Genomic DNA, 72089 nt, shown 5'->3' on the forward strand with positions numbered 1-72089 from the left:
ACCTGATACCCATCAATTTCACTTGGTAGCCTCTAGTTCTTGTATTATGGGAACAAGTAAATAACTTTTTCTTATTTACTTTCTCCACACCACTCATGATTTTATATACCTCTATCATATACCCCTTAGTCTCCTCTTTTCTAAGCCGAAAAGTCCTAGCCTCCTTAATCTCTCCTCATGTGGGAAACCCCTAATCACTGTAGTTGCCATTCTCTGAACCTTTTCTAGTGCCAGTAAATCTTTTTTGAGATGAGGAGACCACATCTGTACGCAGTATTCAAGATGTGGGCATACCATGGATTTACATAGGGGCAATAAGATACTCTATCCTCTTTTAATGATTCCTAACATCCCGTTTGCTTTTTTGACCACAACTGCACACTGCGTGGACATCTTCATAGACTCCAAGATCTTTTTCCTGACTCGTTGTAGCTAAATTAGCCCCCATCATATTGTATGTATAGTTGGGGTTATTTCTTCCAATGTGCATTACTTTACATTTATCCACATTAAATTTCATTTGCCATTTTGTTGCCCAATCACTTAGTTTTGTGAGATCTTTTTGAAGTTCTTCACAGTCAGCTTTGGTCTTAACTATCTTGAGCAGTTTAGTATCATTTGCAAACTTTGCCACCTCACTTTTTACCCCTTTCTCCAAATTATTTATGAATAAGTTGAATAGGATTGCTCCTAGGACTGACCCTTGGGGAACACCACTAGTTACCCCCTCCATTCTTAGAATTTACCATTTATTCCTACCCTTTGTTCCCTGTCTTTTAACCAGTTCGAAATCCATGAAAGGACCATCCCTTTTATCCCATGACAGCTTAATTTATGTAACTGCCTTTGGTGAGGGACCTTGTCAAAGGCTTTCTGGAAATCTAAGTACACTATGTCCACTGGATCCCCCTTGTCCATATATTTGTTGACCCCTTCAAAGAACTCTAATAGATTAGTAAGACACGATTTCCCTTTACAGAAACCATGTTGACGTTTGCCCAACAATTTATGTTTGTCTATGTGTCTGACAATTTTATTCTTAACTATTGTTTTGACTAATTTGCCCGGTACTGAAGTTAGACTTACCGGTCTGTAATTGCTGGGATCACCTCTAGAGCCTTTTTTAAATATTGGCGTTACATTAGCTAACTTCCAGTCATTGAGTACCGAAGCTGATTTAAAGGACAGGTTACAAACCATAGTTAATAGTTGTGCAGCTTCACATTTGAGTTCTCTCAGAACTCTTGGGCGAATGCCATCTGGTCCTGGTGACATGTTACTATTAAGTTTATCAATTAATTCCAAAATCTCCTCTAGTGACACCTCAATCTGTGACAATTCCTCAGATTTGTCACCTACAAAAGCCAGCTCAAGTTTGGGAATCTACCTAACATCCCCAGCCATGAAGACTGAAGCAAAGAATCCATTTAGTTTCTCCACAATGACTTTATCGTCTTTAAGCGCTCCTTTTGTATCTCGATCAACCAGGGGCCCCACTGGTTGTTCAGCAGGCTTCCTGCTTCTGATGTACTTAAAAAACATTTTGTTATAAGCTTTTGAGTTTTTAGTTAGCTATTCTTCAAACTCATTTTTGGCATTTCTTATTACACTTTTACACTTAAGTAGGCAGTGTTTATGTTCCTTTCTATTTACCTCACTAAGATTTGACTTCCACTTTTTAAAAGATGCCTTTTTATCTCTCACTGCTTCTTTTACATGGTTGTTAAGCCATGGTGGCTCTTTTTTAGTTCTTTTACTGTGTTATTTTAATTTGAGGTATTCATTTAAGTTGGGCCTCTACTATGGTGTCTTTGAAAAGCGTCCATGCAGCTTGCAGGGATTTCACTTTAGTCACTGTACCTTTTAATTTCTGTTTAACTAACCCCCTCATTTTTGCATAGTTCCTCTTTCTGAAACTAAATGCCACAGTACTGGGCTGTTGAGGTGTTTCTCCCACCATGGGCATGTTAAATGTTATTATATTATGGTCACTCTTTCCAAGCGGTCCTGTTATAGTTACCTCTTGGACCAGCTCCTGCGCTCCACTCTGAACTAAATTGAGAGTTGCCTCTCTCCTTGTGGGTTCCCATACCAGCTGCTCCAAGAAGCAGTCATTTAAAGTATCGAGAAATTTTGTCTCTGCATTTCGGCCTGAGGTGACATGTTCCCAGTCAATATGGGGATAATTGAAATCTCCCACTGTTATTGAGTTCTTAATTTTGATAGCCTCTCTAATTTCCCTTAGCATTTCATCGTCACTATCACTGTCCTGGTTAGGTGGTTGATAATAGATCCCTAATGCTATATTCTTATTAGAGCATGAAATTACTATCCATAGAGATTCTATGGAACATATGGATTCACTTAAGATTTTTACTTCATTAGATTCTACATTTTCTTTCACATATATTGCCACACTCCCCCCCCCGCCACACGACCTGTTCTGTCCTTCTGATATATTTTGTACACTGGAATGACTGTATCATATTGATTGTCCTCGGTCCACCATGTTTCTGTGATGCCTATTATATCAATATCCTCCTTTATCACAGGGCACTCTAGTTCACCCATCTTATTTTTTTAGACTTCTAACATTTGTGTACAAGCACTTCACAAAATTGTCACTGTTTATTTGTTTGCCCTTTTCTGATGTGTTCGATTCTTTTTTATGTGAATGTTTTTCATCTGATCTGGCCCCTAGATTATCCTCTTCCATCCTCTGCTCCTGACTATAACCTAGAGAATCTCTATCAATGGACTATCCTCTAAGATAAGTCTTTGTCTGATCCATGTGCTCCTCTGCAGCAGTTGGCTTTCCCCACCTCTTAGTTTAAAAACTGCTCTGCAACCTTTTTAATGTTAAGTGCCAGCAGTCTGGTTCCACTTTGGTTTAAGTGGAGCCCATCTCTGCTGTATAGGCTCTCCCTATCCCCAAAGTTTCCCCAGTTCCTAATGAATCTAACCTCCTCCTCTCTACACCATCGTCTCATCCACACATTGAGACTGAAGCTCTGCATGCCTACCTGGGCCTGCGCGTGGAACTGGGATCGTTTCTGAGAATGCTACCATAGGAGTCCTGGATTTCAGTCTCTTCCCTAGCAGCCTAAATTTGGCCTCCAGGACATCTCTTCTACCCTTCCCTATGTCATTGGTACCTACATGTACCACGATACCAGCTCCTGACCAGCACTACACATAAGTCTATCCAGATGCCTCGAGAGATCTGCAACCTTCGCACCAGGTTCTGGTGAAGACTCAGTTCTGAGGCAGCACAGGGATCATAAATATTCCGGAACATCCCAGAAAGACATTTTAATAAATAAAGTTGACGTGAAACACAGCCAATATTGTTAAAAACACTTAACAATAATTTTGGAATGGGAGCGAACTAATGACATTTTTATTATCCTGTTCCAGCCCAGAACCATTTTTAACACCATAAAGAACCAGGAGCACAGACTTCTGAGGTGACACAAGGCAGAAAAATGATATACAAATACATCTAACTGAGAATAACACAGTACTACGGAAAACCTTGTCCAAACCCACCTTCAAGTGCCCATTTTAGGCAATAAATACCTTTATGAGTAGAACCACCAAAGAACACCCAGTTCCGGGGCAGCACAGGGGACCAACATTACACACATAGTACAACTAACTGAGCACAACACTGTATGGGAAAAGCCCTACTTCAAATCCACCTCCAAGTACTAGTTGAGGGTTCTAAATAACTTTATTAAAACCACCTGGAACACTCCCAACGCAGCACAGAGAACAAAAATACGCTGGAACAAGCTGAAGTGGCCTGGGGAATGGCATTTTAACACTAAAACTCTTAAAAAACCAACAGACAGCGTTAGACAAACTTGAGAACGATATTTTAGTCATGACTGGATTAATTGCACGCAGTCAGTAACCAGTTCTGGGGGCATCCTGGTGTGGATTGTCTGTATTCCGAGATGAGGGGGAAAAAAGCGTTCTCTCAATGTTTTTGTGCCTCAACTGTTTTGAAACACACATCTATCACTCCCTGGCAGATTTCATGGGAGCTTTGCCCATACCATGCCTTGTTGAATTCAACATCACGAAAAAAAAACAGGTTGATCAACATTCCCTAGCGAAATGGGCAAGAATAGTTTGCAGCAGAAAGACAGTAGTTTTGGCAGGTCCATTTAGACCCCAAATGGAGGCATGTCCACATGCCTCCACCACAGCCTGAGCCATTTATTAGTAGTTTTCCTTTAGTCCTTAGGAACAGCAAAACATAAACCTCAACCTAAGCTTCCTCCTGGGTTTAACTGGATGGCGAAGAGTGGTATTTGTATTCCCACTGGACCCCTTTGCACCTGTCTCTAGTTCCTGAGGGTGACTTAGCAAATATACCTGCACTTCTGTGCAGTGTCTTGGCCCCTGATAACCCTGGAAATCAGCAGAAGTGGTGTGTGTTATGGGTGGTAGGACAACTGGGATCTGTGTAAATCAGGAACCTGTCTGCAGCCTTCTGAACAACCAGTGGCTGGTAGGGGAACCCAGACCTGCCTTCTACACTGGGTTGCAGCCCAGGGACCCTACCACAAGCAGTCAGTGTCTGCACAGTCCCAAACCTTAATGCTGTCTGTATCCCTGGGCTACTTCTTATTTTGCCTTCTCTCACCTTGAGAATGACGGCAGTTTCTCTCTCTGACACTCCTTTCTGCTGTCAACTTCTTGTCTTTATACCAGCCCCACCCATTCCATCTCAGCTGGGCTCCACCTCCAGTCAGCCTTTCCATCCTGTCTCTTCCTCCGGTGCAGCCTTTCAAATTAATTGCCCCCTTCTCAACCTCATGAACCCTTTCAAGGGTGGTATAGGGGGAACACCCCAGCGCAGGGCCAGTAGTGTTAACATAACCCAGTCACTGTCTAACACTGAACAGTGTTAAACAAAACTCAGGGCTTGGTGTACAGAGACCTCAGCCTGCTTAGCACTCTGGTGAACACACCATTAACAATCTTTCTAATCTTTTTATTAAAGATACAGAAAAAGAAGAAAAAACATTTAAAAAAGTTAAAACATTTGAAATCTGAAGCATTAAATAAGGCTTTCATTTTAACAGCATCCCCTGGTCCCTTTCCTGTTAGCTGGAGAGAGTTTTAGAAAGACAAACACCTCGTTTGACAAGCTCTTAAGATGATAAAACTGTCGTTTTCAGAAAAAGAGAAGAAGTGAGTTGAGATGAACTGCTGCTGCTAAAGTCCTTCATCCCGAGGTGGGATTGGGACTCAGCTGGAGCCAGAAGGTGATGATGTCACCTGGGCCCCTCTCTCTGGTCTAGTTAGGATACTTCTCAAGATAAGGATGATGAAGGCCCAAGGTCCCAGGTGGGGGTTTCAGCTATGATGGTGACGCCCGCCTCAGGTGCCTCCCTCCATTCTTTTGAATGTTCTTTGTTTTTGTTCTTTTGTACTTTCCCCACAAAAGAGTTCATCACCTCATTATTTTGTCAAGCTATTAGCCCTAAAAGCCAGTTTTGGCTCATTATCTTCTGGCTCCACATATCCTGTTTTTAACAAGCATTATTTCAACACGGTCCTTGAAGCATATCGACTTGGCCTGTTTGTTCAGACTAATTTATTACTGGCTTCCTTTCTTGCCTTTTCCGCCTCAGCACTGGTTGTTATAGGTTATTGTAATATCTTCTGAACTTTTACATACTGTTTAGAGTTGAGTTCACTATATGGGTAAATGTGTAGACCCAATTGTCACAACAGCTCCTGTGGGTGAATACCATCTGCTCCTAGTGATGAGTTACTGTTTTATTTATCAATTTGTTCCAGTACCTCTTCTATTGACACATCAGTGGGTGATAGTACTTCAGATTTGTCACCCAAAAGCATAGCTCTGATATGGGTATCTTACCCACTTCCTCTGCAGTGAATTTATTTAGCTTCCCTGCAATGGCCTGGTCTTCCTTTAGCACCTTGGTCATCTAGTGACCCAACTGCCTGTTTAGCAGGTTTCCTGCTTCTGATGTACTTAAAATTTTACTGTTAATCTCTGTATCTTTAGCTGGGGCTAGACAATGACTGGCAGTAGGCTGATACTGAGGCTTGGTGAGGATAGTGGGTGCGGGTTCCCTGGGGAGGGGAGAGCCTGAGAGAAAGGGGTTACTGCCAGGGGCACACCCCAGATAAAGGGACACTGGGTCCTGGGAGGGACATGGGAGCCAAGTGGTAGTGGATCACCAGCCTGCAGAGGGTGCTCCAGGCTGGAAATCGAGCTAATTCCCTGAGAGACCAGCAGGAGGCACCACAGGGGTGAGTCCACACGCTTACACTCCACTATTTAGCCATGGTGGTGTTCTTTTGATCCTCTTATTGTCTTTTCTGATTTAGAGTATTCATGGCATGTGAGCCTCTAGTGTGGTGTTTTTAGGTAGTCCTCATGCTGCTTGTGACAGCTCCTTTTAACTTCTGCCTAACAAATGTCCTCATTTCTCTTTAGTTCCCTTTTCAAAGTTAAATGTGGTGGGTTTCTTTGGTATTATCCCCTCTACCAGGATGTTAAATGTAATTACATTATGGTCACTATTACTGAGCAGTTCAGCTATAGCAGGGGTGGCCAGCCTCTGGCTCTGGGGCCACATGCGGCTCTTCAGAAGTTAATATGTGGCTCCGGGGCTGGAGCTACAGGTGCCAACTTTCCCGCGTGCTGAGAGGTGCTCACTGCTCAACCCCTGGCTCTGCCCCAGGCTCTACCCCCAATCCACCCCTTCCTGCTCCGTCCCCCGAGCCTGCCATGCCCATGCTCCTTCCCTCTCCCCAAGCCTCCTGCATGCCATGAAACAGCTGATCAGGAGGTGCCCTGCTTTCCAGTCAGTGTTTTACCTGGTATTCAGCTCTAAGTGATCAATTTGCAATACTTGTAAGTAGCTTTGTTCGCGCTCTGCCCAGTTCACTATAACCTGCCTCTTAGTTCATGTTTGTTACAGATCACAGTGCTCAGGAACTGTGGGTGTCTCTTGATCCTCTGGAAGGAAATAAGGGGAGGCACTAGCACCATTTACTACTGTTGTTCCTGGTAGCTCAGGGTTTCGGGCTGAGCTCTAGCAGCTGCTAGATGGCACTTCGGTAGCCTCAGCTGCTAGGACTGGACTCCATTCTGGGCAACCTTAACTCTGTGTCAATGAAGTTTTTTTGCCATTTAATTCAATGTTTTTTAATTTTCAAAGTGACTAATTCAGGTTTTTGACCACTTTTGGTTTAATAATAGTTGATGTAAACACTAAGAAATTGATCATGAATGATCTTATGCATTTGTTCTACAGACAGGCCTACTTACTTGACCCATTTCAACTTGAAAGCATATAGTTCTTATGCAACTCAATTCCTAGCTCTCCACAGGCAGCTGTAGACATCTGTCACCCTGAGATGTCTAATAACCAGGGCCGGCTCTAGCCATTTCACTGCCCCAAGCATGGCGGCACGTCGCGGGGGGCGCTCTGCTGCTCGCCGGTCCCGTGGCTCCGGTGGATCTCCCGCAGAAGTGGCTGCAGAGGGTCCGCTGGTCCTGTGGCTCCGGTGGACCTCCCACAGGCGTGCCTGTGGATGCTCCACCAGAGCTGCAGGATCAGCAGACCCTCCACAGGTATGCCTGCAGGAGGTCCACCGGAGTCGCCTGCCGCCCTCCCGGCGACCAGCAGAGCGCCTCCCGCGGCATGCCGCCCCAAGCACGCGCTTGGCGTGCCGGGGCCTGGAGCCGGCCCTGCTAATAACTGTTTTTTGATGGTAAACGAGGGGTTCTTTGCAGTTCTTTGTTAAGCCATCAAGATTTCTGTAGTCTTTACGGCTGTTTACTCTTTCACCAGGTTCACAGCTAGTTCTGTACAGAAGTTGTTTGAATCGCAAGTAAAAATATCTTATTAAAATAACAAGGCAGTAGATGTAGGCTGATTGAAAAGTTGTGAAACTTTTTTTGCTCTGTACTTGTGTATTAATGATACATTGTTTAAAATCAGAGCAAACAGTTGAAGTGAACAGAAAAACAGCAATTCCAAAACTCTTGAGATACAGGCCTACTTATGAAAATAAAGTTAGTTTATCACTTGTGTTCAAAATACTATTTAGGCCTCACTATATTCCACTGTTATGAAAAAGGAAAACAATGTTAAAAATGGTTTTGATTTAAAAAAAAACCAATTAGATTGTTGCATAGAACCTATATAATACAGTTCCCTATACAAAGAAAACAAAAATATACATTTGAAATGCGTCCATCAGGAAAATATTTCATATCTACACCAAGACCTAGAATAAAGCCTTTTTAGACCCACTTTTTTAGACTATATGGAAATACTGTATAAACGACTACTCTTACTACTACCAACAATAGAAATCATGACAAAAACAGGCTAATATTTCTACAAATTGCAAATAATATGCAACATTTAATTTCACAGAAGGTGGTACAGCATTAAAAGTCGGTTCTAGCTGCGTTTTTCAAGGATTACATTTTTCTACCTTGGTTCTGTATTCTATACACCTACCTTAGTCTCCCTTCACTTCAGCTATATACAGTTCCAGATGTTTTGAATCAATAATACATTACTTTATTGACTGGAATGTGTAAAGAAAGGTTGATTTGGTCATTTTTTCCAGCAATATTATGCCATTCTTAGCTGTATTACGTGCATCCTTTTGGTTCCTTGTGCTGCTTTGGAACTAAGTGTTCTGGGTGGCTCTGTTCATAAAGGGAATTAATTACACAGAATGGCCATTTGAAGGTGCATTCAGAGAAGGATTTCCATACTATAGCATTATTCTTGGTTGGTTGTATTATGTCTATCATTTTGGCCCCCTGTGCTATCTTGGAAGTGTTCCAGGCACTTCTATTCATAAAGGTATTATTTCCCATAAGGGACACTTGAAAGTATAGCATTATTCTTCTTCGAGTGATTGCTCATATCCATTCCAGGTAGGTGTACGCGCCGCGCGTGCACGTTTGCTGGAAACTTTTTACCCTAGCAACTCCAGTGGGCCGGCAGGTCGCCCCCTAGAGTGGCGCCACTATGGCACTAGATATATACCCCTGCCGGCCCGCCCGCTCCTCAGTTCCTTCTTACCGCCGTGTCGGTTGCTGGAACTGTGGAGTGCAGCTTGCTGTCCTCCACGTACCTAGCTCTCCTGTACTTTGTTCGTAGTCATAGTTGTAAATAGTTCATAGATAGTTTGATAGTATATTAGTTAGTTGTGTATTATATATAGTAATTTAGCTTGTTCGCGGGTGGGCCGTTGCCCTTCCCGGCGCCCGGCACCGGGCTCATGCCTGGCTCGCCGGGCTTCAAGCAGTGCTCGGCATGCAAGAAGCCGATGCCTACTAGCGATCCCCACGACGCGTGCCTCAAGTGCCTGGGGGAATCGCACATAAGTGAAAAGTGCCGTATATGCAAGGTCTTTAAGCCTCGCACAAAGAAGGAGAGGGATCAAAGACTCCGCGCTCTCCTCATGGAAGTGGCACTGACTCCGGCACCGGCGGCGCAGTCGGCCACTTCTACTCCGGCACCAGACCGCGCCGGCACCGGCAAGACTCCCCGGCACCGACCATCCCCGGCACCGGGAGCAGATCCACGACCCTCGGCATCTGCAACACCATCAAGGCAGGCCCGAGTGGAGCGCCTGGCACCTACCTTGGCCACGGCACCACCTGCAGGGCTGTTGTCGACTCCGGGTCCGGAAGATCCGTCGAGTCCAGCCCCTCCTAGCTCCCCCTTGAGATCAGGGGTCGAGCTGTTAGTACCATCGACGCTGGAGACCTTTGCCTCGGCACGGGACTTGATCGCGCTAACGGAGCCATCGCAGCCTCAGACGGCACCCCTGGGACGGGTAACCTCCAGAGGCAAACCGATGCTAAGAGCGCTGTCTCCAGAGTCCCGGCACCGATCACCCCGGAGACGTGAACGCTCACGCTCGGGGCGCCGCTCGCAGTCCCGGCACCGTTCTCCCAGGCGGTACCAGTCGTACTCGCGGCACCGATCAGTATCGGCACGGTCCCAGTCTGGCTCCTCTCACCGCTGGCACCGAGACTCTAGGAGCCGTTCACCTCGACGTTCGGCTCCTCGGTCGATCTCCCGGCACCGAGCCGGTGGTAGGTCCTGATCCCGGTCGACCTCCCGGCACCGCGTCGGTGGCAGGTCTTGGTCCCCACTGCCATCCCGGCACCGCGCTGATCGAAGGTCGCGGTCTCGCTCCCGGCACCGACCTCGATGCAGATCCCGCTCTGGATCCCGGCACCGGCTACCACGCCGTTCCCGGTCCCGATCCCGGCACCGATACGGGTCGCGGCACCGACCCTCGGCACCGAGGGGAGCGTCGGAGTCGGCGTACAGAGGCGCCTATCACACAGGCTCAGCACCTCCGTGGCCTTCCAGGGAACCATCTGTGTCCTCTCAGGCAGACAGCGCCTATGCCTTGGGCCAGGACAGACACTTGGCCCTGTTCCAGGACCATACACCACAGGAACGAGGGCCTCAACAGTGGGGGTGTTGGACCCCATGGGCGTATTCCCAAGCCCAGGGTCCACAACACGTTGCCCCCCGCCCTGCGGCGGAACGCAGGCCACCGGAGGCGACGGTGTCTAGACCCCCTCCCTCCCCGGAAGCAGACGGCAGGTCCAGCCACCAGGACCCAGAGCTCCCTCCAGTGACGAAGCTGCAGCCCCAGATAGAACCCCCCGTGGACACTCTGTTGCCGGGGGTTTCCTCGTCGTCTTCACCAGATGAGGCAGTGGCGGGTACCTCGTCCTCCAGCCCTCCCCCGCTAGATCTTAGGGCACACCAGGACCTCCTCCGACGTGTGGCACAGAACCTGGACTTGCAGGCAGAGGAGGTCTCTGAAATCGAGGACCCGGTGGTGAGCATCCTCTCCGCCGATGCGCCCACCAGAGTGGCCCTGCCCTTTATCGAAACAATCCAGTCCAATGCAGCTAATATCTGGCAGTCACCGGCCTCCATCCCTCCGACCGCTCGAGGGGTGGAAAGGAAGTACATGGCCCCCTCGAAGGGCTATGAATACCTGTACGTTCATCAGACACCCTACTCATTGGTGGTCCAGTCGGTGAATGACAGGGAGCACCACGGTCAAGAGGCCCCAGCGCCCAATCGAAGAAGGCGAGACGAATGGACCTCCTGGGCCGCAAGGTCTATTCAGCGGGGGCGCTACAGCTCAGGGTCTCGAATCAGCAGGCCCTCCTTAGCCACTACTCCTTCAACTCGTGGGTAGCGGCAGGGAAATTCGCAGAGCTCTTACCACAGGATGCCCGCCAGGAGTTTACCACCATCCTGGATGAGGGCAAGAAAGTAGCGAGGACATCGCTACAAGCCTCTTTAGATGCTGCGGACTTGGCCGCTCGGACCCTGGCCTCGGGGCTCACGATGCGCCGAATTTCCTGGCTGCAGGTCTCTGGCCTTCCACCAGAGCTCCAACATACTATCCAGGACCTCCCCTTCGAAGGCCAGGGCCTGTTTTCTGCTAAAACAGACCCCAGACTAAAGGACCTTAAGGATAATAGGGTCATAATACGGTCGCTGGGGATACATACGCCTGCGACACAGCGCAGGCCATTCCGGTAGCAGAACCAACAGCAGCAGCGTCGGTCGTATCCTCAGTTCCGTCCGCGGCAGGACCTCACTAGGCGGCGCGGCAGGAACAACCGACGCAGACAGTCAGGTTGCCAAACGGGGCAGAACCAAGGCTCCGCAAAGGCCCCTCCTGGACCTAAGCCTTCATTTTGAAGGTGCGCCCGAGGGCGCAGTACCAGTTTCCCCTCCGGATCCTTCCCCGCAGTTTTCCAACCGTCTTTCTTTTTTCCTCCCGGCATGGACCCAAATAACATCGGACCGTTGGGTCTTGCGTATGGTGCAGGCCGGTTATCGCCTGCAGTTTTCTTCAGCCCCCCCCTCCCACCCACCATCCTCGTCCCTCTTCAGGGACCCCTCTCACGAGCAGGTGCACACGCTCCTCGTCAAGGGAGCCATAGAGGAGGTTCCAGAGTGCAAGAAGGGCAAGGGGTTTTATTCCCGCTACTTTCTAATCCCCAAGTCCAAGGGCGGCCTCAGGCCCATCCTCGACCTGCGGGAACTCAACAAGTATATGGTGAAGTTGAAGTTCCGTATGGTATCCCTTGGAACCATCATCCCATCTCTGGATCCCGGAGATGGTACGCCGTCCTCGACATGCAGGACGCTTACTTCCATATCTCCATATCCCCCCAGCACAGATGTTTCCTCCGCTTTGTGGTCGACTGCCGACATTATCAATTTGCGGTCCTCCTGTTTGGCCTCTCCACGGCCCCGAGGGTGTTAACGAAATGCATGGCAGTCGTCGTCGCACACCTTCGGCGTTGCCGCATTCACGTGTTTCCATATCTCGACGACTGGCTGATCCGGGGCACATTGGAGCTGCAGGTCCGCGACCACGTCCGCAGGATCAGCAGCCTCTTTGCTGCCTTGGGCCTAGTGATCAACGTGGACAAGTCTACTCTGCTCCCCATGCAGCGGATAGAGTTCATCGGGGCCGTTCTGGACTCTACCCTGGCCAGGGCCTTGCTCCCCTTGCCCAGGTTCCAGGCGCTGTCGGCCATCATTCTGCGCTTGCAGGCGGCCCCACTGACCTCTCTACGAACATGTCTGGCCCTCCTGGGCCATATGGCAGCCTGTACGTTCGTAACGGCGTATGCCCAACTCCGCATGAGGCCTCTTCAATCTTGGCTCATCGCGCAGTACCGGCCGGCCAGACATTCGTTGGACACAGTCGTCACCGTTCCTCAGAGGGTACTGGACTCCCTTCGGTGGTGGCTGGACCAGTCCATAGTCTGTGCAGGGCTCCCGTTTCATCTGCCCCAGCCCTCGGCATCCCTGACTACGGACGCCTCAGATCTGGGCTGGGGGGCGCACTGCGGCTCCCAGAGAACTCAGGGCTTGTGGACCCCTCAGAAGATGGACCTCCACATCAACATACGAGAGTTGAGGGCGGTCCGTATTGCTTGTCAAGCGTTTGTCCATCTCCTCCAAGGTCATTGTGTCGCGGTGTTCACCGACAACACGACGACCATGTTTTACATCAACAAGCAGGGCGGCACCAGGTCCTCTCCCCTATGTCTCGAGGCGATGCGTCTCTGGGAGTTTTGCATAGCCCATGCCGTTCACCTTTCCGCCTCCTATCTCCCAGGAGCGCGGAACACTCTAGCGGATCGACTGAGCAGATCCTTCAGCTCGCACGAGTGGTCCCTCCGTCCGGACGTCGCCTTCTCACTCTTCCAGAGGTGGAGTCGTCCCCGGATGGGCCTCTTCGCGTCCAGGGAGAACAGGAAGTGTCGAGCATTCTGCTCCTTCCAGGGTCGGAAGCCAGGGTCTATAGCAGATGCCTTCCTGATCCCATGGGCAACCCACCTGTTTTATGCGTTCCCTCCCATTCCACTGATACACAGGGTTCTCCTCAAGGTGCGCAGAGACAGAGCTCGGGTGATTCTCATAGCTCCAGCATGGGCCAGACAGCATTGGTACCCCATGTTACTGGACCTCTCAGTAGCCAACCCAGTTGCCCTGCCCCTACATCTGGACCTCATCACCCAGGACCAGGGCAGGCTATGTCACCCGGACCTTCCGTCTCTGCACCTTACGGCATGGCTCCTGCGTGGTTGACAGGCTCCGAGCTACGCTGCTCTACCCCGGTTCGGGAGGTTCTCCTGGGCAGTAGAAAGCCTTCCACCAGGGCTGCTTACTCGGCTAAGTAGAAGCGTTTTTCCTGTTGGTGTTTGGAGAAAGGTCTTCTCCCTATGGAGACTCCCATCACCACTATTCTAGACTACATCTGGTCCCTCAAGGCCCAGGGTCTGGCGTTGTCGTCCCTCCGGGTCCACCTAGCGGCCATCTCCGAGTTTCATCCTGGAGTGGACGGATGTTCCGTCTTCTCCCACCCTGTGGTGGCGAGATTCCTGAAGGGGCTGGAGCGTCTGTATCCACAGATCCACCCTCCTGCCCCTTCATGGGACCTCAACCTGGTCCTAACTCGGCTCATGGGTCCTCCATTTGAGCCATTAGCTACTTGCTCCCTGCTCTATCTCTCGTGGAAGACCGCCTTCCTAGTGGCCATCACCTCAGCTAGACGGGTGTCAGAACTACGGGCCCTCATGGTAGATCCCCCGTATATGGTCTTCCATAAAGACAAGGTGCAGCTGAGACCACAGCCTGCTTTTCTTCCCAAGGTGGTCTCAGCTTTCCACATTAACCAGGAGATCTTCCTCCCCGTCTTTTTCCCAAAGCCCCATTCGTCCCGCAGGGAGCAACAGCTCCACTCGCTAGATGTCCGTCGGGTGCTAGCATTTTATGTGGACAGGACCAAACCATTCCGCAAGTCCCCCCAGTTATTCGTGGCGGTAGCGGACCGGGTCAAGGGGCTACTGATTTCCTCGCAGAGGATATCTTCCTGGGTTACCTCCTGCATCAGGACCTGCTACGACCTGGCCCACGTTCTGACAGGCCGTGTGACTGCTCACTCCACCAGAGCACAGGCATCATCGCTGGCTTTCCTTGCCCGCGTGCCAATCCAAGATATTTGTAGGGCGGCGACCTGGTCATCGGTCCACACGTTCGCTTCCCATTACGCCCTGGTTCAGCAGTCCAGAGATGATGCGGCCTTTGGCTCTGCAGTGCTCCAGGCCGCGACCTCTCACTCTGACCCCACCGCCTAGGTAAGGCTTGGGATTCACCTACCTGGAATGGATATGAGCAATCACTCGAAGAAGAAAAGACGGTTACTCACCGTTGTAACTGTTGTTCTTCGAGATGTGTTGCTCATATCCATTCCACACCCGCCCTCCTTCCCCAATGTCGGAGTAGCCGGCAAGAAGGAACTGAGGAGCGGGCGGGCCGGCAGGGGTATATATCTAGTGCCATAGTGGCGCCACTCTAGGGGGCAACCTGCCGGCCCACTGGAGTTGCTAGGGTAAAAAGTTTCCGGCAAACGTGCACGCGCGGCGCGTACACCTACCTGGAATGGATATGAGCAACACATCTCGAAGAACAACAGTTACAACGGTGAGTAACCGTCTTTTCTCATTTGTATTACGTGAATCATTTTGGTCACCCTTAGCCACTTCAGAACCGACAGTCCTGGGTCCTTACCTGTGTTAAGAAATGGATCTGGGTCAGGTTAATGACAGTGTGCTTCTAATCAGTTCTCATTATTTAAATATCCTCCACAAGGTATTGGTGTATAAGTACAACATTAATCCTGAGGCACTTCAGAACCTGGTGTTCTGGATCCTTATTGGTCTCAAAAAGTGGTTCTGAGCTGGAACAGGCTAGCGGATCAGTTTTCATTACTAAAATATGAAGGCAATAAGCCATGTGTACACACCCTTTGTGTGCGTCACTTTGGAACGGACTGTTCTGGTTTTTTTTGGTATTAAAAAGTGGTTCTGGTCCAGAACAGGATAATGACAGTGTGCTACTAATGTATCAGGGGGTAGCCATGTTAGTCTGTAGCCACAAAAACAACGAGGGGCTGGTGGCACCTTAAAGACTAACAGATTTATTTGGGCATAAGCTTTCGTGGGGCAGAGGGTTGCGGTGCAGGAGGAGGTTTGGGATGTGGGTTCCAGTTGGGGGTGGGGCTCTGGGGTGGGGACAGGGATAAGGGGCTTGGGGTGTGGGCTCCGGGACAGGGCTCAGGGGTGGGACAGGGGTTTGAGGTGCAGGCTCCAGGAGGACGTTTGGGTGTGGGAGGGGGCTCAGGGCTGGGGTTGGAGTGTGGGGTCTGGGAGGGAGTTAGGATGCGGGAGGGGGTTTCAACCTGGGGCAGGGGGTTGGGGTGCAGGAAAGGACAGGTGCCACTCCCGCAGCTCCCATTGGCCGTGGTTCCCAGCCAATGGGAGCTGCAGAGCTGGTGCTGGGTCAGCACATGGAGCTTCGCTGATTGCCCCTGCTCCTAGGGGCCGCAGGGCCATGCTGGCCGCTTCTGGGAGCTGTGCAGAGCCCGGGCAGGCGGGGAACCAGCCTTAGCCCCGCTGTGCCGCTGACCGGACTTTTAACGGCCCGGTCAGTGGTGCTGACCAGAGCTGCCAGAGTCCCTTTACGACGGGATGTTCCAGTCAAAAACTGGACAGCTGGCAACCCTAGCATGGTCCCATGGCAGAGGCAAGGTATAGGGGTGTGGGGGCTGCATGGATGGCCCGGTGGTAGAGGCTGGGCATAGTAACCCCCACCCCAGCTGCCATGTCCATAGTGGGGAATGCGCTCAGGTGAGGAAAGGACCCTTCCTACCATGGCTGAGCCGTCGGAGCATCTTCTGGGCCCCCCAATGGCTGGGCACAGCCCTTGCATGGCACTTGTTGCTACCACTTGTCGTACCTGCTGTTTTTCTGAGAGGGCTTTCTCTAGGAACCTCAGCCTCCACTGAAAATGAAATGTTCTAGCCCTTATGGCTGCAGAGAAAAGCTTTACGATGTGAAACAGGTGCCCCCACAGGCTCAGAATCCAGCTGGCAAATGAAAAAGAGAATTACAATTTTTAAGTCAACCTCATGAGTTTCTGAACAACACTTGGGGATATCAATACTGCTGTATGTGCTGTATTAGAGGATTTTTAAAACCCTGGCTAACGCAGACCAGAGTGACTTCTGTCCTTGTGCAGAGACTCAGCATGCAGCCTGTGCATCACTTATACTGGACTTTACTGATGTACAGCATGGATTTCATGCACCACATAAGTCTCACGTGGTGCATTACTTAAGTGCAGAACCTCTGCACAGGGCCAGTGTCACTCACTAGTGACTGGGCCACCTAGTGTTAATTACTGACTCGTGTGAGACAGAGAACACATAAGGGTTATCTGAAAAGGGTCAGGGGATGTGGCTGTTGTGTAGGAACCTATCACTGCTCTCTCATACCACAGTATGTTGGGGTGGAGTCCATTTGCTCAGAATCTCTGCTTTGGTCAGAAGTGCAGTGAAAACACATTATTTCTGCTGCCCTTGGCAGAACTAGAGAATCACAGTGGTCCTTTCCCGCCTTGGAATCTAATGAATCACTGCTCCCTTCTCAGTAGACTGGATACTGGGCTCATAAAATCAGGGCTACCCATATCTGTTTTGGACATTGGAAGCTATCCATTTCTGACTATAAACCTCTTCAAAACACGGTGTCCTAGTTAGAGTCATGTTCTAGTGACTGAATGCACCCAAAAGCAACAATTGCCAAAGCTCCATTAAATGTTCAGCTTTTTTTTTTTCATAAGAAGTGGCTTGCTTTAAAAATAAAGACCATTGTTATATTGCTGTGATTTGTCTTTCAGGCCAAGACTGACATGCAGAAATGACACTAAATGGTCTCTTCCATAATTGCCGCCCCCCACTGTTACAGTTGAGAGTGCCAATAAAAAGCAATGCCAAGACAGTCTGTATCTTTAAAATGGTTTAAAAGAAAAGCGTTTTATTGCTCATTTTTCCTGTTATAAACTACAGATTTTTAATATTAATTTAATTGATCTAAATAGGAAAATGTACAAAAAACATGTCATTAACCACGTAACAAGAATATTAATGCAGTTTCCTAATTCTATAATGTAAGATAGCCAAGGAAGCCACTAATTGACTTGTTTTTAGCCTGTGCTCGACAATCTTTGTTTCCCTGGAGTGAAGATTGAATCACTTCTCCCTAGAAGGGAAAAAAAAGCACAGTTTGAGGGATTATCCAGGGATTTGTAATAACTTGTATAGAAAACTGAACTGTGATGGTGACATGGTTATGGCTGCAACTAGCACAAAATATATACCTTTGAATAATGTATTTGCTAAACTGGATGTATCTTTTTTCATAAAAACACTCTTTCAGCTAAAACATAGGGCATCTCTCCCAAAAATAAGCATTAATTTTCCTGCACAGAGCTGCACAAGAAGACACTGATCACTGTTCACCCTTTTTGCTTCGCAGCCTCGCCTTGCTAGAGTCACGTACTGGGCACAATTCACCTCCACTATGTTACTCCAGTTATTCAAATGTTCACTGAAATCCATGGAGTCGCACCAGTGTTAGAATTGGAGTAATGCTGTGGGGAATCAGGCCTTTATACTAACACTTCTGGGGATGATGAAGCTATCAGCGGAAGGACATTTTTGGTTGTTTTATTTAAATCACGGCCACACACTTGTTTATCTGCTTGGGGTCTGCACTCCTTTCTCTGGGTGAGATTCACCCTGAGGGTGCAAAAGAGTCAGCACAAAGCATATGCACCGCTGACATCCCATCTGGAGGACTTAAGTTGGATGAAAGCGTAGCACAGGTATTGTGCTGGCCTTCTGCCCTGGGGTGAATTGCATCTATTTACATGAGAAGATATTACAGAGGAGAGGAGATGACTGAGAAGAACTGGTCATAGATGAGGGAAGTCTGCTCTGTTTCCTTGGCATTTGACATTAGCATCATCTTTAGAATATGGTACCAAATGTTGGTTTTTGGTCTGAAGATGTCAAGCATTCTGATCATGTACAATATGTATTTACACTGCAGTCATTAAATGCTGAATTAAAAACAGCAATTATATTTATAAGCATATCTACTCAGAAATGTTCAGTGCAGCAGTATCTGCTTTTGGAAATCTAAGGTATTTAGCACATGGCAATGCCCTTCTTTTATCTTCCTACACATCAGCATGGGTTTAGTAAGGTAGACAGAAGAAAATGACTTATTCAAGATAGTACTGAGCCAATGCTTCAACCTTTAACCATCTCCAGGCTCCTCCAGATTCCCTGTTCCTAGGCCACGCTGCTCCTACATCTGTATCTTTCGACCAACAAGAGTAGGTGAATGTAAAAAAAGGTAACAGGTTTCTGTGGTACTGAAGTGGATTTGTAATGTTAAACTTACCCTGCTATATCATGTCACCTGGTTCTAGGAAGTTAGTCCTCTTACTTTGCTCAGTGACTTTAATATTCCCTTCTGCCTGTGTTTCTCCAACCATGTTGGTAGCATGACATTGGTAAATGCCCTCATCTTCCTTCATCAGCGGGTTAATCTGGCAAAACGAAAGGGGAGAACATCACACTATCAACACGTGAACAGTGAGCACAAAAGGGAAGCCATAAATCAACTCTTGATAAGAATGAAAAATCTGAAGGATTTTAGATTTCCTCCTTCAAAACAAGGACTAAAATGTCTGGTTTAAATTCAGTCTGCTAGATTGTAGGAACTTTCATTCTATTTTAAACTCTGCTCAGTCTCTTAAAATGTCTCCCCTAGGAGCTGTACCATCACGTGCTTGCAATGTACTGTATTTTCTGTCTGGAAAAACTTCTAAAATCAGCCTGCCCCTCTCTTTCCCACCTCTGCCCTCAGTACAATTTGCTTTGTTGAACTTACCAAAACCCACCCTGTGCTCTCATGTTTAGAAGGACCACCACGAACTTGGACAGCCATGTTTACTCTGTCTCCAGGCAATTCTTCCAGGAGTTTAATTCCCTTGGGTGACTCTGTGACCTGTGGGGTTTTATGACATTGGCATACTGTTAACGTAGGTATGGAATACTTTAAAAGCATCATGCTCTTTGGTGTGTTGCCTCTGCATTTGGCAGGTATGAGATCAACATGTTGCTGCCTCTACTAGTGTGACGCACTCTATATGATTTTATAACAATATGCTAATGAGTGTGAATATAATGTAACTGGAATATGCTTCATGCAAAAGGTCTCTTGTAAGGTATTATTACAAAGCTTATAATCTATTGAGTGTGGTCATCCTATTTGTATAAATGTACCACTCTTGTATCTGAAACTAGAAATATGAAACATAACTCTGAGGGCCTATTGTAGTTATGCAAAGTGTGGGCCGTTAATGGTGGTTTGGAATCTTGATGGCTCCCATTAACCGGGACAATTGTCTGTAGATGGCTGTTTTAGTGGTAAGTCTTCCTGTATATGTGTGTGCTGGCAAGTGGGCAATGAAGTCTTACAGTGACATGTGATCATGACACCTGAACTGGAATCCATCTTTAACCCGGTGCTTTTCCATTGAGAAGGAGGGGGTGGGAACCCAGAGAGGGACAAAGGATTCCTGCCTTATGCAAAAGATATATAAGTTAGTGGAACAGAACAAAGTGGGGCAGCCATCATGAGGAATCCCCTAACTACCACTTGAGCTGGAACAAGGACTGTACCAGGGGAAAGGATTGTGCCCAGACTAGGAAGGTGCCAGTTTGTGAAAGAAACTTATTGAAACATCTCTGAGGGTGAAATTTTATCTGTATTCAGTTTTATTACTGTATTAGCCTTAGATTTGCATATTTTATTTTATTTTACTTGGTAATTCACTTTGTTCTGTCTGCTATTACTTGGAACCACTTAAATCCTAGTTTTTATATTTAATAAAATCACTTTTTACTTATTAATTAACCCAGAGTATGTATTAATACCGGGGGGGTGGGAGGCGGCAAACAGCTGTGCATCTCTCTCTATCAGTGTTATAGAGAGCAAACAATTTATGAGTTTACCCTGTATAAGCTTTATACAGGGTAAAACGGATTTATTTGGGGTTTGGACCCCATTGGGAATTGGGCATCTGAGTGTTAAAGACAGGAACACTTCTGTCAGCTGCTTTCAGCTAAGTCTGCAGCTTTGGGACAAGTAATTCAGACCCTGGGTCTGTGCTGGAGCACACGGGAGTGTCTGGCTCAACAAGATAGGGTGGTGGAGTCTCAAGCTGGCAGGGAAAGCAGGGGCAGAAGTAGTCTAAGCACATCAGTTGGCAGTTCCCAAGGGGGTTTCTGTGATCCAACCCATCACAACTAGCTTCTGCAATGTGCACCTGTGCTCCACAGAGAGATGCCTTTGACAGAAGAACACATGTCATTATCTTCCCCTGAGCACCTCAGAGTGATGCTCTCACTGAGGGGAAGGAGTATGGAGCGGAGCCTCTTGCAGCTACTGGGAGGAGCGAGAGGCAGATCCTAGTCAAGGGCCAGGAGCCAACATGAGGCAGTGCCACCCTCTTACACGGTGGTACGCAGCTGGTTGTAGCCCTGCTTGCCCCAGCTTGCTGCAGGCAGATTCTGACTTTTCTCTTTGCACACATCCAGCCAGTGTCACAGCCTGGGGCTCCTCTTCCATCTGGATCCGTCAGTAACTAGTGGGTGTGCAGGATGAGGGGTAGCTTCCCCATTCTCCCAACATAGACCTTGGGATAGGAACTGCTGGGTGCGCCACGCCCCTTCTGTTTAGGTGCCTAACTATAGGCACCCTAGTTTGAATGTTTTGGCAGAAGTGCCTAGCTGCCTTCGTTCAAGGTCTGTCCCTAGCTCCCAGGAGCGTAGCATCCCACTCCTCTGGCCATCCCCAAAGCCCTAGCTCTCTGACCACCCCCCTTTTAGCCTCAGAGCTGGTTCCTTGAAGGTGGGGGAGAGAGATTTCCGTCCCACAGCCAGAGTTCCTAGGCTGAGGCTCTTCTTCTGCTCTGAGGACTCCTTATGCAGATATCATCAGTCTCGCTGTCAGACCAGCCTTCAGCCCAGAATCACCCCCAGCCAAGCCAGTCCAATATTCAACCTGAGCACTGATTGGGGTTTGGGTTATTAATTCCCTTCCTCCCCGGCAGGGATGTACGGAGGCCAGGCCCTGGGCTGCTGTAAGTCAGAGATGCTCTCCTGAGCTCAGCGCTGCTCAAAACTGGTGAGACCAACACTTCAGCTCTCAAAGCCCCTCAGGGAGGCAGGTGTTCACAGCCCCTATTTGCAGACGGGGCATGCTAACGCGCTGAAGGAATTACTGCCCTTGAGTCTCATTTTTAAGTAATGCCATTTTATTTATGACTATAATAATCTGAAATCAAGTATGGCAACAGAGCAAAAGAAATGGGCCAAATTCTCTCCCAGTGAAAACTGGTTCCACTGGCAGTTTACATTAACAGCGGATTTGGCCCCATGTCAGTTTCTCTGTCTTACACACATCAGACTCTGCGTAACCTCTTGGCTAAAATGTAATCCGCTTTTGGCATACCTTTCTCCATGTGATGATGGGAGTAGGAACTGCCTTCACTTCACAGGACAGGTACACCTGGGCACCAGTTAGATTATGGATCTTTTTTGGTGGTACAACAATCACAGGAGCTGGAAATAACAAGAACACTTCAATTTTAGTGCTTTTTCGTGGGACTACTAATAGTTCTCAATGTTATGTGCCAATTTTAAATGTAACAAACATACAGATTACCCCATCCAGCCAGAGATGATTCAATAGCAAAGGTTTGGATCTTTCTCTAAACCAGAGGCCACAGAAATGGTTCTGAGCTTTTATTTTAAAAAGTTTTTAGCTCTTCTACTTGGGAAGCTTGGCTTCTTTATAGAAATCAGTGCACTGTTGTCTTACTCTATCTGCCACCAGATAAACTGAAACAGAGATGGATTTTAGCTCATTCCTTTTAGCTACATAGAATCATAGATACAGCTACGTTTTAGTCATGGGTATTTTTAGTAAAAGTTACGGACAGGTCACAGGCAATCAACAAAATTCACGGCCTGTAACATGTTCATGACTTTTGCTATATATCCCTGACTAAAACTTGTGTATTGTTGTGGGGGAACTTGGGGGACTGACCGGGGGATGCTGCAGGTGGTGGGGGGAGTGTTGTGGCCCAGGGGCCACAGCCTGCAGGTGGAGCTGCGGGTGCTGGCAGGGGGCCCGCTACAGGTGCTCGGATAGGGCAGGGGGAACATCACGGGTGCTGGGGGTGGGGTTGGTGGGGCTGGGACAGGCACCCTACCCGGTTCCTGAACTGTACGTGCTGCCTCCACTCTGCCCCAAGCCCTGGTTCTGCAGCTCGTATTGGCTGGGAACCATGGCCAATGGGAGATACGGGGGCGGTGCCTGCTGGCAGTGGCAGCACATGGAGCTAGGAGCTCAGGGAGGGGAGCCACCATCCAGATAAGCGCCACCAGGCACCCAAATCCCTAGCCCTGAGCTCCCACCACCGACTCCCAAACTTCTGTTACTAGGGCCTAGGGGATCCTGAGACTGCCCCAGCAGCAGCTGATGCACCTGGCCCAGGGGCTGCCTGAGCTGCTCAGGCGGCCCCAGGGGCAGACACACCAGCCGCCGCAAAAGCCACGGGATCTTTGACCTCTGACAAACATGGAACCTTAATCATAGACTCATAAGAATTCCTAAGTGAAGCACTTTGCATTTGCCCTTATTGAATTTCATCCTATTTACTTCAGACCATTTCTCCAGTTTGTCCAGATCATTTTGAATTTTAATCCTATCCTCCAAAGCACTTGCAACCCCTCCCAGCTTGGGATCGTCCGCAAACTTTATAAGTGTCCTCTCTATACCATTAGCTAAATCACAGATGAAGATGTTGAACAGAACTGGACCCAGAACTGATCCCTGCTGGACCCCACTGGTTATGCCCATCCAGCATAACTGTGAACCATTGGTAACTGCTCTCTGGGAATGGTTTTCTAACCAGTTTTGCAGCCACCTTATAGTAGCTCCATCTAGGTTGTATTTCCCTAGTTTATGTTCCAGTCCTGCAGGGAGGTGTGTGTGAGCGGAAGTCAATGGGACATACACCTCGCCTTAAGTGCCTAGCTGTGACCACTGAACAGCTACTGTATTCCTAGGAAGAAAGTACACCGTGAGACAAACTACACCATACCCTGAACTCAGTTACACATAATTTGGAAATGGAAAGAATGCATTTCTGATGTTAGGTTATCCTGGAGATGGCACAGTTAAGGCTGCATCCAGATTTCTGTTATTAGCCCATTTTCTACCCCTTTAATTGGAGCAACCGACTTGTTTGCAGATTGTATGCAGTGCCGTTGTAGCCATGTCAGTCCCAGGATATTAGAGAGACAAGGTGGGTGAGGGAATATCCTTTATGGGACCAACTTCTGCTGGTGAGAGAGAGAACTACCTCACTCCTCTTGTTTGCAGATTGTATGCTTAAAACAGGCTAGAAGAATATAATAGATTTTGGTAAATTTAGGATTACAGGGTTCTGTATGCGACATAATCCAAATTTACTTTGGTTTTCAAAATATTCCTGTTCAAAGTAATGGCCATCTCGCAGGAGAATTTGGCCCATGTTTTCCGAGCACAGCAGTGATCATACAGCGCCACATTTCAGACAGGCCTATAGACACTCTCACACAGAACAATGCTCCCAGAGGGGGCATTTGAAAAAAGAAGCTATTTCATGAATTGTTGTTGTTGGATTGTATCACTGATGCTGAAAGAGGTCACTGTCAGTGCTCTCAGAGCTCTGTTACCTAACACTGTACTTTGATCCTGCAAAGACATAAGCTTAATTTTACACATGTGAGTAGGCCCATTGAAACCAATAGGCTTACACATGCGTAAAATTAAATATGCATGCAAATCTATGCAGGATTATGACCTAAGGGCTGTACAGCCATTAGCATTACAAACTTATTTATTTAGCTTTTTAAAACACAGTCATGACAAATCTCTTATCACGGGTAGCAGCATCTTAAACAAAAGCCATTGACAAAATATCGCAATGCAACAAATGTGCAATATAAACAATAGTATTTCAGGACTACATTTCTAATTAGAGCTATTTAACAATTCTTTTGAATGGTCATGGAACAAAGAACAATGATTTACATCTGTTGAGAGAAGAAAGGAAAGGACTTACAACACAAGGCCTTAGTGAGGTTCAGGTGTTTTAGTTTAACCATATTTCCCATTTTTCTTTCAGCTGTATCAGTATCTATAGCAACATTTATGAATAATAGCAGTCTTCCGCAGAGAGTGCACCCCTTGCCAAATTAAGCCAATTCTCCACTAGCATTTACTGCCTCTACAAAGAAAGGTAATTTAGAAACAGTCACCCTGGATTCCCCACCAGGAGTACTCCTCCTCTTCAGAAGACAATTAGCCCAGGAGGAAATCTTTGAGCTCTGTCAATATCAAGGAGCTCCTTGTCACTCCAGTTATGATTTCTAGTATTGCCTGCCAAATTAAAGCTCAGATCTCCAGAGTTCACATCATGGGATCCCATTGTGTGGATCCATCACGCTTGGCACCTGATACTACTTTTGATCTCTATTCCGTACGTGGACGCATGCAGAATATTGAATACTGTGTGAACTCAGCTGGTATAAACATAGACTATTTTTTCCCTTTGGCAGCTGGCATAGGACACATCACTTTTTGGAAAATAAAAGAAAAGGAAAAAGACCATCTGTTACAGGGTACTCCCTCTTTAAAATTACCATTGACAAATGAATTTATGCAGTAATGCTACTTAATTGAGTCTGTAAGAAGATAAAGCATCCTATACAGAATATGGAGTAATTCCCTTTGGATTCAAAGATTAATACCTGCTGAGTCCCTTCTGCTTCCAAGCATTCTGATGCTCTAATAACTTAATAGCACACATCTGCTTTAAGATACTGTTATCCTTGGATGTAAATTGAAGCTTTTGGGGAGAAAAGTTGCACATTATGACAGATTGCAGAACTGAATCGGGAGTATTATGATAAGTGATTTCTGATACACTGGGGCTTTCAGGATGAATTGCCAGCAGTTCATTGTGCAGCTGATGTACTGCACCTAATGCCTGCTTTTAGTTCACCAATGTTTATAAAAGATTTTCAATATGCAAGTGTCAAGGCAGGAAAGGTTATGGTTTTAAAATCCTTCTCAGTGCAACACTTTAGTTGTTTCCTTATCAATGAGTTCTTATTTATGCCTCAAGTAGGCAAGAAAAACATAACCAAAAAGTAGCCACTAAATCATGTGCAATTATGATCCAATATTCTAAAAACATGCCTGTGACGGGTGGGACCCCCCCATCCAGGATGCCACCTGATATGCTAGGGTCTCACTGGTTCTGCCCATTCCACTAGCCTGGGTTTCCTCACCCTGTCTTAGCTGTGCCAGGCCCTCAAGCTTTCTCTGGCAAACGCGCAGGTAGGGACACACCCAGCTGCAAATGGACAGAGAGACATTGAGATCAGCTGTGTGGGAAGAATCAGCTCGGGGATTCACCCAGCACACATCTCCTTTGGGATATAAACCCAAAATAAGATTGTCCTGCACTCTAGAGAAATCTATACCAGCGAAGCTCATAAATTTGTCCCCTCCCTCAATGTGCAGGAATATATGCACAACTTCTTGTCTCCCCCGCCCGCAGTTATAAATGGCACAAGCTGGGTTTTACAATAAACAAAACCAAGCTTATTAACTACAAAACGCAGATTTTAAGGGATAGCAAACAGAACAAAGCAGATTACTAAGCAAATAAAACAAAACATGCATACTAAGCTTAAGATCTTAAAGAGACTGGTTTCAAAAAGTAATTTCTCACCCTAAATGTTGCTTTTGGGCAGGATGTAAAAATTCTTGAAGGTTAGCTACCCTGCTTGGAGCTTAAATCTTCAGACACCATATTCACAGACCAGATCCCTTTTCCAGCCTGGGCTCAACTCTTTCTTCCTAATGGCTCATCCAGGCTGATGGCCTGCTGCCTGCTGAGTGTTTCCCAAGTACAGGCACAGTTGTAATTGTTACATAGCCAACATTCCTAACTTTAGATACAGAAATGATACAGGCATACAAATTGGATAATCACATTCAGCAAGTCATAACCTTTCCAATGATATCTCGCATGACCCATGTTGTATCAAACAGGGTTGGCTTTAGGACGTGCAGGGCCCGATTTGAAAGAGCTGCCGCCGAAATGCTGCCAAAGACAGCAGCAGCGATTTTGCTGCTGCCGAAAATAGCGGCGGCAATTCAGCGGCAGCTCAATCAGCTGCTGCTGTTTCTGGCGGCACTTCGGCGGAGGGTCCTTCCTCAGCAGCACTTGTCTTCCATGACCTCACTTTGTGGGGCCCCTCTTCCGGACACTGCGGGGCCCTCTGAGGCGTGGGGCCTGATTCACAGGAATCAGAGGAATCGGCCTAAAGCCGTCCCTGGTATCAAACATATCTTAGTTATGCCATATTCATATCATAATCATATTTCTATGAAGAATACGGGGTGTAAAGTCACAGCAAGAAAAAAAATAACCAAAAAGTAGCCACTAAATCATGTGCAAATTATGATCCAATATTCTAAAAACATGGCAATGAACATATATTTAGGACATGCTGTTGTATCCTGTGCCTTTATTTAAACAAAAGAAGACAGACACAGACTCACTGAATCATAGAAATGTAGGGCGGAAAGGGACTTCAAGAGGTCACCTGGGGCACACTGCCACACTGGGCAGGATTTAAAGTATGCATGTTGGTGTAAGACCGGTGATGTGTTCGGCTCCTTACAGGACCCTAGCTATGCACTCAAGTGGCTCCCCTTTCTGCCATGGCTTCACAGCCGTTGTTATTTGTGCTAGCCAGATCAAAGGTAGCTGGGGTATGTCTACAGCTGGGGCATGTCTGACTGCAGTGTAAAGATACTCTGTATCTTTCTGCTTCCAGCCTCACCTGTAAAAAGGAAGGAAGATTTCCCCTCTGTTATGGGGTATTCACAAGGTACCCCAGATTCTCAGGTATAGAAATGAGCACCATGGAAAGTCCTATACAACATTAAACACCAATGGCAGTTCAGCACATGCACCTGAGGGCAGGAGCGGCGCCAGGGTTTCTGACGCCCTAGGCAGGCGGCCATTTCGCCGCCCCCCGTAGGTCCGGTGGACCTACCGCAGTAATGCCGGCGGACAGTCCGCTGCTGGAAAGGCTCCGGTGGAGCTGCCGCAGTGATGCCAGCGGGCGGTCTGCTGGTCTAAACGCTCCAGCAGACCTGCCACAGGCATGACTGTGGTAGGTCCGCCGGAGCCTTTAGACCAGCGCACCGTCCACCGAAATGACTGCCACAGCTCCACCGGAGCCTTTCCAGCAGCGGACCGTCTGCCGGCATGACTGTGGTAGGACCACCGGACCCGTGTGCCGCCCCCCTGGCAAAATAGTGCCCCCCAAAAATTCTGGCGCCCTAGGCCATTGCCTAGGTCGCCTAAATGGTAGTGCCGGCCCTGCCTGAGGGCAGAATAAGGCCATCAGCTGATAGCAGAGAAAAGCTTTTCATGGGACTGGGCCTACGTCCACACTACAGCTTTAAATCGATATTAGTAAAATCGATTTTATAAAACAGGTTTTATAAAATCGATTTTACGCGTCCACACTAGGGCACATTACTTCGGCGGTGTGCGTCCATGGTCCCAGGGTACCATCGATTTCCGGAGCGGTGCACTCTGGGTAGCTCAGTAAAAGAATAGGACCAATAACTTCGATATCCGTCCACACTAACCCTAAATCGATTTAGTAATATCGATTTTAGGGTTACTCCTTTCGTTTAGCTGGAGTACAGAAATTGATTTTAAGACCCCTTAAAATCGATTTTAAGTGCCTTGTAGTGTGGACGGTTACAGCGTTAAATCGATTTAACGCTGTAGTGTGGACCTGGCCTGGGAGGAGAATACTGAATACAGCTAGTTTGCACACTCAATTCTTTGAAAGACAGAATGAAAAACATTCAAAAATGGTGTTGTCTTTGGGCATATCCAAGAGCTGTTTGTTGGGCAAAGCTTTTGACTGATGTTTTACTAGGGAAATGGCAAGCCCAATAGCAAGGGTTTTTAATGACTCCATGAACTCAGGGGTCATATCCTATGCCTGGAGAATTGCAAATATAGTCCAGTACCTATAGTTAAGGAAGGGAAAAAAAGTGATCTGGGAAACTACAGGCTCATTAATTTGACCTCAATTGTGTGCAAGGTCAGAACAAATTTTGAAAGCGAGACTAATTAAAGACATAGAGGTAAACCGTGATTGGGATAAAATACAACACGGTTTTACAAAAGGTAGATCGTTCCAGACCAACTTGAGAGAAGATAACCAGTTTTCTAGACACAGAAAAAGCAGCAGATCTAATCTGCCAGGATTTCAGGAAGGGATTTGATACAGTTCCACATGGGAAATTATTAGTTAAATTGGAGAAGATGGGGATTAATATAAAAATCAAAAAGCGAATAAGGAACTGGTTAAAGGGGAGACTACAGTGGGTCATGCTGAAAGGTGAACTGTTCGGCTGGGCGGGAAGGTTACTAGTGGAGTTCCTCTGGGATCGGTGTTGGGACCAGTCTTATTTAATGTTTTCATTCATGACCTTGGCACAAAAAGTGGGCATGTGCTAATAAAATCTGTGAATGACCCACTACTGGGAGGTATTGCCAATATGGAGACGAAGTGGGATATGATACAAGACTATTTGGAAAATCTTGTAAAATGGAGTGATAGAAATGGGATGAAATTGAACAGAGCAAACTGCAAGGTCATGCACTCAGGGATGAACAACAACAATTTTTGCTATAAGATGGGGACATATCAGTTGGAAGCGACAGAGGAGGAGAAAGACCTGGGTGTATTAGTTGATCACAGGATGACTATGAGCTGCCAATGAGATGTGGCCGTGAAAAAGGCTAATGCAGTCTTAGGATGAATCAGGCAAGGTATTTCCAGTAGAGAGAGGGAAGTGTTAGTATCATTGTACATGGCAGAGGTGAGACCTCATCTGGCATACTGTGTGCAGTTCTGGTCTCCTATATTTAAGAAAAATGATTTCAAACTGGACTGAAACAGGTTGCTGAGAAGGGCTACAAGGATGATCAGAGGAATGGAGAACCTGCCTTACAAGAAGAGATTTAAGGAGCTTGGCTTGTTTACTCTAACCAAAAGAAGGCTGAGAAGTTATTTAAGTTAAAGGCCAATGTTGGCACTAGATCAAATGGATGTAAACTAGCCATCAACATGTTCAGGCTTGAAATCATATGAAAATTTCTAACCAGAGGAGGAGTAAAATTCTGGAACAGCCTTCCCAGGGAAGCCATGGGGGCAAAAAAGTTACAAGACTGAATGTGATGAGGGGATGGTACGATGAGGTTACCTATAATAGCATATGGCCCATCTGTGAATGCTTTTAGCAAATATCTCCAAAGGTTGGAGATAGGGCACTAAACTGGGAGGATTCTGAATTACTACAGAAAATTCATTGCCAAGTGTCTGGATGATGGGTATCGCCCACATGCTCAGGGTCTAACTGATCGCCATATTTGGGGTCACGAAGAAATTTCCCTCAGGATCAGATTGACAGAGACCCTGGGGAGGGGGGTTCGCCTTCCTCTGCAGCATGGGGCAGGGGTCACTTGCCTGTTTTAACTAGAGTAAATGGTGAATTCTCTGTCACTTGAAGTCTTTAAATCAAGATTTGAGGGCTTCAGTAACTCAGCCAGAGGTCAGGCGTTTGTTACAGGAGTGAGTGGGTGAGGTTCTGTGGCCTGCAATGTGCAGGAGGTTAGACTAGATTATCATGATGGTCTCTTCTGGCCTTTAAGTCTATGAGGGGATTTTTACGTTAATAGCAGCAACTGCTATAATCTCCTGATATCGTGATGATGGTTTAATCATGAAACATTAAAAAAAAAAATCATGGGAAACCTCAGAGTTTTGTAAAGTTCAAGATGTTGTTAACCCGTAATATGTATAATCTGGAAAAATAAACAGATTTGTACATAATCAGACACATAAATAAAAAGGCAAATGCTAATGATCTATGCTAATCAGTACTGAAATTACAGTTCTAATGCCAAACATGAAGTAACTTAATTCAGCTAACTGCAGTGCTGCTTTTGAAACTGAATAGCATTTGAATTGCTCTCATGCGTGAAGGCTTTCTCTTTGTCTCTTTTATCCCCTTGTTACTTAAACTTCTGCAGTGACAAAACCTGAGCTGAAAGGCTTCGTTACTGACAGAGTGTCTTGGGGCAGCCTTCAGGTTCAATCGGTTTGGAATCCCAAACACTTGGTAATTTTGTTTGGCCCAGTACAGTCACAGAGTTTGCCAAACACGACTCTCTCACTTATCCTTCAGCTAGGATTACTTCAGAGAGTCACTGTGGAGACAAGCCAGCTGGAAGAATGTAACCATACAGGACATTAACCTGTCAGGAGTGCACACCTTATTGTCATAAAGCCCCCAAGAAGCAGGTCTCAGAGGACGAGCATCTGGCTTAACTCAGCCTGAGCATAACTGCAGATGTGCTGGTTGGAAAGAGGGAAACACTTTCAAATAGCCAGGATGCTGTTCCCCTCTCCCACTGAACGTGGACAGACCATGGTCAACAATGTAGCGTGAGGGCTTGGGGTCCTATCTAACTCATCACTGACCTCATGTGATCTGAGAGAATCTATGACTAAAAATGCCTTCTTCCATCTCCAGCTCATTCAGAAACGTCACCTCTTCCTGCCAGACAAGGACTCGCCCACAGTAATCCATCGCTGGCCATGCTGGATGCCTGTAATTTGCTGTAGCTGATGCTGAAGATGAAAGCAATGCAAAGGCTCCACCAGATTAAAACAATGCAGCTGTCCACCTGCTGCATGGCCTAGGTCATTATGAGCCCTAAAGTGGCCCCACGTCGTTTCCACTACCAGCATGTCCTGAATGTCGGAGTCATTAGTAGACCAGGTCCCAGCTTCATTATCGAGGCTGCATTTCCATCTATGAAATGCCAAGACAGCGCTGCTCCTCTGGGAAAACGTGGCTCAGAGAATCCAGGATGAAGCATGTGAGAGCCAGAGATAGAGGGTTCACAGCTGAGAGGATCTAGCTGTGACACCAACTTCAAAAGAGATTCGCTCAAAGCAGAGTCTGGCCATCTTCAGGAAAAGCTGCCAGGCCTTCCCCTTTGATAAAGCCTTCACACCATAACCAGAATGACATTCACAATGCAGCACAACCCCAAACAATGCCCACATAAACAAAGGCAGACAGGCAGAAGGCTCCAGGAATTCCACTTTGTCAACATAATTAAGGTGTGAGGGATGCTGATACTGTGCTGACGGGTGCAAGTGCAAAACCGTCTAAGAGAGAGATGGACTGAGATCTTTTCTGGAACGAGCAGCTTAATGCAGAAATAATCCCATACTACAAGCTACACTAAAACCCAAAGGTTATTTGGGCCTTGAGGATGAACCTCTAAATATTTTCAATCAAAATAAAGCAATGTGGCATGTCCCATGATCCCTTGCAACACAGAATGTCAGCAGTTCAGAACAGAAAAGAAGGAGAAAAAGACACACAAACCCAAAAGATATTTCCAGTTCACATTCAAACACCTTCTTTAAAGGCAACATTAAAATTCTTGGATAACGATATTTCCTATCTGATCCTTGCCTGAAACAGATTATTTCAAATAATTCTGACTCTCCCTAGCCTCTCTGCACATCTGTTAAACATATATCTGGAAAGTGTTTAGCACCATCAGTACTATCCCATCTCAGTAGCAACTACGTAATTATGGATGAGCTGGCACTTCCATTTCTAACCCCTATTTTCATGCCAGAAAGAGCCATTGTTTTGAGCAGACAATGGAGATGACATTTGCAATACAGGCTTCCTTTCCCCAAGGGAGGCTGCTCAATTTGTGTTACACACCTTGAGGGGTCTTGTTGCTTCCTCAGCTGCTTCCAGATGTCCCGATAGCAACAATGCTTTTATCATTCCATGCTTGGCCATTCCTGGTGGACGTGAACCTTGCTTTGTTTATCTAAACCTTTCTCATGTCCAGACTGAATTACTTCAATGCAGTATACTGGGAACTACACCTGAACCACTCAGAAACATCAGTGGGTACAGAATGGAGTCTTTTGGCACCTTATTGAGCAGTGCCTCTCTCAAGGAGCAGATTTAACAGTGTGTCACAGCCAGCCCTGAATGCAGTGCTGCAAACAATTCTAGGTGATAGTATCGACCTACTGTGACATTTCCCAGGGTACAGTCTGGACTGTTGAACAGCAGTGTCCCCTTAAGCCACCAGCCTGGGGATGTCTTTCATACAGCTTTGCTGGTGAACAGCAAACCCCTCCAGATTCTGCTTACATGCAGTCCCTAGCTGAATATATGAACGCTATGCCCAGCCATCCATGAACTATGTACGGGGCAACACCCGCATATCCCTCAGTCCCAGCCTGGCTCCCCAGAATTGTGCATCTTGTCCTGTTCAGCAGCCCCCTGGACCGTACAAACTCATAGTAAGTTAGTCATTCCAACAATGGGTAATGAATACGCACTCCTGCCTGTTTTCTGACCTACTCTGTGACCTTCATGACACAGTGCAAAAACAACTATTTCTCCAGGTGTCTGATGCAAAACACTGTCTGTTTCTCTAGGAGGAGGTGTGTGATTGGGGCTGAACTGATGGTGACACTTATTTTCAGGGCTTGAGAAAAGTCCTGTGTTGTCAGATTGAACTGTGTGTGTGATATTTCTGGTGTTCTTTATAGATGGCTGGTGTCTTAGGTACGCCGGATATAATTAATTAAATAAATATTGCCATGGCCTGGGATCCTCCAACTTCTCAAACTGTGGGAACTGGGCAGGACCTAAATAAAAGGCCTTCAAGCAAAAGAGGTGACGTAACACATTTTTGTACGTCAGGCTGCAGTGGTGACTGTCTCCTACCACAGGCCCTGAACTTCACAGTCACCAGGGGCCAGCAGGACACTTTCCTTGGCATATGGGAGGTGGCCCTAGGCCGTCAATTGGTGCAGCACTCTGATTTCTCCGACTAGCCACTCTCCATCTGTTAGGTCTTCGCAATGGAGATTAATAGGAGACTCCGATGTACACAAGCAGTACAAAGCTGGGTGCATCTGTGCAGCACAACAGGGTTTAATCAAGGTCAGTCAAATCAGGCATGTGTGGAAGGAGGAGAGGCAGGGTCTGAGGTGTCACCATCTTTCCGTGCTCCTAAACACCAGTCTCTGCTTGAGACTCCATGGAGTTTCCAGGCAGAGCACTATCTGCTAATTCTGTCACCTTGTTGCATGACCCTTCTTGCCAGCATGGATATTTGAAGCCAGCACAGTTGTCTCGGTGCTAGTCCTTGTGGTACTCCACTGGTATTTTACAGGACTGTGCCACAAGCTACTAACCCACCTGGGCCCCATCACACATGAGAGATGAACAGAACTGGGCAAAAACATTTCAGTAAATAGTACGTTTGCTAAATAATGCATTTTTCAGGGCCTCAAAACTATTTGTGAATTCAGGAACATGTTCAGCCAAAATAACTTGGAAAACCCCTATCTTCTGAAATGTCATTCCATTCTGACATTGCATTTCGAATCAACATTTCATTTCAAAATGATGGTCAAAACATTTCATTTGACTTGAATAACCTATTTGGTTTTGGTTTTTTGTTTCAGCAAGAAAAGTTCAGTTTTGCTTTGAAACAAACCACACTAGGGGCCGGGAGGGGTGACATTTTTCAGTCTGGCTACTGAACCAAGCAACCAAGTATTTGCTCAGGTCTAGTGAAGACCCAACTACTTCAGCTATCTCTTCCATTGGCAGAATGTAGTGTGCAGCTACCAGTCTCCAGTGACCTAGATTTCCTCTCTGTTCCTCAATGGAAGAGTTCCATTATTTTCTCCCCAGTTGATAGTTCTCTCCTTTTCCATTTCTAGAGAAGCTTTAATGAAACGTGCTAAAGGCTTCTGCTTTTTTCCACTTCCTCAATGCCAGTCGTCAGACTTCATATGTTCCAGTCATGGGTGGCAGATGAACCCTCCCCTCCCCCCCCATTCAGGGAATCTAGCCCCCCTTGACCCACTCCTTCCACCTGAGGCTCTGCTCCCCTGCCTGCCGGTGGCCAGAGCCCCCTCCCCCCACTGGAGAAGCCCAGGTTGGCCCGTCCCAGCCATCCGCCCCAGGCATCCGCCCCAGGCTGCCACTGGCCCAACCCAGCCCCTGGCCATCAGACTGTGCCCCGAGCTCCAGGCTGCCGGCTGGAGCTGAGCCCCTGCCGGCTTTAAGGGAGAGGGGGAGCAAGGATGGGGCTTCTGGATGGAGTGTGGGTGGGGACATGGCCTGGATTAGGGGGAGATTTAGCCTTCTCTGGCCTTTAATGCCCCCCACTCATTGTTCCAGTTTCTTGATCATTTGCTCTAGCATTATCCAGATTCCCTCTAATATTTCTCCTGTCTAGCAAGGGGGAATTTAGGTTTGGTTGTATCCTTTGCAGCCATCAGCCCAGATCCTCAGATGGTGTAAACAGGCATAGTTCTGTTAACTTAACTAGGTCACGACGTTAAAATGATAGCAACCTCCCTGGACCACCAAGCACTAAGTCATGGAATGGGTTTCATGTTTTACACTAGCTCTTTTACCTGTTACCCCTACTTTAAAATATATTTATTTAACCTCTGGGATCAAGTCCTTCCGTTCCACACTTGTGTTCATCCAGTAAAGCATTTATACTCTTCATTCTGCACATGGTTTTAGTCCTCACTTGTGTTTACTTTCTAACCCAGATTCCTCTTTATTCATGTACGCAATGATCCTTTCCCCCTTAGTGTAATTTTTTGCTGGAGGGCATGCATAATATTCATTCATTTCCCCTGTTTGGCTGTCAGGGCCTGTGACAATGCAGTTCTGGTGGGACCCAACTGAGAGTATCAATTCAGGACCAATTGCTTAAACAGGGCAGTTACAGCCCTAGGCTGGGTTTTCTCCAGCTCTAAGGCAAACAAAACCAGCCAGCCAAAGAGGACTTGGGTTACACCCCCCTGGCTAACCACAAGTCACCCAAGCAATTTCCTTAGACACTCCAGTCTCCCAGTATCACCACCAGTCCCACTCGTCCTGGGGATGAATGGTTATGAAAACCAACACCTCAGTAAAAGAAAAAGGTTCTCTCGATCCCAAAGGTCCAAGCCCCAGACCCAGGTCAATATACACATCAGATCTTACCCACAAATCACGCTGTTGCCAATCCTTTAGAACATAAAATCTAAAGGTTTATTCATAAAGGGAAAAAGGTAGAGATGAGAGCTAGAATTGATTAAATGGAATCAATTACATACAGTAATGGCAAAGTTCTTAGTTCAGGCTTGTAGCAGTGACAGAGTAAACTGCAGGTTTAAATCAAGTCTCTGGAGTACATCCCCCGCTGGGATGAGTCATCAGTCCCATGTGTAGAGCTTCAGCTTGTAGCAAAGTCCCTCCAGAGGTAAGAAGCAGGATTGAAGACAAGATGGAGATGAGGCATCAGCCTTATATAGGCTCTTCCAGGTGTAAGAACACTTCTTTGTTCTTACTGTGGAAAATTACAGCAAAATGGAGTCTGGAGTCACATGGGCAAGTCCCTGCATACTTTGCTGAGTTACAAGGCATATCTGCCTCCTCTCAATGGGTCAATTGTGTAGCTGATGGTCCTTAATGGGCCATCAAGCAGGATAGGCAGAGCTAACACCAACTTGTCTGGGATGTTTCCCAGAACTACAGCACAAATTTGAAATACAGACAGTACAGAGCCAATACTCATAACTTCAACTACAAAATGATACAGACATACAGACAGCATAATCATAACCAGCAACCCATAACCTGGTCTTAGACACCTTATATGACCCTCTTTACATAAGATTTGGTGCCACTACAGGACCTTGGTTGCAAACCATGTTCTATATGATCCCAGTTTATAATCAAAAACGTCACAGGGCTTTGCATTTAAAAAGCACACGCACTTTGCACAGACACTTCGACACACCCTGCACGTCTCACTTATTTCCAAGGTGCAGCATCACTGTTTAATCCATTACAATTCTAACTACACAGACACCAAATAACTGAGAGCCAATAACTTCAGAGTGCATTGTCATCTTTGCAGTGTGAAGGTGTAGTTCCATGACTCACATTGTTACTGGTGCAACGTAACGCACTGACACAATCACACATCAGGACCTTACTCTGCGATTATTCTGTGGCTTTCTGTGATTGCATTTGATAAATGAGCTCTTCAGGATTGAAGCTGGATTGGAATTTCAACCACCCCAAAGCTAGATGGTGCAAAATTGCCAGGAGGTTATGGTGAATCAGGCTGCTTTCCCAGCATCACTGTGACTCAGGACTGGTTTACACTATGGGGTGGAGGAGGTGTTGATCTAAGGGCCTGGCACTTGACACTTGTGAGTTAGAACACATTAAAGCAGCCTCGGGTGCTCTAGCTCACTACCCGTCCATGCTGGCAAGGCACGTAGAGCGCTCTGACTCCAGGGCTAGAGTGCTCCTGGTACTCCACTTCGGCCAGGAGATTAACACTTGGGGCGCATTGGCTGAAATGCCTGCGTCAGTGTGAACGATGTGTTGCATTACTGCCCTCTGATCAGCCTTCGGAAGCATCCCATAATCCCCTTAAATCAAGTGGCCACTCTTGTCATTGTTTTGTAATCGCTGCAGGAATGCGGATAGGCCCTTTGAAAGCTCTGTTTCTGACAGCTGGCTGCTTATCTGCTCCGAGACAAAGCAGCCATTACTGTGGAATGCTGTGTGTGAGAGAGAGAGGCGGGGGGGGACCTGAACTTACAAGATAGCATGCTGACATGCTCTGAACCCCCCAAAAACCCACCCTCTCCCCGCACATACACGCAACTCACTCCCTGTCCCACTCCACCCCATCCCACCCCCATTTGAAAAGCACATTGCAGCCACTTGCATGCTGGGATAGCTGCCCATAATGCACTACTCTCTGTGGCCGTTGCAAGAGCTGCTAATATGGCCATGCCAGTGTGCTTGCAGCTGTCAGTGTGGACAGACTGCAGCGCTTTCCCTACTGCTCTCTCTGAAGGCTGGTTTAACTCAAAGCGCTCTACATCTGCAAGTGTAGCCATGCCCTAAGTTAGGCAACTTCAGCTACGTGAATAACGTAGCTGAAGTCGACGTATTTAGATCTACTTACCGCGGTGTCTTCAATGTGGTAGGTCAACGGGAGATGCTCTCTCGTCGATTCCCCTGGCGCTTTTCATTGAGGTGAAGTACCAGAGTTGATGTTAGAGTGATCAGCAGTTGATTTATTGCGTCTATACTAGACACAATAAATTAACCCCCGCTGGATTGACTGCTGCCCATCGATCCAGCCAATAGTGTAGACAAGCCCCAATGACAAGTCTTCAGTTGAGGTATTGCAATCATGAAACATTGTGAAGGCTTCACAGCCTGGTGGGAATATCTTGACTTTGCTTAAGCAAGTTAAACAGGCAGAATGCGAAGCCGATGCTCACTCTCAGAATAAAGAGGGATATAGAAAGAAACAAAATCCCATATTTCTAAAAACATTTCAACACCAACGCCAGTTTGCCTGTATCTCACAATAGCATTCCCTCTATTACACCTAGGGTGACCTGACAGCAAATGTGAAAAATTGGGAGAGAGCATGGGGGGTAATAGGAGCCTAGAGAAGAAAAAGACCCCAAAATCGGGACTGTCCCTATAAAATCAGGATATCTACTCACCCTAATTACACCACTATAGTTCTGTCTTTAATGCAGACCTTTGTGTTAGGTCACAGGGTGTAGTTACAACTAACCTTACTTAACTACTCAACAGAACGAAAACAGATAGCTGTCCATCAAGACTGTCAGTTACTATAATGGCCAGCAAGGTTTGGGTTTAGGTTGTCTTTTCAAATGTCCATTTATAGGAAGTTACCTTTGCAAAAATATTGACATTTCCCTGTCTTCAATTTAAGTTTATCTGACATTGCTTCCCTGTGACACCCTGTACCCCATGTTCACCACTTCTATATGGTTATGATATATTTTGTACAAAGTATGCCATGTGAGGTATCATTTGAAAACTCATAATCTACTGAATGTTATTGTCCAGTTGAAATGTGTGTAACATCATTGCATGTAAAATTATGTGATGTTGCTATATGATTATTACTGAAAGATGCTGTAGTTCTGGGTAACACCCACAAACCATTTTCTCAGAGACAAAGGCACACTAGTATGCCAGCAACGTGCTAAGAAGCCATTACCTACTTAAGTGGCCAACCAACAGGATGGTATAAACAAAGAATTTACATGTCATCCCAGAAACGCTTCAAACCTCACACATACGGGAGACTGTTTGTCTGCACTCCAGTGGAGGGTAATCCTCAAAGAGGGGAGTGGGATATAGAATGGGAGACAGTGATTTCCACCTCACCTTTCCCTCCTCCATCTCTACTCACAGCAGCAAGATCCCTTGAAAGACAAAAGACGCATCCTTGAACTGGGGGAGTGGTCTTAGCCTGGAGGTTTTCCAGACAGGGAAGACTGCTATAGGCTTTTAGTGAGAAAAACTCCTTTTTTTCTTTTAAACCTATTAGCCTTGGTAAAGTTTAGGAATTAGCTTGTGTGTTTATCCTTTTGTAACTAGTCCAGACTTATATGCATCTATACCTGTAACCACTTAAAATCCATCTTTCTCTAGTTAATACACTTGTTTTATTGTTTTATGTAAACCAGTGTGTTTTAGTTGAAGTGTTTGGGAATCTCTGCTTAGGGCAACAGGGCTGATGCACAATCATTACCCAGTGTTGGACTGATGAGTTATCTATGAGCTTGTACTGTCCAGTGGGCTACTGAGCAGTACAAGACGCACATTTCTGGGAGGAGGCAAGGCTGGCACTGAGGGATATGCGGATGACACCCTGTATCTATTCATGGCTGGCTGGGCATAGCACTGATGTACTCAGCTGGGAATGACTTTATATGCTAGTTGCTGTGAGTGAGCAGAGCCTGGAGGGGTTGCTGTTCACCAGTAACGCAGTGTAAAAGGAATGATTTAGTTGGGGTCAGTCCTGCTTTGAGCAGGGGGTTGGACTAGATGACCTCCTGAGGTCCCTTCCAACCCTTATATTCTATGAAAAGGCATCTCAGGCTGGACAGCTAAGAGGACACAACAGTTCAATGTCACATTCCCAACTTAATGCAAACGGAAATATCAGATTTTACACACAGTAAGCTACAGCTACTCTGCTTAAAAATAGAACCATGAGCCGTTCCCGGTGTATTTATGGACATGATAGCATTTAACAGTTTACAAGTCCTACAGGAAATGTGCAGAACAGCGCTCTGCTTTAACACCAGAGTGAAAACAAGCTTTGTTACACACCTCTTCTGTGAGACCTGTTAGCCGTGAAAAGCCCAAACCAATTCAAAATTCAAAACAACCAACGCAAAATCAGGTTAAAACTCCATCCTCAACTCATCCGGTGTGCCTCACAGGACACGTGGAAATTAAGGTCACTCACTCATCTCAGATCACAGCCACATCTGTGTGCAATGGAGAAATGAAGGATTGCGGGCCAGCGAGTTCAATCGATTCTTTTGAGCTCTGGAGAGTGGATGTCGTTCCCAAACACGAGCTAGCATGCCAGTGCTTAGCCTGGAGTCATTCCATGCGAACTGACACACTCTAAAACTAGGACGTTATAACGGAAACACAGCTCAACCTCAGCTGCAGATGTTCTATGTGATGTGTAGTCACAAGTAAGCTGTGAATATCAGTGCTGGATTGCACAGTATTATTTTCCCCCCATTGCTTTGATTCCCCTTAATAAAAGGGCTGAGTTATAGAGAATTATACCCAAAGAAACGGAAGTCCTATAACAATGCACTACGTTACTGAGTGACAAAGGCACTCTTGATTTCTGCCAACTCCCAGCAGATCAAACCTGAGTAAGGAACAAATCTGCCCCATAGGTTATTTTTACATCTAGCTACTGTCAAATGTTTACTCCCAGTTGTGACCCTGGCACCGATTCCAGCTAGCAGTGTGTTCCGGGGCAGGTGGAAAATGTTGACTATTTTGGGGAGCAGTGTCTCTTTAAAGACACACATGCAATTCCAAAAGTGGCTATGAATAATGTTATTAAAGCATTGTTGAGCTGCCTCTACTAAGCAGGGATTATTATAACCACTCCTGGGTGAACCCATGCTCACATCCACAACAATCCCTTCCTTAATTTCCATGCTATGAATGCTGGGATTCTGGGGGGTGGTGTGGGGGAGGGCAGTTCTCAAGCTCCCCGGGCGCTTTGTTCTCTCTGCTTTATATGACACATTCAAGAAGCTTTACATGCAGATGCTGAGGTATGAAAGAATTTCTGTAGATTTTCATAGGCTGAATTGCCATGGAGCGCTTAGCATAACAAAACGCTCTTGTCTAGTAAACTCAGCAGCCAACACACTGATCTAATAAAGACTTTAGAATAAGAGTTTAAAGAAACACTCACAAATAGCTGAAGGGCTGTCCTTAGGATTTATGGTGCCCTAGGTGGGATTATTAAACTGGCGCCCCTGTGCCTGTCTTGCTCTTAGCAACACAAACATAAGCTTACACTATTGGAAAACTTGCCACATGCATGTTATTAAAACCAGTTTAACTTAATTAAGCACACTGTAATGCTGTAAAAGCAGCAAAGAATCCTGTGGCACCTTATAGACTAACAGAAGTTTTGGAGCATGAGCTTTCGTGGGTGAATACCCAGTTCATCAGATGCATGTAGTGGACATTTCCAGGGGCAGGTATATATATGCAAGCAAGCTAGAGATAATGAGGTTAGTTCAATCAGGGAGGATGAGGACCTGTTCTAGCAGTTGAGGTGTGAAAACCAAGGGAGGAGAAACTGGTTCTGTAGTTGGCAAGCCATTCACAGTCTTTGTTTAATCCTGAGCTGATGGTGTCAAATTTGCAGATGAACTGAAGCTCAGCAGTTTCTCTTTGAAGTCTGGTCCTGAAGTTTTTTTGCTGCAGGATGGCCACCTTAAGGTCTGCTATAGTGTGGCCAGGAACTGAAGTGTTCTCCTACAGGTTTTTGTATATTGCCATTCCTAATATCTGATTTGTGTCCATTTATCCTTTTCCGTAGAGACTGTCCAGTTTGGCCGATGTACATAGCAGAGGGGCATTGCTGGCATATGATGGCGTATATGACATTGGTGGACGTGCAGGTGAATGAACCAGTGATGGTATGGCTGATCTGGTTAGGTCCTGTGATGGTATCGCTGGTGTAGGTATGTGGGCAGAGTTGGCATTGAGGTTTGTTGCATGGATTGGTTCCTGAGCTAGAGTTACTATGGTGCGGTGTGCAGTTACTGGTGAGAATATGTTTCAGGTTGGCAGGTTGTCTGTGGGAGAGGACTGGCCTGCCACCCAAGGCCTGTGAAAGTGTGGGGTCATTGTCTAGGATGGGCTGTAGATCCCTGATGATGCGTTGGAGGGGTTTTAGCTGGGGACTGTATGTGATGGCCAGTGGAGTCCTGTAATGCTGATGGACTAGCACTAAAGAAGTAGCACTATAGAAAAAATTCTGATTTGACTGAATGATGCAAATAATATAATTTTTTTAATTTGTCAACATTTTATTGGAAATGTACATGAAGAGGTATTGAAACAAGGATTTGTTTTTAATTTAAAGCAATATTTCTGGCTTTTTTGGCTGCAAAATCAGTAATAATGTCATCGTATGACAAAGACAAAGTGATGTCTTGTTCGATTGCAAGAATAGCAAGACCAATCAAGTGTTCCTGACTCCTTGTAGAGCGGAGATAGTTTTTAATGAGCTTTAGTTTTAAGAAACTCCATTCTCCTGATGCTACTGTTACAGGAATTGTCAGTAGAATACGAGTGGCAATGTACACATTAGGATATATGTCAACAAGTTTGCTGGTATGAATAAACTGTACAATGTCCATCATCGATTTTGCATGTGGCAACATTGATGACAGTGTCCTCAATTCTTCATACAGTTCAAGTCCATTTAAATCAAAATGATCTCTAGGTCAGGGGTCCCCAACGCGGTGCCCGAGGGTGCCATGGCGCCCACAGGGGCCTCTCAGTGCACCTGCGTAGTGGCCGGCAGACAAGCATCCGCCGAAATGCCACCAAAATTCGGCGGCATTTCGGCAGTGACGCCTCTGGATGACACTGCTTGACGCCGATAAGCAGCATCATCCAGATGCGTCACCACTGAAATGCCGCCGAATTTTGGCGGCATTTCGGCGGATGCTCGTCCACTGCCACGGTCCTTCGTCTGGTGACCATCAGATGAAAAAGTTGGGGACCATTGCTCTACGTTCTTGCACTTTGTCATTAGTTGCTCTTGTTTTCTTATTTCGTTGAATGTAGTCCTGCTCAGCCCGCTACCAGCTGAGTGAATGGAACTCCAGGCCGACAGCAGGTTGAGTGGCTCAGCCAGGGTATCAGCCGGCAGCCTGCTCAGCCCACTGCCAGCCTGGTGTTCCTTGGGGTCCCCAGGCCAGCAGTGGGTGCTGAGTGGGCCAGTGCCATCAAAAATCAGCTTGCATGCCACCTTTGGCACATGTGCCGTAGGTTGCCGACCCCTGCTCTATACATTAGTAAGGAGATGAGCGTATTACAGTTGTTGGAGGGCTCTATTTAGCAGTAACAGGGCTAAAGGAAAGTCAGTTAACATTTTTTTGTTTTTCTGATGAAAACTGGCCCACTTCCTTCCCCATACCAAACTTGTCACAAATAATTGTCAACAACTTAATTTTCGGTTTTTGGCTAAGATATTGATTTAAAAAATATATTGAAATTGAATTCAGGATTGTTAGCAAACATTTTTGGCGAACAAAGTTGTTAAATGACAATCTAAATGGCAACGCAGTACTGCTTTCATGCTTGGCTCACCCCCAGCCTGCTGGTCCAACAGCTGCAGTAGAGGAGGAGATAGGTGGAAAACTGCAGAACCCCAAAATCTACCTCTTGAGGTGCTGAGTGGCAAGAGCAGCAGCAAACCCTCTGGTCCAATCACACGCCAATGGGCACCATCGCCAGCCCAACAGACCATGGTGAAGTTAGCACAGCACCTGATCTCAGGGACGGGGCACCCATGGAGCCACAGCAGCTCATCCTGCCCTGTGCAGCTCCCCCCGTATGAGATGGATCGCTGCCAGCCCGGGGGAGAGACACGCTCCCCAGCTAGGGTGACCAGATCCAGATGTCCTGATTTTATACGACCAGTCCAGATATGTGGGGCTTTGTCTTATATAGGTAACAATTACACCCATGGTAATGGGTGACCTACGGTGACCAGACAGCAAATGTGAAAAATTGGGATGGGGTGGAGGGGAATAGGAGCCTATATAAGAAAAAGACCCAAAAATCGGGACTGTCCCTATAAAATGGGGACATCTGGTCATCCTACAGGTGAGTTCCTTCCCCCATCCCTTCCCAGAGACCCCAGCAGCCAATCCCCTCCCTCAGACTGTGCTGCATTCGCCCCTCTCTAGGACCCAGCAGCCCTGCTCTTACATGCTCCACTGATTCCGGTCTGTCCGGGCTCCCAGCAGAGTGATGCCCCCAGACCTAGTGGTGCCCTAGGCAGCTGCCTGTTCTGCCTATGGCTAAGGACGGCCCTGAATAGCTGAGAAATTATAAATCCTGAAAGACCTTAATGTGGCAGCAGAGTAATGCTGTGTGGCAGCCATAACGTTTCAAACACTAGCATCTAATCCACTTCCAAACGTTAAAAAAAATATGAGACAGTCACGAAGTCCTGATCTGCAAAAGCACTGGGTGCCTGCAGCTCCTACTGACTTCCTTGGGGCTGGCCTGTTCAGCGTGCCTGATAACTCTTCATTTAGGGTCAGGTTTACTAAACCAGAGACCAATATTCCACGCCTGGGCCAAACTCTCAAAAAGTATTTGGGCACCTAATTCCCATTGAAATCAATGGGCATCTCAATACTTTGGAAGATCTGGGCATAAGTTTCCATATTTAGGATCCTGAATACGTGGCCCGATTTCATAGTTTAAAGCCAGAGGGGACCATGATGACCATCTAGCCTGACCTCCTGCTTAGCCCAGACCAGAGAACCTCACCCCGTGATTCCTGGTTCAGGCCCATAGCTGGTGCCGGAGCTAGAGTCTCTTTTAGAAAGGTGCCCACACTTGATTTATTGCCAGAGGCAACGAGCCCCCACAGCTCCCAGTGATGCCAAAAGGATCCAATCACTCCCTCCCACAGGAAATTCCTGCTGTAAACACTGAGGTGCACCCGCATTCCCCAGCCTGGAGGAGGAATTTCAGACCGTGCCTGTGGGGAAGAGCGCGTGGGCTGTGGCTCAGAATTCTCACCAGGGTGAGCCTCCATTCTGTGCTGCCACATACCCTGGAACTGTGGTGTGGGGAGCAGTATGCAGGAGCGGCGCCAGGGTTTTTGATGCCCTAGGCGGGGTCCTTCCGCGCTCCTGGTTGGAAGCAATTCTGCAGCAGGGGGCGGTTCCTTCTGCGCTCCCGGTCTTCGGGGCACTTCAGCGGCGGGTCCCGGTCCGAGAGAAGGACCCACCGCCAAATTGACGTTGACGACCTGGAGCGCGGAAGGACTCCCCACCGCCGAATTGCCGAGGGTGGCAAAATGCCGCCCCCCCAAATCCTGGCGCCCTAGACGACCGCCTAGGTCGCCTAAATGGAAGTGCTGGCCCTGGCAGTATGTGCTAACATGGCTTCTCCCTCCAGCCGTCATTGGCTCTCCATTCCCTGCTTGGGCCTTCCCTTCCCCTCCCACTGCCCAGGGGAGTACAGGGCATGGAGAGGTGATGACATTGCCTTTGGGACTATTAACTCCAGCACTGATTTCCTAAGGGAAATCTCCCAGGTCAGGGGGACGGATCATGCCATGAACCACCAGCAAATTCTACAAGCATTTCAGAGCCCAGGACCCTGGATTAACCTCCATTGCACCAGATCAGCCTCTCCACGTCTAGGTGACCCACATCAGTGGTGGCAGAGGGATCAGGAATAGCAGCCAAGCAAAAAAAACCTACATTTGGCTAGTAACTGCTTCCTTTCCACGTGCTTGATCAGTCCTAGCACTGAGCCAAGCACTTTAAAGCAGCCTCTAGTTGCTTTGGTTTGCAGTCTTTTCATTCAGAGCTAGGCATGGCTTGCGGGAGATCATGCCATGTTCGCCTGGATTCTGCAAACACACCTGCTTTGCCAGGGCTCATGCCCCCTTTCCCTTGGGTTCACACTTGTGCACAGCAGCTCAGTAAGGGTGAGGTATGAGCAGGAGCACCCCAGGATTTCACTGTCACTTGCTACCATTTGGGGGGAATGTCATGGAAGCTGTTTTTGCACAGCTGCATTCCATGCCCTGCTTCCTGATGGCATGAGAGTCCCAGGACATCCCTGATCCAAGCTCATAGAATCATAGGGCTGGAAGGGACCTCAGGAGGTCATCCAGTCCAACCCCCCGCTCAAAGCAGGACCAATCCCCAGACCAATTTTTTACCCCAGTTCCCTAAATGGCCCCCTTAAGGATTGAACTCAAAACCCTGGGTTTAGCAGACTAGTGCACAAATCACTGAGCTATCTCTCATGCTACTAGATAAAGCCAAAATGCTCCCTGTCCCCTTTCAATCTGAACTCTCCAATTCCTAGCGCTGAGAGCTGGGCTATACAACTTCAATATCTGCATTCATGTCAGATTTTGGCATGGAATTACCTAGTCTGAGTATTTTATTTTTAAGGGAAAAGTGCAAATGGAGCTTGATAATTCCCAACTACAAAGTATCTGGCTTGGCCCCTCTCGACCCCAAGGCTTAGAGGCTATAACGTTGCCATGTCACACACTTTCAAAGCCCGCTTTGTAAAGCCCTCCAAGGAGCCCTGCTCCCCAGCTTACACACACAGGACACGCAGAGCATCCCATCCAAAGGTCTTGTGTGAAAAACCGAATGGAGCTGTTTCTCTCTCCTGGAGATGCGTGGCTGCGCCCACCCTCTCTGGATATGATTCTAGAGCCAAGGAGACTAAACACCAAAGATGATGCTTAGATCTCTAAACGATCTCTGCCTGGTCATTCCTAACCTAAACCAAGCCTGGTGTATGCTGCTCTGGGTACCTGCTCTTTCCCCAGGAGATGCCTCTACCAACCCGCCCCTACCTCCCATATTATGTTAGTTGTGTGTGTGTCCCATGTCACCTCCAAGCTCTGTGTGAAGCTGCAGAGGCAGGCTAGAGAGCGGAATGTTTGTTCTCCTGTATGCAGTGATGTTGGATGCTGAGACAGGAGTGGTCTGGGCCTGGGTCCAGAGCAGGGCCGGCTCCAGGCACCAGCAAAGGAAGCAGGTGCTTGGGGCGGCACGTCTGGGTTTTCAGTGGCAATTTGGCGGCGGGTCCCTCAGTCCCTCTGGGAGTGAAGGACCCGTTGCTGAAGAACAAAGCGGCGCGGTAGAGCTGCCGTCGAAGTGCTGCTGATCATGACTTTATCTTTTTTTTTCCCTCCACTTTGCTGCTTGGGGCGGCAAAAAAGCTGGAGCCGGCCCTGGTCCAGAGGGAGTTCATCCTTCCATGCGCCTCCTTGATGCCCATCTCCTTCAGAGATGCCTTGGTGGGCAGGGGGGAAGAAGAGCACTGGAGCATCGTGGCAAGGAAAATGGATTCACTGGGGGTGGGTGGGGGGAAGGCATTTTTCCTGCAACTTTTCAAAAATGACCCTTCCCCAGAGGCTGTTCCTCTGGGACTGCTAACTAACCTTTGCTTGTTCATCCTTTGTGATATCCAGGTGAATCGCCATATCACAAAAACTGAGACACCAATTTTCAACTTTCTGCCTCTGTTACCCATCTGGTAACTGGGGGCAAATAACTGTATCTGGGGCGAGAGGCTGAAATAAGGACTGTACAATGCTGTAGAAGTCCAAGGTATTAAGTTCAGTCAGCAGTTGAGGTGACATTAGAACTCAGGGCCTAATGAGTGGTTTTGTTTACAGCTTGCTAGTTCTTTGGTTTCTTCCCTTCTTTAGTCTTAAATTGCTGAAGTGGATGCTTGTCCTGGTTTCTTTAGATTCCTAAGTATTTAGTGGCAGTTCAGATTTTACAGATTTTCTACTAAAAAGTTTCATCCTTAAAATGCTCATCTGTGCTAACAAGGACAAGTTAATAACCTCATTAACACCCTTAGCATAAGACCAGCTCAAATCCTCACACAAAATTGACAGGCAAATAATTCATGCTGTAGTCGCAACTGACAGCACCTTCCCATATAACAAACTTCCACAAGTCAAGAAAGCTGAAATGCTCCAATCAAGTTATATTCCTCCATCAGGTTAGAAGCACAAGTTGTTTTAACTCTGACCTGCAAACCCTGGTAGAGGAATATAGCCTGCTCAAAGCATTTCAGCCTATGTGGGGGAAAAAGGGGCAGGGCCCATTTCAGTGTTTGCACTGAACAACCATGCAATCCCCTCCCCACCTTTATATAACTCAAAAATAGCCAGAGGAATTTTTCTCAAATACTTCTAAAACACTCTGAAACAAGTACATTACTCACTTTCAGGCACAGACCTACCATAGACTCATAGACTCTAGGACTGGAAGGGACCTCAAGAGGTCATCGAGTCCAGTCTCCTGCCCTCATGGCAGGACCAAATACCATGAAAAACATCTGCCCTAAAGTTGACTATTTTGTAAAAGTTTAAGTAACAAAGTTTTAATGGAATCTGATTTGCAACCTTAGCTACAGCGAGCATGACCTGCACCTGTCATTGCATATTCCAGCACTAAAACAGATCACTAGGAAAGAATATTGTAGAGACAAAGCCAAGCTCACTGGGATCTACCGGTACAAGACTAATTTATGAATATCAAATTGTGCTCACATTGGCATTGAATTTAGCAGAGCTTTTGCCTAATCTCTCACTGGCTGAGTCAGCGAGAGGATTAAAGGGAGTATGAAAAGCGCTGGAAGAGATGAAAGGAGATCAGGCATTTATTCTTGATATATTCAGAGTATTGTAAAGAACACTCTGGGTGACAGTGGCTCAAAGGCTTCTTAGGACTGTTCCATCTGACAGGAGATTCCTTGCTGGAAAAGTGGAGCCTCCTCCGCAGGATTGTACAAGAACCTGGGCTTGTCTCTGGAAAAGGGGGTAAAGCCTTTTAATTAATGTGTTTGTTCCCAGATAAAGTGTTGATGAAAAGGCAGGCAGCGGAGTTAAGGAAGCACTATTAGTGTACACCCAGGGTCCAAACCTTCAATAACCCAGTGTTCCCCGCTACAGTACAGGATGTTTAAAAGCCAGAGCGGGAAGTGAATTTTAAACTGATCTCCGTGTGCACTATTCTGCTCAGAAATGTGCCAGCTACACAATGAGAATTCAAATCACATTTAATTTAGGAGCACTTTCCCTCTCTGGGCTTCAGGGATGCTCATTAAAAACTAAACAAACTCACAGGGATGGTTTGATTACAAAAAGGAAAGAAAGCAGCTGGTACCCAGGCTTACCCAGTCTGCACACAACCCATCTCCCAGGGGGAACTGTTAAAAATGATCCCTCTGATTACAGCTGAATAAATTAGTGCCCTAGGGTCATACTATAATGAGGTGCTCACATACAGAAATGCCCCCTCCTTGTTGCACTTTCATCATTATGGAAACATAAAGAGGAAAATGCAACAAAATGTTGCCTGATTCTAACAACCATTGTTCAGTAGCGATGTGGTTGTGACACAAATCTGCCAGTGGCAGGAAGTGCAAAGGCTGACAGTCCTCAGATCACACTGTTGTGGACAGGAAGACTGGCATAGTGTATGGGATGCTCAGAATTGCTTGGCTTTTGTCCTGCACATAGGTGCTGAAACTAAGAGTGCTGGGGGTGCTGCCGCGCCCCCTGGCTTCAAGTGGTTTCCATCATATATAGGTTTTACAGTTTGGTGCAATGGCTCCCAGCATCTGAACTACACAAATTGTTTCAGCACCCTTGGTCCTGCAATCAGATCCGCAGACAGACTCTGGCACCCATGCAGTGACCTTGCTTAAGATTTGCCCCTAAACTACAACAACATTAAGGCCCTGATCCTGCAGTTGGATCCTTGCAGGCAGGCCAGCCCCTTCAACTCCACATGGGCCACAGACAACCTCACAGGGCCTTAATTTTATTATGTGGTTAGGAGCAAATCCTGCATCTCGCCCCATCCTCTATCCGTCTACGGGGCAGAAGGCTCAGTATGCAGCAGGATGACATGTAGGGAGCCTGCAAAGGGAGTTCTGTAGCTCCTGGGTTCAGAATCCAAAGGGCTCCACCCCCTGCTATGGGCGGGGGTGTTTTGGGGGGCAGAATGGGGCACGCCCAGTGAGTCTGCAGCTACACAATATAGGGGAATTGCACTTGTCTCTGAAGTTAGTGCAACATCGGGGCTGCAGAAGCAGGTGGGGAGCAGTTTTCTTGGGGCTGTGAAGGGAGAGCAGAGTGCATTTCTGGCAGATGTCCCCTCTGCTTTTGGCTTTGTGCAGGGTTTAGGATTTGACTCACTGGGGTGTATTTAGTTTTCTGGGAGAGGAAGGGAGAATTATCCTAGGCTTTACTTTCATGGGAAGTTTTACATTTTGAGTATATACATATTTAACTGTACATTAAGAATCAGCTAAGAAAAGATTCCCTTGTGTCAAGTTATAAGGACAGAAATCTCCTGGTCAATCTAAACTCCTTTTTGAAATACCAAACATGATCAGAGCATCATAAGATTAGTAACCAACCCAGTTCATTTAAATCAAAAGGTCCGGTTACTCAAGTGCAAATAAAAGTCTCTAAACCTGGTATACTTCTGTTGTTTTTTCTTAAAACACTACAGGGACTTTGAAGTGACCAAAATGGTTCTGTTTTTCTTTTAAATCCATGGCAAATATTTTGTTTTTAGCATGCCAAGAATCTGTTTGCCAAATTCCAAGTCAATTTTTATTACCAAGTTATCAACTCTGAAAATGTAGATAATTACCAAAACATTAACAGAGTTAACTGTTCAAATAAGCTGATTATATGAAGGCAGAGAGTCATTTTTTAAAAAATATTAAAAGCAAGCATGTCTAATCTGGAATTCCATTCTCTAATGCTGTCAGTAATGTCTCTACAATTCTCATCACTTAAAGGCTCAAAAACCAACCTTTGCCTTTCGGAGGCATTAGCTGTATTATTAGTTTATTTGAAGAGTAAGTTATGGTCAAGGGACAGTATAATCCTGCATGTGCATTTGGAGAAAAGGATTTTGAGAAATGTGCTTATATCCCTCCAGTGAACCATTTCAAAAAGAAACTCAGAAAATTACTTATTAGGAATGCAAGACAGAGCAGAGAATAAGCACTAGAGGAACCGAATTTCAAACTTTTGGATTATGACATTGTCACAGAATGAACCAGCACCTAATCTTAACTCATTCACTGCCAGACCATATAACTGATACTTCAAGATTATATAGCCTCAGTTGGCCTTTCCACTATTATTGTCTCACTCTGGCCCCGATTCAGAAAAGCACTTATGCATATGCTCAGCTTTGAGTACATGAGTAAGTCCCATTTTATGTGCTTAAAGTGAAGGACGCAGTGAAGTGCTTTGCTGGATCAGGCCATGAGTGCTCAGCACCTTGCAGGATCTAACCCAGAACACTGCATTGACAAGCAGTGCTATTACTTTTTGGTAAATGTGTTGGCCAGTCCAGAGTGCAGTGCTGCCTTTCTCTCCCTTAATGGCTCTGGGAAGGCAGGGGGGATGAAAACACACAGGGTGAATGGGCTCTGCTCACCAATGCAGAATTCCTGCTCTGGGTTCCCTGTGTTGGAAACGCCTTCCAGAGCAGAGGCTGCTCTGGGGTGTGCCATCTGTAACTCTCACTCCACCGCAGGGGACCCGGAGCGGGCTGGCACAGCCCGGGCAGTGAGAGTGGCTGACAACAGGGGCTCTGGCCTGGGAGGGATAGCAGGATCCCAATGCTTCACAGAGGCCGCAGCTGGAGCTTTATGGCGAGATTGAAAGCTGCTCCCCTCTGGCAGGACCTCAGAGGCCCTGGGCCGCAGGGGAAAACACAGTGCACACCCCGCAGCCACAGGGTGAATCAGGCCCCCTGCCCATCAGTTCATAAGACTGTATCCATAACCACTTCTCCCACCATGAGCCCTGCGGAGCATTATCACAGCCTGTTCCATGGCCCATCCAGCCTCAATCTGCTCACCTCAATCTCCCCTCAAACCTCCTCTAGCTATTACTCCCTGGGGAGGAAGCTTCTCCTGCTCCTCCATGAGTATCTTGAGGAGAGGAGCGCAACCCCTCCGCAGACCCACCAAACCCATCCACAGCCTGCAGCTCTTGTCCTATTCCCCCGGCGTGCTGCAGGGCCAATCCGTGCCAACACCCACAGAGCTAAAGTACAATTAAAACAACTCCTTCAAGGGAGACTGGAACTGCCACAGCCTCAGACAAATCCGCAACACCCTGGCCCTCACACACAGCTCACATTAGTACATGTGAGACATCCTGCCCAGCTCACCTTGACCAGGGATCGCACAAACACGGCCAAATTCTACCCCCAGACGCCACCTGGCCTCCTGTGCAAGACTGGGCTCACCCACGTGTGCCCCCGCTCGGGACAACACTGCGACCACTGGCACAGGGGCTGAAAAGTGTATCTGCAAAACTCCCTTGTCCAAATGGGTTTTTGTGGGTAAAATCTTAGACTTGTTCAAATGCACGTGCAGTTGTTTGTACCTCCAGTGCACACAGGCTGGGGGCTGAAATGATACCTCAAAGGGCAATCCGGTACCCACACTAAATCATACGGAAACAATTCAAACATTAAACAAACAGCCACGGGAATGAACCTTCGTTTGCAAAGTGCCTAGAAAGTGTCACTGTTCTCGTTAGAAACGCAAAGGGAGCCGGGTCCTGCACAAGGACTGAAAGATACCCCTGAGCCCGAGGGTTTCCAGGCGCTGTCCAGGAGGGGAGCGGGGCACAAAGGCATTTGATCCCCACCCCATGCCCAGGTCGGTCCAAGCCCGCCGCGCGCTGCACCTGGCACCCGGCTAGAGCCGGGCAGCGAGACCCTGCTCGGAGGAAGCAGCCCCGGGGCCCGTCCGTCCTGCCCGGCGGCTCCAGCGCGCCGTGATCCGCGGGCTGGGGAGAGCGGGCGCCCCGCTGGACACAGCCCAGCCCGGCCCCTCCCGGCCGCCCGGCCGCCCGCCAGTCCGCCCGCGCCCGGCCCCGTCTCACCCAGCCGGCACTCGCCGTCGTGCGCCTTGCGGACGCGCCGGGGCCCGGCGAGCAGGTGCAGGGCGCAGGCGCTAGGGTAGGAGCGCCCGTCCGAGCCGCACACCGCCCCGTCCTCCTTGCACACGCAGCGGCCGGTGCCCTCGGGCGCCCCCGCGCCCCGCGCCTGGCTCACGCACACCAGCCCCGGGCCGCAGCGGGGCCCCCGCGGGCCCCCGGCGCCCCGCCCGCCGCAGCGCTCGCCCTCGGCGCCCAGGCAGCGCTCGCAGCAGCCGCACTCGTCCCGCACCGCCAGCTCGGGCGCCGGGCAGCGCGTCGGGGGGCAGCGCTCGGGCCGGCAGGGTCCGCACCCACCGCCCGCGCCCCGCCGCGCCGCCAGCGCCAGCAGCAGCACCGGCAGCAGCAGCCGGGCCATGGCGCTGGGCAGGGAGCGCGCGGCACCGGCTGCAGCAGCTGGACAGCGCCGCCAGGCAGGAGCGAGGGGGCGGCTCCACCCCGGCTGGGACAGCCCCCAGCCCAGCCCAGCCCCCTGCTCCCCCCACCCCACAGCCCAGCCCCCTGCTCCCCCCGCCCCGGCTGGGACAGCCCCCAGCCCAGCCCCCTGCTCCCCCCGCCCCGGCCGGGACAGCCCCCAGCCCAGCCCCCTGCTCCCCCCGCCCCGGCTGGGACAGCCCCACCCCACAGCCCAGCCTCTTGCTCCCCCCGCCCCTGCTGGGACAGCCCCCAGCCCAGCCCCCTGCTTCCCCCACCCCACAGCCCAGCCCCCTGCTCCCCTGCTCCGGCTGGGACAGCCCACAGCCCAGCCCCCTGCTCCCCCCACCCTGGCCGGGACTGCCCCTGCCTGCCCCACAGTCCAGCCCCCTGCTCCCCCCACTCCGGCCGGGACAGCCCCCGCCCCCTGCCACCCCACAGCCCAGCCCCCTGCTCCTCCCCCCACATCCCAGCCCCCTGCTCCCTCCACCCTGGCCGGGACAGCCCACAGCCCAGCCCCCTGCTTCCCCTAACTCGGCTGGGACAGCTCACAGCCCAGCCCCCTGCTCCCACCACCCCACAGCCCAGCCTCCTGCTCCCCCCACCCTGGCCAGGACAGACCCTGCCTGCCCCACAGTCCAGCCCCCTGCTCCCCCCACTCCGGCTGGGACAGCCCCTGCTCCTCCCACCCCACAGCCCAGGCCCCTGCTCCCCCTAACCCGGCTGGGACAGCTCACAGCCCGGCCCCCTGCTCCTATCACCCCACAGCCCAGTCCTCTGCTCCCCCCACCCCCGCTGGGACAGCCCACAGCCCAGCCCCCTGCTCCCCCCACCCCACAGCCCAGCCCCCTGGTCCCCCAACCCTGGCCGGGACAGCCCCTGCCTGCCCCACAGTCCAGGCCTCTGCTCCCCCCACTCCGGCCAGGACAGCCCCCGCCCCCTGCCACCCCACAGCCCGGCCCCCTACTCCCCCCACCCCAGCTGGGAGAGCCCCTGCCCCTGTCCATCCCACAGCCCAGCCCCCTGCTCCCCCTACCCTGGCTGGGACAGCTGCTACCCACCCAGGAGAAAGGCGGCAGGGAGCCCTGGGGTGTACCCTGAGAAATACTTCTAGGGGAGCCCCTGTTGCAGGACACAGTAGTATGGAGGGGATGCAGCATGTGAAGCTGGAGCCTGGTGTGCATGAGAGCTAGTTGTTTCTGCTGTGCTCTGTCCTCCTCCCTCAACCTGCCGTCTGCCCCAGGAGCAGCGCCGCCAATCTCACCTCATGCTGGGGTGGCTCCTTGGCTCTCTGATACCTGCTCCTCAGCCTTCGCCAGAACGTCCTGCATCATTTCGGCCTTGATTCTCTCCCTTCTCCCACGCTGGGTGACAGTCCACTCCCCCCGTCTCCTGTCTCAGCCCAGCAGAGAGGGATGGGCCCACCGCGGTCCTTGTCGGACCAGGAGGGAAAAGGATTTCTCTCCTTTTCCAGGGGCTGCCTCTCTTCAAGGTCACAGGATGATACTTTTTATGATTTAGTTTTATTTTATTCAGACTTTATCCACTGGCCTCTTCAGAAGCTCCAGCAAGTCAAAACACATCATTTTAATTTGGGTATGTCAGTTTTCTCGTACTTCATTAATCTCATTTCCCCTCTTTCCTCAAGGCCCCTCTTACTAACTTTGGCTTTACGGTCCCTTCAGGCAGGACAAGCTCTGGAAGCATTGTTATCCACAGGGCACCTGAGTGGGAATGAGAACCTCTGTTCCAGGCTAATGGAGGACAGCCATCCACCTGTGCTCAGGAGATTTTTCAGTGTCTGGTGTCTGACCAGCACATCTTTGTATGCAGGGGTTCGTGGGCTAGAGAGGCAGATTTAATCAATATGACCTGCCCTGGAAGTTAACTGACCATCTAGAGTTCCTATCCCAGGAGAAATTCACATGCCTCACCAGCCAGAAACTGGAGACAAAAGTCAATCAGATGCAGATGTAGGATGGAGACACATTCTTTACAATCACCCCGCATTTCTGCGTAGCCCAGACTGGCAGCCCTGGACTGAAAACATCCGCTGCTACCATTTGAACTGACAAAACAGGCAGCCTGGGACATTTCAGCTGAGTCAGGAAGACAGACTGGCATGGCCGGCTGTACTTGCAGAAAAAAGAATGTGTTATAAGAAAAATACCCCATGTGACACTACGCCCCATGTTCTTCAGAGAGATATGGTTATGATATTATTATGGCATAACTAAGATGTGTTTTATGCAAGATGGGTTATGTGAGATGTCATTGGAGAGGTCATGATTTACTAATTTGATTATCCTATTTGTATGAATGTATCATTTTTGTATCTGAAGTTAGGAATATTGTTTATGCATCCGTTACAAATGTGTTTACACCTGCGGAACGCCCACTAGACAGAATGCAATCAGTCTGCTAGACTGAAGAGCCCTGTAACCACATGTCCTCACCTCTACCATGCCCCATCAGGTCAGGACACATTGCAGGGGCTTCCCTTCTCACACCCCCTGTCGTGGCCACTTTCTCAGCCACAGTGACCATCCCCAGTTGGTTTCTTCCCCAGACTCACTCACTGGGTGTTCTGTGGTTTAGCCCTCTGGTCCCCACACACAGTGGTTTGATCCCTTTCTCAGGATACCAAAGGTCCAACTCAAAGTCCAAATAAAATACCCAAACTAATAATCCTTCTGCCCCTCATGGGCTTCCCTAAAGTCTCCTCTTTCTTGGCCCCTGCAGTTTCTCCCAGCTTGTGTATTCGTCAATAGGATTCTCCTGCCTCCCTTCCACGGGCATTCCAACAGCTTCCCTGAAGGGTCTCCCTGCTGCAGAGCCCCTTTGTTTTCAGTTTACACTGATTTTTACCAAAAAGTTCCCTGGGTTTTACAAAAAGTATTATTCAGTTTTTTTCTGAATTTTCTTCTACTTTTGTATCAGTCAAATATATAAGAATAACTTGTTTTATTAGGAAAATACAGTACATGGCATGAGATATATGTTTTACGATAGGACATTAGTCTGTGTGGATATGCAAAACTGCCTGTTGAAGTCAGGCTCTGTGTTAGACTAGAAGATACACCCAATAAACAAACAGGCAGCATGCAAGCTCTGAACTGTGCATGCATCTGAACGTACTGATGAATCTCACGCCCACCACCGGCATGTTTCAAGCTGTTAGTAGATAACCGTTTAAAGATTTGACACACTAAAATGGGAAGAAAATGAAAATCTGTGTCAGAATTTGTTTCAGAACACAAGGAAGTCAAAATTTAAAAAACAACAGCAGGAGAAAAGGATGAAGTTGAGTGCATGTGCTGCAAATGGGGTGATCCAATTATTATAGGTAAATATTTATAGGCTAATAGTTCTAAGCCTACAACAATAAACTGTTTTTTAAAATGAAAACTTGTATTTGGGGATTAGAGATGTATTATGTTCTTAAACTCAGCGGTGGCGTTGTATTTCGAGTTCTGTTCTAGTTCTGTGGCAACCCACATCGATGAACAGAATTCAAAGCATAAATCTACTGAATACTTTCCCCCGTCTTTCCGTCCACCAAAATAAACCCTGATATTTACACAGAAAAATTATTAAAATAGCTTTTTGCACTGATTTTCACCTGTTTTTGTTGTTATGTCAATAAACACTCATAAATTCCCTGGAAAAATGAAATAAAATACAATGAAAATTGAAAATGAAGAGTCCTACTTATAACTAATAGCTCTTCTACCCTTCCCCAGCCTCTTCTAGTCTCTTAGTCAGGAGTCTACTCTGCTCTCTGTGGGTGCCTCAGCCTACCTTCCTCAGGCTCTTCCCAGAGGAAACCTCCCCTTTTTCCTCCCTCAAGACCTATCAGGTTTTCCTCCCTGTCCACCCCTCACCACTGGACCTCTCCATCAGGCCTCTGCCCCACAGGACCCCTGCCCCGGCCCTCTCCCCTCTAACCCAAGCCGGCTACATGACCTGCAGGCGATTCACTTCTGAACCGCGCCTAGAGAACAACTATACACGCTCGTGCTCTACACATTTCATTTCCTCATCCTTGTGTCCCACCCCAAAATTAAGTGGCAGGACCTTTTACCACCTGTGGAGGATGAGGAACCCTGGTGGACCAGCCTGTATTCCACCTTGGTCCCATAGCCCGCCAGGAATATCCGTTGGCGGGTCCTTCATAGAGCCATGAGAATGGGGGTGTGCCTGGCACGGTTCACCCCATTCTCGACACCTGTCCCTTTTGTGGCATGAGGGAAACCTTGGCACATGCCTATTTGGAATGCACCAGGTTGCAGCTCCTTTTCTGGCTCTTCCAGAACCTCCTTCTGAGGTTTTGGCGGCACTTTTCCCCACACCTTTGCATATACCGAAGTCCATGGCCCCACCAAGCGGTGAAACCTCCTCCTCAGCCTCCTCCTGGCCCTGGCCAAAGTACCCATCTACAACACCAGGATGAGGATGGTAGATGAGGAGGCACTCCGCGACTGTGGGGCCTATTTCCGCTCCTCCCTGGTCTCATGCACCTGGGCAGAGCTCCTCTGGGTGGCATCTGCTGGCTCCTTAGACACCTTTGAAGAGCAAAGGGGGGAGGGATAGCTCAGTGGTTTGAGCACTGGCTTGCTAAATGTAGGGTTGTGAGTTCAATCCTTGAGGGGGGTTCACTTAGGGATCTAGGGCAAAATCAGTACTTGGTCCTGCTAGTGAAGGCAGGGGGCTGGACTCAATGACCTTTCAAGGTCTCTTCCAGTTCTAGGAGATAGGTATCTCTCCAATTATATATATATAATCCAGAGTTCTGTGTCCCACTCTAGATCCCTAATTTTGAACCTATGATCCTCACTCCCATCCCTGTTTAATCATTTGTTGTCCTACATGATCAGTTGAACCCTGGGTTTAGTGGCTTCTACCCTTACACTGGGGGAGGGGACTTCTGATAAGGGTGGGCTCACACCTGCCCCTTTCCCAGAATTCAATAGGTATTTCTCCCTCCAGAGTCTTCCTTCCTCTACTGAGGGCTCAGCTCTACTTAAATAGGGCTCCTCTGCTTCACCACCACAGCTGGGGTCAGGGCCTAGTCAAGCCCCATTACACCCAGCTGGAGTCACTAATTAGCCCTGATGTTCTCAGCTCATCAGTGAGCCAGCCTGGGACAAGTCCATGTGGAGCCTGTGTGGAGGGAGCTCACCTGTGAGGAAACATGCTGGGCTTCTGTAAAGCCAGGAGGCTGGTAAGATGGCAGCAGGGAGGAAGCCTGTAGTCTCTCATCCTGAAGTAAGAGAGAAGCCACCCAGTAGGAGGGAATTGTGGGTGAAAGCGGTAAGGTGGTGTAGATGCTGACTGGTAACTGTTTGCTACAGGCCCCTGGACTGAAGCCCAGAGTAGGGGGCAGGCCTGGGTTCCCCTGCCCTCCAGTGCGGAGTGGTGTTGTTAAGGCCAGTGGCTATGAAGACCGCTGGAGTCAAGGCAGTGAGTGTGAGGGCTGCCTGACACTACTTGTGGAAAGGGACCTTGAAAGACCATCCTGGGAAGGGGACAGTGCTGAATGACCTAGCTGGACAGCCAAGTCACAGAAAAGAAGCGAGAGCTCTTGGAGCAAGGGGGATGCAGGATGAGACAGAGTGATGGAGCGCAACCACAGGCAGGGATGTCAGCCTTGTGGAGCTAATCCCCAGAACCACCAGGAGGCAGCGCTGTCCAGCAGCAAGTAGAGCCCCCTGTCACAGTTCCCCAGTGTGTATGTGTGGCCTATGTTCTTTGTTCTCAAGGCGATCTTTGTAGGGGGCCTTGGGGCACTTGACTTGCTCCTGCTGGTCCAGTGACTCACCAGTGGTGCTGGTCTCTCTGAGCGGCTCGTATCACATACTTGTTTCTCATGCTTCTGTTGAGGTCTCGCTCTCATCATACCACAGACCGACCAGACTCTTGCTCTGTTCCTCTGGCCAGCTAGCAGTGTGCCAGATGCAGGGCTTATTAGTGAGCAGCGTAGCAAACACACCAGAGGGTTAACTGTGTTCACAGCTGAGGAGGTCATGTGGCAAGGAAGGGTTAAATGCCAAGCAGCTGTACTTAAACCAGGAGGTTGCTTCCAGTTCCTGGGAGCTGCATGGAAAATTGGGGGCTAGAAGTGCTGGCACATGCAGGCCTAGGGGATTGTGGGATACCATTGGTGGACTCTCTGAACACAAGCCCAGTGACCTGGGCTTCTGCTACATCTATACTGGAAGTGAGTGGGTTTGGACCTGCATGACGCGGAGTCAGACCCATACACCTGGGTGAGTCTGCAGGCCCACATCCCCTGAGAGGCTTCATGTCTGGACAGTAGTGGAGTCTGGGTTTAAGCCTGACTCAGAGCCCAGGTTTACAATGCCCTTAGGCATATGTCATTTCCCTGCATTACAAGGGATGTGACAATCCACCCTATTATGGGAGTGTGGTACCTTACCTCCCCTTCAACATACAGCAGTACCCAGTACATAGGTCTCTACTCTTTGAGCTAAAGACAGCTGATCAAAGCATGCTACTAGGGAGCTGTATGCTATTCCTAAACTGCCACTAGCCAGTGTGTTCTCCCATACACGTTACCTAATCTGGCTGTAAGGGAAATCGGTTGCAAAAACCCCTCCAATGGAATGCAGGATCCTGAAGTTCTCACTGAAATTAATGGAATGGAACTGGGCATTACAAAGAAAAACCATTAATAACTCTCTTTCATTACAGCCTATTTTCTGCAAAAATGGGTGGTGTATGAGGTTTCAAGAATGTTTAACTCTGTGGAAAGCTTGAAGGGGTAGAATCAAGCCTCTTCTAACCTAAAGGGTGACAAGAAATATTAGACAAAAATAAATAATTCATTCAGAATCAGACTTGCCAAACCTGTAAAAAACAAAAAACCACAGAAATTGGGCTTGTTTTTGGCTTAATTGGCTTATGAGTTGCTTGTTGGCTAGTAGCTTGTTTGGCTTGTAGGTTGTTGCTTCTTTTCTTTGATTGGCTCCCAGCAAGCAGGGGCAAGGGTGGGAGAGAGTCAGGGGTGCACAGTGGGCCCACCACAGCCCCAGACTGCACACCGGGGGGATCTAGTCACATAGAGTGTTGGGGTTCTTAGGGATTGCCTTGTTTTGAAATGGGACTAGCTTGATTTTTGGCTTATTGTGAAAGTCGAGGTGCTTATTAACTGCGTGAAAGTTGGTAACTGGTCAGGATCCTTTCTGAACATCCTGTAACTCAAAAATGCTTTGATCCATTTTCTTTGAACTTTGCAGAAACTTTCCCCTCTGTATTCAGAGTAAATGCAATAATCCTCTGGACAGTTCAATGCTTTGATGCAAAGTTATAGTGGGATGAAGGTAGAGCTTTTTACGGGAAGCTGGTGGCCTATTTACATAGGAAGAGGTCTCCTTCTCAATTGCATTATGGTTCCACTCCTTCTCCCACTGAATCAATGAGACTTGGAGGCACAGAAGGAATCCAGGGTCAAGCCACAAATGGGATGGGGAGGAGGGGTGGAAGTGGAAGCTGCGGACACAGATGCTGCAGCACCGAGCTTGGATGTCTGTGGATTTCTGGTAACAGTTTTGAATAGACATGCATAACCATCTCTCAATCCTCCTGCTAGAAACAGCTTCCAAAATACCCTTTCTTATTTCTGAATTTCTCTCTTTGCTTAATTCAAGTCATGGCAGATACTGCCTGCTTGGCACATTAGCAAATGAAAAACACACCAGTCCTCGCCTTGGCACCTTTGCTTAAAGCTGCAGTATCTCTTCCACAGCTCCATCTGAGTTGTACACCAGCCCTTGCTATGCTATTGCAGGTCTGACCCCAGTGCAACTGTGCTACCCACTCTACTTGTCTGTTGAAAATGAGTTTGCTAATCCAGTGGCACGGGATTGTTTGTAGCAATGGATTTCAAGGCAGCAGACTTTAGCAAACTCAGGGAGTTGGTAGGTAAGATCCCATGGGAAGCAAGTCTAAGAGAAAAACAATAGAAGACACCTGGCAGTTTTTCAAAGAGACATTATTAAGGGCACAAGAGGAAACTATCCCACTGCGTAGGAAAGATAGGAAGTATGGCAAGAGACCACCCTAGCTTAAATGGGAGATCTTCAATGATCTAAAACTCCAGTAAGAGTCTTACAAAAAATGGAAACTAGGTCAAATTACAAAGGATGAATATAAACAAATAACACAAGTATGCAAGGACAAAAATAAAAAGGCCAAGGCACAAAATGAAATCAAACTAGCTAGAGACATAAAGGGTAATAAGAAAACGTTCTACTAATGCATTAGAAGCAAGAGGAAGACCAAGCACAGGGTAGGTCCGTTATTCAATGAGGGGGAGGGAGAGATAATAGAAAATGTGGAAAATGGCAGAAATGCTTTATGACTTCTTTGTTTTGGTTTTCACCAAGAAGGTTGGTGGTGATTGGATGTCTAACATAGTGAATTCAGGTGAAAATGAGATAGGATCAGAAGAGACTAAAATAGGAAAAGAACAAGTTAAAAATTACTTGGACAAATTAGATATCTTCAAGGCACCAGGGCCTGATGGAATGCATCATGGAATATTCGAGGAGCTGACTGAGGTGATTTCTGAGCCATTAGCAATTATCTTTCAAAATCATGGGAGAGATTCCAGAAGACTGGAAAAGGGCAAATCTAGTACCCATCTATAAAAAGGGAAATAAGGATAACCTAGAGAATAACAGACCAGCCAGCTTAACTTCTGTACCTGGAAAGATAATGGAGCAAATAATTAAGCAATTAGTTTGCAAACATCTAGAAGATAATAAGGTGGTAAGTAACAGTCAACATGGATTTGTCAAAAACAAATCATGTCAAACCAACCTGATAGCTTTCTTTGACAGGGTAAAAAGCCTTGTGGACAGGGGGAAGTAGTAGACATGATATATCTTGACTTTAGTAAGGCTTTTGATACTGTCTCGCATGACCTTCTCATAAACAAACTAGGGAAATGCAACCTAGATGGAGCTACTATAAGGTGGTTGCAAAACTGGTTGGAAAACTGTTCCCAGAGAATAGTTATCAGTGGTTCACAGTCATGCTGGATGGGCTTAACAAGTGGGGTTCCACAGGGATCAGTTCTGTTCAACATCTTCGTTAATGATTTAGATAATGGCAGAGAGAGTAAACTTATAAAGTTTGTGGATGATACCAAGCTGGGAGGGGTTGCAAGTGCTTTGGAGGATAGGATTATAATTCAAAAACTGGAGAAATGGTCTGAAGTACATAGGATTAAATTCAATGAGGAAAAATGCAAAGTGCTCCATTTAGGAAGGAACTCCCCGGCCCCTCAAGTTTCAAACCCTGAGGTAATAACTGTAAGGGTGGAATAGGTTTTTCTCTGAAACCAGGGCAGCGATTGTGTAAATGCTTTCCAGATGACTTCTTTGACTATTTTATAGGGTCTGTTTCTCGGTGTCCCTGAGTACAGAAAAGTGACACAAATTCTATATGTCACTGTTCACTTGGGGTAAATTCACGCTCTGCAGACAGCTGGGAAAGTCAGTGCATCACATAAGCCACATTTAAACCCTCAAAACAGGATTTATATGGTGCTTAGGTTTCATGCAGCCCTTGCAATGGTGGTTGTTTCACCCTGGGGAAATAATTTCCCTTACAAATTTCTGCACAAGCTAGTGTTTTGGGGAAAAGCTATTTTGGGCTCTAGTCTACATTACACCCCCTGCTCCTGCCAGGAGCTATTACTTACACACACAGTCTCTGAAATCAATGGGATTAGTGTGGTATGTCGGTGTTCACCAGCAAGAGTAAGGAATGCACAGTCTCCTGCTAAACACTTCTTCTGTATATTGAAAGTGAGGTTTGAGCCTTAGCCAGCAAAGGCCAAAGGAAGCAAAACAGACCAATCAACACAACTGGTGGAGACAGCAATTCACACGCTCACATTACTTATATACACCCCTCACTACTCCTTAAAAATATATAAATAAAACTATGTGAAAAGAACATTACAGTGAAAAGCCAAGCACTCAAATACTAAGCAATGCCAAGAACTAAGGTTTCCTACATACCCCGTGTGCATCTCCATTATGATACAGTCTTAATTCCTTGATCCTGTATTGTACTGCATTTCCCACAGGAGCCCTGTGTCAGGGCTGGGTTGTGGGTGGCCTGTGGGCACACGGTGCGCTGCTCAGCATCTGGGCCAAGGAGTCAAAGATCAGTCTGGAGCCAGTCCAGGTCTAAACCGCAGACTCTAAGTCTGTTACCAAATTAAGAGTGTGAGGTGAGAATCAGCATCAGGTCAGGACAGATTTACTCTCCTGGGGCCTGGTTCCCCACGCCTGGCTCTTCGAGTGGTCACAGCTGTGCAGAGTGCAAGCACAGCTGTGCAGAGCAGGCTTGTGGGTGTGTGGGGGGGACACTCATGTAGCTGGGTGTAAATGTCGAGACAAGGTGCCAGGCGGGGGCCACAAGCCCCAATCTCGCCTAGCTGGGCGTGGAGGGGAGGAGTGACCGCCATGTAGCAGGGAGCATTCAGCCATAGTGCACACTCCAGGGAACAGAAGGCTTTTAGCTAACGCTTCCCAATGCCTGTGTTGACACCAGAAAGGGGACCACTCCTGAGACCATCTTCACTGCTGGGTGGCTCCTAAATTCCCTCGCTGGTGGCTGGCTGTTGCAGAAGGGTCTCTGCTGGGGAGTTCTGCTAGGCATGCTGAGTATTTCTAGCGCCAATCCCACTGCAGGAGAACGAGCAGTGCTGTGTTGGGTACTGCACATGGTCCCCACCTCGCCAGGCCTTCCTCTGACTCACAGGAAGCCCCATTACCTGTAATGTCTGAGGGCTCAGACTCCTTTCTGCAGCAGAGGTGCCTCTTTCATTCCTATGGCACTTATGGCCCCTCAGCCTTGTGTCATGTTGGTGAGACACTGTCCCTCCAGCATCTGAGTAGGCTCCGAAACCCAGGCTGGGGGAACTACCAGAGTTAGGCATGTATTTCAGTGAGCATGTGCTGGGCCTGATCGTTAAAAATGCCCAGAAGCGATACTTGCTGGTTATCTAGTGTGCAGAGTGTTGCCAATTCAGTCACATCCTGCCTCGGCACTCCTCCTGCACACTGACCGGTGCGGGGTGGTCGGCGCTCATGCTGAGATGCTGGGTAGCCAGGAGGAGGGTACAGTACTGCGATGAGGCTTGGCAGCAGACTCGCTGCGTGACCTCGCTCAAATGACTGACTCTACCCTGTGCCTCCGTTCCCCATGTGTAAAATGGGGCAAAGCCTTATCCAGGAATGATGTGAGGGGCTCAGACACTGTGGTGCTGGGGGCCAGCGAAGAGGAGTCTAGTGGGACAGGAGCCTCCCCAGGTGAGACTGAAATAGCCTTGGATTAACTTTTCCGAAGCCATAATTGTAGTTTATAAAGGGCAGCTGTTCTTTTCATCTTCATTTCCTAGGGCTCAGCCCTTCCCCTGGTCTCTATACTGGCACTGGCTGGGGTCTTGGGGCCGAATGTCCCTGTTGCACATGGTGAGGGCAGACAATCAGGGCCAGAAAAGGCTGTGGATGCTGGGGATTGAATGCAGGGCCTCAAATGTGCAAAGCACATGCACTACTACAAAACAACACCCCCTCTCCGTAGGCAACTCTGCCTGATGGAAGGAGAACGCTGCATCAGACAGACCTTCCTCACGGCCCCTGGGTCTCTGCTCCTGTGCTTGCGGCAGCCTCAGTGGAGGAGAGCAGGCTGGAGATGCTACTGAAGCTCTGTGCTCTGGAAGCAGCTCACAGCAGGGTCCCAAAGCACATACAGGGTCAGTGGCACATGTGAGTGGGAGCAGTGGGTCTATATTGTGCTCTAGCGTCAGGAGGGGCTTGTGGGTAAGGAGTGGAGTGGAGCATCACCAGCAGGGAGGGGCTGGTTGGGGGTGTGGAGGGCTGTGGCTTGGCACGGCGGCATAGCACCAGCAGTGTGGGGTCAGGTTATGGAACATTACCAGGAGCAGGAGGATGCTGGCAGCCAGGTATATTTCACCTTGATTGGGAGCCTTAATCTTTAGCTATTAAAAGGACACTCCAGGGGACCAATACTAAAACTAACCAAGAGCTTAAAGCAGAAGGTTTTATTATTACTCCAGTAGTGCTTGGAGGCCTAGCCATGACCTAGTCCATTGGGATGGGCCCTGTACCAACATATCTTAGAATCATAGAATATCAGGGTTGGAAGAGACTTCAGGAGGTCCTCTAGTCCAACCCCCTGCTCAAAGCAGGACCAGAAGTACCTTCTGGATTTCCCCCTTAGACTGCTTTTCCAAGCTGAATATTGCTGCTGTTAGCAAATCAGTATCAGGGCCGGCTTTAGCAAGTGCGGGGCCCAATTCATACTCACCTGGCGGCACTCCGGGTCTTCGGCAGCACTTTGGTGGCGGGTCCTACATTTGCTCTGGCACTCAAGGACCTGTTGCTGAAATGCTGCCGAAGACCCAGAGCGCCGCTGGATCAGTAAAAATTAAAAAGGCACTGGCGTGAAGCTCTCTTAAGCGCCGGCGTGGGGCCCGATTCCGGGGAATTGGGCGAATTGGCCTAAAGCTGGCCCTGATCAGTATAGTACAGATTAGACATCTTTGTTGGTGTCCTCCCAGCTACACAGGATATGGGGCATATTCTAGACTTTTTGGATAATTTTCTAGCAATGGCAATGCTGGGTGACACAAAAAACAGAATAGAAAATATCAGGAAGGTGGCATTAGCAGGCCTGAAAACAGACTTATATTCACAGTCCATTATCATCACTGCATTTTTGTATGTGGGCCAAGTTCGATTTTTAAAAGGCAATCCCACTAGATGGCACTCATATGCCAGGTTTGTAATCCGCCTCTCACCACACCAAAACTTCTTGTAATGACTCATTTCACTGTTCCCTAGTAGCCTAGAACATCTGTAGACCCACTGCTTATGGTGGGACTCAGGCAGTTCCGTGTTCCTGGTGAACTCAGGGAAGGTGTCTGAAACCAGACTCAGAGGGTGGTCACCAGAGCTGGTTGAAATTATTCATCTGAAATAGTTTTTCTGCCAAAAAAAAAAAATGGAGTTTAGTTGAAACTAAACATTTTCACATGGAAATGTCACTTTGATTATGCTTGTTGCGGGGACATTTCAAAATGGTAGTGTAACCCTTCTGCCCCTCTAGTTGGCAGCAACAAGGGCCGGGTTCAGTATCCAGGGGTTCCGTTTCAGTAACACAATGCATAACCGGCTTGAGCCCCCACCCAGTGACCTGGGACACTCACATACCACACCCCCCTGGGCGCCTCTAGGAGGCAATACTTCCCCTCTCGCAAGCACGGAGTCTGAGTGTAGCAAAATCTTTTTTAATAAAGGAAGGAATCAATGTGGCATCCCATTGGAGAAACACCACAAACAGGGTTATAACACAAACCATAAACAAAAACCCACCTCCAAGTACGTTTGCCACTGTCCTTTTTCCGCTTAGGGTTTTAAGTCCAATCACCCCAAAGTCCAACAACCCAAAAGTCTCTGGTCAGTGCCACCCCAGAGTTCGAGAGTCTATCTGTAGAGGTCCCTCCCCCCCAGCCTGGGTAGAAAGGGGCACCTTACGTGGTCCAGGGCCCACTGCCCTGCCTCTCCGTGGGTTCTGCTTCCGCCTTCTCCACGAACTGCTCCGCTTTACCAGCTGCTCCACTCTGCTCCTCCAGCCGTCCTCAGGAACTGCTCCGCTCCACCAGCTGCTCTGCTCCATGAGCTGTTCTGCAAAACTGCTCGGCTCTGCTCACTCTGTGGGCCGCGCCACCCGTCCCACAGCTACTCCGCTCTGCTGCCACCAGCTGTCCCATGATCCGCTCCAGCCGTCCCCGCAACTGCTCCACTCCACCAGCTGCTCTGTCCACAGCATATCTTCAGGCTCCCCCACTAGTTAGCACAATGCTCAGTGCTCTCAGCTCAGTCATTTCAGCTCTTTTTGTGATTTCAACTCTTAGTGATCTCAGCTCTTAGTGGGGGAGCCCCAGTGCTAGTGCACCATTAGCCCAAAGGGCATTCAGCTCAGTAACCTGTATTTAGATTCTTGAGAGAATAAAAAAACCAACTCTGACATTCCACAGTGGAGAGAGGAGGAGGTGCAACTGGTGCTTCTAGCTCCACAAGGAGACTGCACCACCAGGCACAGATACCTGTCCCCAGCCTCTCTCTCAATTCTCTGGGTTTTGGAACCCATGTCCCATGTCTAGCCAGTACTACTCAACTGAGGGTGAGCAATTTGTCACCAAGCAATCCCACAGCTTGGGAGTCTGGGATAGGGTGGGCGTACCTATGCAAATACACTCTCTGAACTTCTTTCCACCAGATGTCAGGGTAGAGCTTATCCTGACTCTGCTTACAGTAGTATTGTTTCATTTCCAATAGAAAAATGAAGGGAGAATTTCTAAAAACAAACACTGTTTGCGGTGTTGGATTTTTGCTTTTACTGCTCCGTTCCTCCCTGCTTTCACTGGAATGCTGCTGAGCCCAACAGAAAGGGTTCTAGGTTCATTCTTTCCTTTTCTTCACTCTTTCCTTTTTCCTTCCTTTCTCTTTTGTCCACTCTGTCACTTTTCGCAACATCTCCAACTTTGGAAAAGTGACCACGTGGAAAAAGGAAAAATAATGGATGGGGGTCATGGGGAGCCCAACCCTCCTTGATGTTGTTCATTTTATTTAGGGTGACCAGATGTCCATTTTTAATGGGACAGTCCTGTTTTGAGAGACTTTTTTTCTTATATGGGTGCCTATTCCCTACCCCCCCATCCTGTTTTTCCACAGTTGCTATCTGGTCACCCTAATTATATTCCCCCCAAAACTCTGTGGAAATACATTCCAGATGTCCAGTGGTTTTATGACATTTGTAACTTCCTTTTCCCCAATCAGCTGCAATCAACAAGCAGTGTGATTGTTCTGCTGCAGAGCTGGGCAGGTTTGCAGGGCTCATGGCTGATGTCTTTCATTCTTTCTCAGAGCCAAGCCTGACTTTCATCCCCTTTGCCTGCATGAGGCTAACCTCAGTCTCTGTCCCCCATGTATTCTTTTCCTCATGTGAAAGACTCTCAATCTTCTGCCTCTTTCAGTGCTTGCCACACAACGCTATACTGCCGTTACTGGCTGTGTCAGAATGTACATGTCATGGGCTGGCCCTTTAATGGGGGCAGGGACCAACCTACCTGTGACAGGCTCCTGGGAGGGAGAATGATGCCAACTCAAACCCACATGGAAGTAATTAAATTTGTAGGTGGCTGGTTGGCAGCTAATTAGTTAATGAGCCTGATAAGGGGTTCTCTGGGCTCAGATGAAGGAGATTCTAGAGGCAGGAAACTCCTGAGGAGAAATGCTCCCTAGACCAAGGACTGTAGGAGGTGTGCTCCTGGCGGGAGGCTCTCCCCCAGAGGACAGCAGCAGCTGCAGGTGACTGTTACAGGGAAAAAAGGCAGAGGTTGCACCTAACCCAAGGGGTGGTGGCTGGATGAGGACTCTGCTCTCAAGTAGAATGAGCAGCTTGAGTGACTGCAAGAGGCTGGGGAAGAGAGCAGGAATAGACTTGCTGGTTTTTAGTTTATTTGGGCTCAAATAAGGTAGACCCCAGGGAGGGACTTTTGTCTCATGCCTGGTCGGACTGTGCAGAGTTACCTAGGAGGACCTGCATGGCCGCCATAAGGGAGGGGGGTGAGGGTGCTGCCCTGGGACGGTAGCATTTTTCCATTTTACATGAAAAGCTGACAGAGGCAAGAGCTGCTGCTTACGCCACTGTTGGCTGGCTGCTCAGGAAGCAGCCGTGCTTGTTCCATTGCTCTTCACCAGAGAGAAAACCAGGAAGGATTTAATGCTCCTACCCTTGGACAAATGCACAGCGTGTGCAGGCAGAGCAGCTTGGAGAGTCTGCCAAACCCGGTTCTTACCACTGACCCGTGCTGCCGAGGTCTCTAATGGCCTTGGCTTGGCTGTAGCTAGGCCAGCAGAGAAGGTGGCCTAGGCTAATTAATTTTGCTGCTCTGTAGACCCTCAATGGGACAAGCGTGACCCATTTTAAGGTTGAGTCTGTACAGGGGAGGAGAGACCAGAGCCCTCAACGTAGTAACTCTGTGGCTGTGGAGGGCCCGGCTGACTCCATTAGTGTCTGTCAGATCTAGTATGTCGGCTCCACTTGTCTCTGAACCTAACCACCTCCGTTCCCTGGCAGTGGGAATCTATCACCTGTTACACTGGCTGGCACAACTTCTGCCCCTGCTTGCTTGGCCAATGCTGCTCTAGGGATTTAAAAAATCCAGTTCAAAGGGGCCCTGATCCAGCCTAGCATGTAACACTTGCATGTGCTCAAGGGCCTCTCGAGACCAGGGCCTTTTCCCCTGAGTGATTAGTATGTTAAAACTGACACAGTCTCCTCGGGTGCCCATCAAAACCAGATTCCACCAAATTACTGCTCAGGAGAGAAACGCCCCGTTCCCATGGAATGTCATAGTGGCCCATCCTTACAGATGGTCTTCAGCAGTTCTCAAACTGTGAGTCATGACCCTGTTTTATTAGAGTCACTAGAGTTGGCTTAGATTTGCTGGGCCCTGGGGCCAAAGAGGGCGGAGGGACGAGTTTCCATTTGGTACACTGAAAATTCTAGCCCTAGAAGAAAACTTCCTCCTCTGGTGTCAAACCTCCCCCAAACATCCAGGTCCACGGAAAGATCTGAGAATCTGCTGGAACACTTGGGTCAATGTTAGATGCTCACCTCTGTCTGAGTGCAGTGGAGTTACGCTGACTGATAACAGCTGAGGATCTGGTTGCACAGTGTCCCATTTTGCCTCCCGTGAGGAGGCTTTTAGGGGAAGAGTTCTTTATCTTTCCAAAGCTCAGATTTATAGTCTGCTGGAGAACAGCTCCTAGTGATGCCTCTCTCCAGAGATCCCTAGCAATGCCCTAATAGGGTTGGGTTTCGCTTAGGAAGAAGAGTGAGTGAGTAACCCACTAATGCCCAGCTTGGGTTACTTGGTGCACAGGAGTTACTTGGCATATTTATTACACATCCAGGCTTAAGTTGTAACCTCAGCCAGGCGCTGTAAAGACTGTTATTTAATACCCCACAGGAAATCTGCCTGCTTACTTATGCAGCAGCAGTTCACTCTATAGTATAACTTTGAGACTTGCTTCCTGACTGGTAGAGCCTTAAAGCAGCAGGGTGGCAGAAAAGAGGACTGTGGATCTGTTTGGTGACTCAGCTTGCCCATCTGTAAAATGGGGACACGTCTTCGGTACCTCTCGGGAGTGTTGTGAGAAGGAAAGGCTGTTTAGCATTTGTATTGCAGTGACACCCAGAGGCTCCAGCTGAGGTCAGGACCCCTTGTGCTTGGGGCTGTACAAACACATAATAAGAGACTGCTTTGAAATCTCCAGTTACAGGGCTTGCAGAATTCTGCAGGAAGGCCTGCAGTGTTTCTTGGCATGTGGCGTGCCCCTCAGGGACACTGAAGACTCACTGCCAGCTGCCTGTTTGGCTGTGCCATGGACTGACCAGCACGTGGCATGCCTTTGACTTCAGAAGGACTTGTCATAGGTGCATCAGGTCCCCACATGTTGTCTGCCCACGTAATGCTCCAGTAGATCAATGCGAAGAATGAAAGCAATACGACGTTTGTCACAGAGCAGAAAACTGTGTACTCCGTCTGTCTGGGAGCGGTCTTGCTCATTTCTACTAGTGTTTCTTCCTGGCTGGAAGGGCTGTACAAACCCACAGGAGGCTCCACTGTGTGGAGTTGGCACCGAGCTGAAAACCATTCAGCAGGGATCTCTCAGGTTGTCCAAAGAGGCCCTGGCACAGCATTGTTTGTTCCAGAAGCTGAGCCTTTACAAAATACCTTGAACGCAGGAAAGGGGCCATGGAAATGGATCTGTTCAATATAATGATTTGAGCAATTGATGTGCGGGTCTGGAATTGCCCAGATCAGAGCCATGTACTTTCTAATGTGCCGTGCGGGGGGTGGAGGGTGCTGGACCCCAGCTTTGCCCCAGTCCCCACCCCCACTCCAACCTTTCCCCTAAGGCCCTGCCTCTTCCTGCCCCACCTCTTCCTGCCCTTCTTTGCCCCCTCCCCTGAGTGTGCCCTAGCCTCACTCCCTCCCCCTGCCCCTCAGCGCCTCCTGCACACCGTGGAACAGCTGATCACAGCGGGTGGGAGGTGCTGGGGGAGAGGTGTTGCTGATTGGTGGGCTGCCAGTGGGTGCTCAGAACTAACCTTGCTTTTTTCCCTTGGGTGCGCCAGCCCCTGAGCACCTCCGAGTCGGCGCCTGTGGCCTAGATGGGGTGGAGCTAGGCCCCTGCGTGGAGGTGTCTGAGCAAAGACTAGACGGGCACTGCTCTTCTTCCTTGGGGAGAACAGGAATATCCTGGAGCAGATAGCTGCTTTAGCAGAGATGGGAAGCAGTGTGGCCTAGCAGATAAAGCACTGGACTGAGACTCTTGAGGTCTGGGGTCCATTCCTGCCTCGGCTCGTGTCTAGTTGTGTGATCTTGGGTACATTGCTTCCCCTCTTAGTGCCTCAGTTTCCCCCATCTGTAAAGTGCTTTGTAAAGCCTTTGTAAAGTGCTTTCTGATCTGCTGATGGAAAGCTCTATAGGGGAGCGAGGTGCATTTACTGCTGCTAGCACTCTTGGGTGGATTCCAGCACAGAATATGGCCCTTGACTCTGAAGTGGCACCGTCAACTCTTCCACATGTGACGG

The 72089-nt window shown here is 48.3% G+C and overlaps 1 protein-coding gene across 1 annotated transcript; it reads right to left on the reverse strand.

Moving 5' to 3' along the window:
• Positions 1-17433: 17433 nt before the first annotated feature.
• IGFBPL1 (insulin like growth factor binding protein like 1) lies at positions 17434-53298 on the reverse strand. Its single transcript, XM_030566842.1, has 5 exons — positions 52887-53298; positions 22019-22128; positions 19391-19507; positions 18899-19046; positions 17434-17689 (listed from the first exon to the last, which is right to left on the reverse strand). Exons 1-4 carry the CDS (start codon positions 53296-53298, stop codon positions 18903-18905), a joined length of 783 nt encoding a protein of 260 aa, XP_030422702.1. The 3' UTR covers positions 17434-17689; positions 18899-18902.
• Between the last annotated feature and the right edge of the window lie 18791 nt (positions 53299-72089).

The sequence above is a fragment of the Gopherus evgoodei genome, chromosome 6 (assembly GCF_007399415.2).
Source record: "Gopherus evgoodei ecotype Sinaloan lineage chromosome 6, rGopEvg1_v1.p, whole genome shotgun sequence".
Classification (NCBI taxonomy): Eukaryota; Metazoa; Chordata; order Testudines; family Testudinidae; genus Gopherus; species Gopherus evgoodei.

Excerpts from the sequence above, each read along its gene's own strand:
- IGFBPL1 (XM_030566842.1), bottom strand. The coding sequence starts at position 53,298 with ATGGCCCGGCTGCTGCTGCCGGTGCTGCTGCTGGCGCTGGCGGCGCGG. Across the intron at positions 19,508-22,018 it reads CCATCATCACATGGAGAAAG|GTCACAGAGTCACCCAAGGG; the intron begins GTATGCCAAAAG and ends AAAACCCCACAG. Across the intron at positions 19,047-19,390 it reads AGAGCACAGGGTGGGTTTTG|ATTAACCCGCTGATGAAGGA; the intron begins GTAAGTTCAACA and ends TCGTTTTGCCAG.